The 72,089-nt window shown below is 34.6% G+C and overlaps 3 protein-coding genes and 2 long non-coding RNA genes across 5 annotated transcripts; 3 read left to right on the top strand and 2 right to left on the bottom strand.

Annotated features, from left to right (window-relative positions):
• The first annotated feature begins 1,578 nt into the window (after positions 1–1,578).
• On the top strand, positions 1,579–2,154 carry LOC138135830 (uncharacterized). The gene is made up of 3 exons (XR_011161101.1): positions 1,579–1,851; positions 1,908–2,007; positions 2,058–2,154. It is a non-coding gene; the product is annotated as an uncharacterized lncRNA (long non-coding RNA).
• Positions 2,155–20,757: 18,603 nt separating this feature from the next.
• On the bottom strand, positions 20,758–22,916 carry LOC138135826 (uncharacterized). The gene is made up of 2 exons (XR_011161097.1): positions 22,348–22,916; positions 20,758–22,290 (listed from the first exon to the last, which is right to left on the bottom strand). It is a non-coding gene; the product is annotated as an uncharacterized lncRNA (long non-coding RNA).
• Positions 22,917–33,531: 10,615 nt separating this feature from the next.
• On the bottom strand, positions 33,532–35,351 carry LOC138135066 (putative odorant receptor 92a). The gene is made up of 6 exons (XM_069053702.1): positions 35,287–35,351; positions 35,166–35,222; positions 34,017–34,059; positions 33,862–33,966; positions 33,649–33,808; positions 33,532–33,593 (listed from the first exon to the last, which is right to left on the bottom strand). The coding sequence occupies exons 1-6, from the start codon at positions 35,349–35,351 to the stop codon at positions 33,532–33,534; spliced, it is 492 nt and encodes a 163-aa protein (XP_068909803.1).
• Positions 35,352–48,014: 12,663 nt separating this feature from the next.
• On the top strand, positions 48,015–52,899 carry LOC138135065 (putative odorant receptor 71a). The gene is made up of 5 exons (XM_069053701.1): positions 48,015–48,769; positions 48,823–48,922; positions 48,977–49,081; positions 49,142–49,297; positions 52,735–52,899. Exons 1-5 carry the CDS (start codon positions 48,015–48,017, stop codon positions 52,897–52,899), a joined length of 1,281 nt encoding a protein of 426 aa, XP_068909802.1.
• A 6,077-nt stretch (positions 52,900–58,976) lies between these two features.
• Positions 58,977–60,312, top strand: LOC138135064 (odorant receptor 4-like). The gene is made up of 6 exons (XM_069053700.1): positions 58,977–59,183; positions 59,371–59,654; positions 59,708–59,744; positions 59,876–59,980; positions 60,042–60,197; positions 60,256–60,312. The coding sequence occupies exons 1-6, from the start codon at positions 59,037–59,039 to the stop codon at positions 60,310–60,312; spliced, it is 786 nt and encodes a 261-aa protein (XP_068909801.1). The 5' UTR covers positions 58,977–59,036.
• The last annotated feature ends 11,777 nt before the right edge of the window (positions 60,313–72,089 follow it).

Raw genomic sequence — 72,089 nt, 5'->3', positions numbered from 1 at the left:
TTATAACATCCTCTCGTCTTAAATAAAATATCGTTACAAAAATTTTTGTCTTTATTATTATTTTCTGCCAACACAATACTTATTCTAACTATTTGCATCAAAAAACTAAAAAAATTGCCAATACCGAAAAAAGAACTAACAAATTAAAACGAACTAGACAACTCCTTAAATAATACAAAGCCACAGACGTCTTAAAAATAAGCAGAAATATCAAAGATATTTAGTTAGGTTGAGTATTTCTAACAAAATCTACCCTTTTCATCGACTTTGTTAATTAAATTACCACAAAATATTTGGACAATGCACAATTCTTCTCTTTTTCCATCCATTAACTGTTGTAAATAAAAACTACAGAATTTTGTGGTATGATTTGATCGCCAATAGAAAGTGTAATAATTGCAGAAAAATAGTTGGTAACAAACGTCGTGATTAATGCAAAATTTAGTGGTGACATGGATTTTATAAATTATATTTCACATAATTTTAAATACCACATATATTTAGTGCAACATTATATATAACAGAAAAAATGTATTTCGCAAATTACACTAGAACCTAAAAATTTCTTTGAGTACTTACTACGACGTAGAACATGAAAAATTATTATATAAAATAATTTATGTTATAAATCCATATTCTTTGCTTTTTAAGCTCCTATACAAAAAATATACAATTATCTGCTACCTTATTTCTGTTTTCAGTTACTTTTAATTGTCAAATAGCTTATAAATCAAATATTATTCCGTGTCAGATACATTTATGCTGAAGTAAATTTACTTAATGTAAAATTTATTATGAAGGAGTACTAATAATATACCCCTAACCATAATTTAAACTAAATGGTAATTTAGATAATTTTTATTTTCTTCCTGAAATTCATTTATAATGGACAACTTCCTAAATTAGAAGAGTATTTAATATTACAAAACATTTCTAATAGTACTCTCAGTGGCCAAGAGTGTGGCATTCAGTAATCATTTTAACCTCAGCAGTCGAAGACATTTCTCTCTAAATCCTTATAAATTCGATATGGAAAGTCCAGTGAAGAAGTTTTTTACTTTAAACTTATTCGTAATGAGATTACTAGGCTTCTACCCTTCTCGCCGATTTAAACAGCCATACAAACTATACTCTTTTGCAGTCTACATTTTTTTCACCATTCCGGTTCCAACTCTGGCAGCAATCCATTTGTTGGCCGACAACGATGTTGATCTGACCCAAGTATACGACAGTTCATTGTTTCAAGTCGGTTGTTTCATCTTCAAATTAGTCCCATTCGTGTTCAAAGTCGACAACGTCAGAGAAAGCATCTACATGTTGGAGTGGCCAATTTTCAACAACTACACCACCGAACAAGAAAAGATTATCGAAAAGTGTGTCAAGACGTGCAAGAGAAATACTTGGCTATTTTTGGGATTCTGTGTGGTCGCGTTTCTTACTTGGACTGCAAAACCTTTTTTTCAACATGATCATGGGTTTCAAATTGAAATTTGGTTACCGTCCAATATCAATGTAGATACTCGAAATTTCGTTCTGATCTTTCTTTTTATTTTTTTTGGTATGTACTACGAAGTTTGTGTTGGATTGTTTGAAAATAGTTTGTGCAGGAACAGGAGATGGTGCTATTGCAAATGGAGCCATTGATACTCTAGTGTCTGGACTAGCTTGCTACGCCACTATGCAACTCAAAGTCTTGAAAGATAATTTGCAGCATCTCAGAGAACATGCAGAAGAGGAGTTTTATGCAACGTGTCAAAACAACATCGATTTATCTGAACAGGAGGAAGATATAAACAAAATAATTTACAATAGAATTGTAAAATGTATTGACCATCATGTGGCCATTTTCAAGTAAGAACGTTAGATAAGGAAATTTTTGAGATGATAAATAATATATTCATTTTCAGTTTCATACAATACTACGAGAAAATTTACTCGTCTGTAGTATTTACTCAATTTACGGCGGCAGTTGTTGTAGTTTGCATTTCTTGCTTGCAGCTAACTAGGGTAATAGTTTAATACAAACTAATGTAATTTATTAATTTTTCTGAATTCAGATTGAACCTTTTACTTTTACATTTTTCGCCATGATCTCATTCCTCCTCACCATGCTTTTGGAAATATTTCTTTATTGCTATTTTGGAGCCACTTTATACGAAGAGGTAATGTAAAAATACCGTCGGTATTCCATTTCACGGTATGTGTATTTTAGAGCAACAGTTTAACAACTGCAATTTATATGGGAAGGTGGTACGATTACGATTTAAAGTCGAAAAAAGCTTTAATAGTTTTAATGGAACGTTCAAAAAGACCAATGATTGTTACAGCTGGAAAAATTTTGGATCTGTCGCTTGTAACATTTACAACGGTAATATCTAGTACCTAATTAACATAAATACAGGTGATTTTGAAATACACTTACAAAAAGGTGAATTGGTTACGACACTCATGACACTCTAATAAAAGTCTGTTCGTGACGCTACGATTAAAAAAAATCATTAATTACACTTATTTCTTGCTTTTTTTATGAAAAATGGGTAGATATCCATTGTGATAATTAAAAGAGGTTTTTCTAAGAAACAGCTCCAATTTTTTGTATATATATTTCAATAACATCCTGTATATTCGCTTAATTTAGTTTTATCTTACAGATTCTAAGAAGAGCATATTCACTACTCGCAGTACTCAAAAATTATTAGTTAGTGATCCATAAGTGAAACTATTCCAAGGGAATAATAAATAAAAAATATGTATTACATGCTTATCTGTACCTACATAAGAGGATGGTCTGAAATCTTGTGAGCCTCAACAAGCACCTAACATTACTCGTTAAAACGATTTTAGTACTACAATATTTGGCTTTGACAAACACGCAAAAAAATGTCAGCTATTTTGGACGCTTAATTGTTGTGTGAGATTATTTTGTGTCTGTCCATGTCATTTTTGATAAAATGGAGAAAATCGAATATCGTGCAGTGATTAAACTCTCTCATTTGAAAGGCAATACGCCTACCCAAATTAAAGCCGAGTTGGATACTGTGTATGGGGTCTCTGCTCCATAATTTGCCACAGTGATAAGATGGGCAGCCGAATTTGCACATGGTTGTACCAGTTTGTTTCATGATGAGCGTTCGAGGCGACCACCACCGATAACATCGAAAAATTCCACCAAATAGGCGACCGCCGAATCAAGGTTAGAGAGATAGCAAAAGCTTTGGGCATATCAAAGGAACGTGTTTGTCATATACTAAGTAAAGAGTTAGGCATGCAAAAGCTATCCACACGTTGGGTGCCGAGCTTGCTCACTTGCTGCTCATTGGATCAAAAATGAATTCGAATGAACATTTCCAAGGCTCTTTTGGAGCGGTTTAAGCAAAACGAGCGGATTTTTTGCGACTATACATAACTGAACTTATTTATATTCTTCACTATACTCCGGAAAGGCGGAAACGAAACAGCAATCAAAATTGCAAAGATGCTCGAAAAGTAATGGCGACTGCTTTTTAGGAGAGTCCTGGAATTTTAAGTAAATCAATAACGGGGGTTTATTACGCATCGTTACTTGACAAGTTGAAAGCAGAATTGCGACAAAAAGACCGTATTTGAAGAAATAGAAAGTTTTGTTGCACCAACACAACGCCCCTGTTCACACCTCGGCAGTCTCTACAGCCAGAATTCACGAATTACAGTTTGAATTGATTGGCCATCCACCAAATTTGGCCCCGAGCGACTTTTTTCTATGCCCTAAGCTCAAAGTTTTTCTCGAAGGACAGAAATATTTGGAAGGGTTAAAGCGGCTAGATCATCGTTGGGAAAAGTGCATGGACTTAAAAGGAGATTATGTTGAAAAATAAAATTGATAGAAAAAATACTTGGTTCTATCTTAGGCTCACAACATTTTAGACCGCTCTCATATACATATATATAACAATAGTATTTTGAAAAAATAAATGATATTGTATCTTTCTACTTAGAATGCAACCAAGTAGCCAATCATGTTATATGTGTCCTAATGATTGTAATATTAATGGTGATTTAATAAAAAATAGGAACAAAATATTGTTTTTCTTCAAACGTCCGTAAATTATGACATTATCCTGCTGCATTGATAATGCTAAAGTGTCACTTCATTGTCATCGCATCTAACGAGCTGATGAGCGGCAGATAGTTATTATCTCCGCTGAGGGCGTCCGTGAAGTTATTATCTCCGCTGATGAGTGGCAGTAAAGTAAACTAGCTAAATCATTTGAAATTCCTACCTGGTTTCTTAACATGTCTTAAATAATTTGTTACGAAGGTTTGAAGAAAAAATAATATATCTTATTCGGAGCAAAAATGGTTTTTTCTTCAAACGTCCGTAAATTACGACATTATCCTGCTGCATTGATAATGCTAAAGTGTTACTTCATTGTCATGGCATCTAACGAGCTGACGAGCGGCAGATAAAGTTATTATCTCCGCTGAGAGCGGCAGATAAAGTTATTATCTCCGCTGAGGGCGTCCGTGAAGTTATTATCTCCGCTGATGAGCGGCAATAAAGTAAACTAGCTAAATCATTTGAAATTCTTACCTGGTTTCTTAACATGTCTTAAATAATTTGTTATGAAGGTTTGAAGAAAAAATAGTATATGTTATTCGGAGCAAAAATGGTTTTATGTGCTTTGGCTGGTTTGTCTGCCTCACTGCGTTCGGCAGCCAATCTACCAGCCGCAGCACATAACACTTCATTTTTGCTCCTCATAACATAATATACTATTATGTGCTTTGGCTGGTTTGGCTGCCGAACGCAGTGACGCAGTGACGCAGTATCAGCTGCAGCACATAAAACTTCATTTTTTCACGATCGGGAGTAGAAATCAACTTTTCGGATGTCAACATCGTGACAGAAGTAGAGCATTTTCTCCCTAGGGAGCAAATATTTGCTCCCTAGGGAGTTTTCATTTTTTTGACAGTTGTGACAAAAATCTAATGGGAGTTTTCATTTTTTTTGACTGTTGTGACAAAAATCTAATTGTGTTGTCAAGGCAACTACTAATTCCATTAAATTCATCGAAAGATGACAACTCATTTGTCATCATTTTTTTATTCTTAAAATTTGAGATTTTTGTGCTGTTTCTACTCCCTACCGTGAAAAAAATAGTATATATACTTCTGGAGAGAATGCTCATTTTTCCCTCGGTGCTTTGTAGCCCTCGGGCTTCGCCCTCTGGCTACAAACTGCACCTTAGGAAAAATCATGCATTTCTCTCCCTCAATATATAATATACTATTTTGCTCCTCATAACATAATATACTATTTTTATTTGGATAAATAAATTGAACTAGTTATTGGTACAACTAGTTATGAAAGCCGTACTTTTATTCACGAATTTACAGATTGATTCAAGCAAATAAGTGAAAAAAAAGAGACTTTCATAACGTGTTGTACACACTATTTTTTTGCATATCAATGTAAGTTGAGAAATTTGGTGTAAAAGTATTTACGAAAAATTACAAAAAAAAAAAATAGGTATGCTTTGACAATCATCTCCAAGGAGATGGAATGAAATGATGCAAAAAAGTACTACATACTTTCATTACAATTTTTTGTGTAAAAAAGTGCTACTTTCACTACGATTTTGCGTGTTAAAAAGTGCTACTTTCATTACGATATGCAAAAAAATTATTTTGTTCGATACCTCCCTAGAAAGTGGGTCTGTATCCATGGTTACCAGTGAGTGAAGGTTCCACTTTCGCTCACGCACTTTCGCTCACGTACTTTCGCTCACGCACTTTCGCTCACGCATAATTGAAATTCGATTTTATGAAAAAGAATTTGTATATTGAAAATAATTACATACCAATAATAACTAAACGTTATTCACGTGGAGTTGAACATTTCAAGGTCCAATAATTTAATTATTTGGCTCTGTAATTATGTTTTGTAAATAGTGACATGCAGCTAACCAACATAATGCGAATTTAGCAATGCTCAATCCATCGTGAACGGTATTTACCTGGATGTCACTGTTTGCTAAATGTTCAATTCAACGTGAATAACGTACAGTTCGTTTTTTTAAGACTGGCCAGAGGGTTTTACATGCTAATTTTTCAACCTCCTGTTAACTTTGTATTTGTAATACCTAAATGGTTGTAATAGACAATTTACAAATAAAATGTTATTTGCAAAAAATAGTGTGAACATTAATATTTTACATTTTATAACGATAGATTCATTATTTATGTTATAACAAGTTTCTTTACTTTAATAAAAATTAAATGAAATGTTCAAAATGGCCTCCAGAGGCAGTTAAGCAATCACATAATCAATTACATATCAAAATTACAAATGTCAGGTGAAATTTTAGCCTACTGAAAATTTAAAATTAGAGCTAACGGAATTCAAAAAATGTCTTTTTGCTATAACTTATTTTTTGATTCTGGTTATTAAATTGAAATTGTTTCAATACATTATCATATCCCACAACTTTACTACAAAACTGGGTTGAATATTTTCATGAGGTCAAAAGTTAACAGGGGGTTGAAAAATGTAGCTTGTAAAACCCTATGGCCAGTCTTAAAAAAAGCTCACTGTATAACAATTCATCACTTTACATAATTAATCACGACGGCCACCGAATATGCCCATCATCAGTACAACTTTCTGAAGGATCCACTCTTGGTCCGCCGCTTCCAGTAAAAACTTGCAAACATCGTTTCTTGAAGAAGTTGTAGCTTTTTTCGGCTGATAGTTTCTACATTTTGTTTTCAAAAAGGAGGTGAGACTGTTGAACCTGTACAATTTATTATATTAAAACAACAAATAGCTTATTAAAAAAACCTCTTACCTGGATACCTGGAGATATAAACGTTTTGAAATACAAACAGTGTACTCTTCAACATTGAATAACCGCGCTGATGCTGCTTTCGTCTTTTCCCTTGATCTCGGTCTGCCATTGTGTAAATATTTCCAATTCTTTCTGGTATCGTAATTTTGATTTCGTAGGCACCATTTGGTACTTCGCGGCACTTGCCTCTTCCAGGACGTCATCAGGAACACAGAATTCTTCGTCATCCATTTCCACAACGTGGTGTGCACAATCACTTTATTGACTTTGCAAAACTTTGTTTATTTTGGTATTTTATTTTTTTCCATAGCAACAGATCTCTCCGAAAATGTGATTTATTTATTTTATTTTAATTTTATTTAAAATTTTGAATATAAAGTTACAGACTCATTTTCTAAGGAGTTATGTCAGGTATCGAACAAAATCAAATACAGCACTCGAGAGTAAGGCCGCTTTTGTTCACTTGAATTGCATCGACCACTCCGCTGCGCGTCGTGGCCGAACATGCAATTCGCGTGAACAAAAGGTTACCTTCCTCTCTCGTACTGTAAATAACTATTAAAAATTTACAACAAACATGAAAATTCTAAAAATCTAATCGTCAATTTTAAAATTATTTTCCATTTTTTTAACAAAACCAACAACGTTTTCAAAACAATTAATTCTTCGCTTATCTTATGTTATCAGATCTATTACTCGGTACTCGATGCTTCTAAGTACTATTGCGACCCAAAAGGCGGGCCGGCCACAAAACAGATTTCTGGTGTCCTGATTGGAGTACGGAAGGGAGAAAGAGACGCCAAAGTTCAAAGACAGCACAACATTTATTGGGTTCTGTAGTTACAGGGGCGGCTTGCCCAGTTTATGCACCGCGCAGGATGCGATATTTTGAGTACTGGGCACTCCTCGTTCGGGCTTGGATGGCTTCCGTGGTTCAGTGGGGCCGAAAGAGGCACGAGGGGAACAGTACTACTTTTGCCGGAATGGGGTAGCCGCCGACGCAGCTCCTCCGGAGTCGGGGCTCGCTTCCTCCCTGGTTGGGCCTCGCTTTGTCGTGTCTCCACGAGGTGGTCGTGGGTGTTGAGAACAAATCAGAATCTTGGAAAAGAGAGCCCTTGAAGGAGAGTCCTGCTGGTCGCCTGTAGGAACAGTGGAAATTTTCTAGCTGCGAGAGCCGCCATTCTGGTTTCGAGGTCGTACTTACTTGAGACGCTAGTACCGAAATTTATCCGTCTTCGACGTTTCCGGTTCCGCTCGGACACTAATTTTAACTCGGCGAAACGGTACTAGGTACGTGCTGTTCGGTGGACCTTTGCACGGAAAAGAGAACCAGTTCTTTCGTTGCGGATTTTGCCTCGGCGCTTTTCACTAATTAGTGGAGACGAATTTGCGGGTGGTTTTACCGATCGATAAAATCGTCACACTCGCTCCCTATAAAAATTTTTAAAAATTTTGAAGCTTGCGAGAAAATTTTTAAACGCGTCGCTGTGGTGGCGCAATGCACCGTGAAAATGAAAATTTTTGGACGGTAACACGTTCGCAATTCCGCCCGTCCGAGGAATCGCTCATTAGGAATACTGAAATTGAAATTTTGAGCTGTATAGTCGCTCGGACTGAAACTGACGGTTCCGGACACGTCGGAGTCAAACGTTTCGCACCCGGACCCCACAGACTGGCGGTGCCGAGGGCTCGGCGGCAGGAGCACCCGAAGAACGGTCTCCTCGCGTAAGATGTTAAGTCGCGTCGTGGACGACTGGTCATCGTGGACGATGCTCGAGTCGCCGGGCCGACGGCCTCACGGGCTACCGGACAACCCCTACTAAAATTTCGGACTGTACCAGCTGTCCTGGAGCTCTACCGGTCGCGAGTTGTCGGGGAACGAGCGGAGCGATCCCAACGCGCCTTTCCCGCCAGGTGACTTTTTATTGCAGAATACTTTGAGGAAAACTTCGAGAGCAAGGAAAATAATGCACAGATTCTCAAAAACGTTAACCGTCACATTTATTTATGTAAACAACTAAACAAAACTACATTCTCTCTATGGACTCAGTACTAGAATCTAGACTACTAAATTGTCTCCCTGTAACACGCGCAAAACACTTATTTTAACACTCTCACCGTTTCAGCGTGTTAAGTAGGGTATTCGATTACATTCATACTAGAACATAAACGCTTGAATTTTTCTTTAGTCAAGGCTTTCGTAAAAATGTCAGCCTTTTGTAGTTCTGAAGGAACGTACTCGACTTTGATTTCTTTAGCGTTGACTTTTTCACGAATATAGTGATAACGAACATCAATGTGTTTTGTACGCTTGTGAAATTCAGGATTTTTGACTAGTTTTATGGCACTTTGATTATCAACGAATATCACAGTTGCTTTTTCACATTGAGGTCTGATATCTTTCAGCAACTTTCGTAACCATATTGCTTCCCGAGACGCAACCGACGCTGCAACATATTCTGATTCTGTTGTGCTCAGTGTTACAAGCTTTTGCCTTTGAGAGCACCATGTGACAGGACCATTTGCGAGCTCGAACAAATACCCGGTTGTTGACCTTCGTGTTTCGATATCATTCGCGTAATCCGCGTCGGAATAACCAATTAACTCACATGCTTTTTCGCTACAGAAGTATTCGATACTCGATCGTTCCTGACACATATGAGATAATGCGTTTTGCTGCGCGCCAATGCTCGTCATTGTGATTGTTCAAAAACTTGCTTACTGTATTTACAGCGAAAGCTATGTCTGGACGCGAAACTACGGCCAAAAACATTAAGGATCCGACTGCTTCACGATAAGGCACATTTTCAGCCTTTTTGTCGTTCTCGAGCACAGGATAAAGAACAACATTAGGATCAATCGGAACACTAGCTTTCTTTGCTTCACTCATTTTGAATTTTGAGACAATTCTTTTTGCATATGCACTTTGGTGAATGAACAATTTTTGTTTCGCTCGATCGCGCTTGATCTGCATACCTACAAACATGCTAGTATCACCGATTGTGATTTTGAAAGTCTCACTCAAACGCCCGAGCATGATATCAAGCGTATCAAGAGATTTTGCTGCAATGAAACCATCATCAACAAACAATGCTAAATACACGGACTCATTTCCGACATTTCCTACAAAAATACATTGGTCTGCTTCAGTTTCTTTAAAACAAAATTTGTGCAAGAATGCACTAAACTTTTTATTCCAGCACCTTGGTGCTTGCTTCAATCCATATAGGGACTTGTTCAGCTTACACACGGCACTTTTTCGCGCACTTTTGCTCTGCTTTTCACCACTTAGACCTTCAGGCACTTCCATGTAGATCTCCTCCTTGAGCTGCCCATGAAGGAATGCTGTCTGTATGTCGAATTGCGCCAACTCAAGATCTTCTGCTGCCACGAGTGCAAGAAGCACTCTTATTGAGTCGTACCGTACAACTGGAGCAAACGTTTCATTGTAGTCAACACCTCTCTGCTGTAAGAAACCACGAGCACACAGTCGTGCTTTGTATCTGTTCACATCGCCCTCGGCATTCCTCATCAGTTTGAAAACCCATTTAGAGTCGATAGTTTTGACTCCGGGATTTCGTTCGACCAGGGACCAGGTACCATTTTCCTGGTGAGCTTTGAGCTCACTGTTGATCGCGTCGATCCACTGAGGTGCATCTGCACTTTGTGTAGCTTCTGTATACGTCAGGGGCACGTTATACTCTGCAACGTTAGACTCATACCGCGTTGGAGCTCGCAGATTCGCCCGATCTCGCAGGGTTCGTTGTGATGTTTCTTGTTGAAGCGCCTGTACCTCCATATCTGCAACTTCTTCGGTAGCTTCTTGAAATTCATCTTCTTCTTGTCGTTCATCTGCGTCTTCTGTTCGCTCATCAACTTCTTCGACATTTGGAAATATTATTTCCTCGTCATCTTCATTTCTTACGACACTTTTTGTGCTGCCAACAGTTTCATTGAAGACAACATCACGCGAAACAGATACTTTCTTCGACACAGGGTCAAACACTCGGTAATTTGACGATTCTCCATCGTAACCCACAAATAGCATCTTCTTTGAACGTGGCTCTAGCTTCGTGGTCATCTGCTTCGGGATGTGAACAAAATCTGTGGAGCCAAACACACGCAAGTGTTTTAAGTTTGGCTTTTGTCCGATCCAAAGTTCATACGGTATCTTTTTTTCTGGAGTACTCGATGATCCACTTCTATTCATCAGATACACTGCCGTGTTTACAGCTTCTGCCCATAAGCGGAGTGGTAGACTTTTCGCGTGTATCATCGTTCGTGCTTTCTGGACGATGGTCTTGTTGTCGCGTTCTGCTCTGCCATTTTGCTCCGGCGTATACGGGGCAGTATTTTCTCTCTGAATTCCTCGAGATTTCAGGTAGTGATCCAGAGATTTGTTCTGGTATTCTCTGACATTGTCGGACCTCAGCACTTGAATTCTTCGTCCGCATTTGTTTTCAACCATTTTGTCCAGCATCTTCAGTTTCTCGACTACGTCGCTCTTATGTCGAAGGAAGTAAACAAAGCGAAAACTTGTGGCATCGTCCTTAAACAAAACATAACAATGTGCTCCACCAAGAGATTCTAGAGACATCGGTCCGCACACATCCGTGTGAAAAACTTCGCCAGGTTTCGTCGCAGCCCGTTCGCGCACTTTGTTGAAGACTTTACGCTGCGATTTTCCTATTTGACATGGTTCGCAAAATACGTCGTGCTTTTCTGATAGCTGCACGCCATTGACGAGGTTTTTGTTCACCATTTCGCGCAACGTACGAAAATTTAAATGTCCCAGTCTTTCGTGCCAGACACGTAGGTCACTTGTCGACGCGTTTGCTTGAATATTACTACGCGCATTTTTAACTCTAAAAACCATGCGATAAATTTCGTTTTCTTGTTTTACACCGAACGCTAGCAACTCGTTGTCACCGTGTATGTTCACATAGTCACCTTTGAACAGAACCTCGAGACCGCGCGTGGTACACATACCTACCGAAAAAAGATTCTTTTTCATCTCGGGCCCGTAGAGAACATTTTCTATTCGCGCGTTTCGCCACTCATCGTTGACGCAGTTTTCAATGAGCACTGTGCCTTCGCCCACAATTTTGCACTCCTTGTTGTCACCTAAAGAGATAGTACCACCATTAGTGAGCTCTCTGTACTCGGAAAACCAATCGCGTCTTCGTGTGATGTGTCTTGAAGCTGTCGGTAATCCAGACATCTTCGTTACGGGCATTGCGAACTTCGTTGATGGCACTGTCTAGCAACTTAGTGTTGCTCTTGTCACACATCTTCGACTGTTGTCGGTGTTTCTCTGCTACGAACGCGGAATCTCTTGTATCTTTACCTGCGCTACCATTTTGATTTTCGCTTTTCTTGCTTCTGCACTCGCGAGCAAAATGGCCTCTCTTCTTGCATTTGTAGCACTCGACGTCCTTACGCTAGTCCGACTTCTGTGATTTCCCTGTTGCGTTCTTCGCGTCATTCTTCTTGGCTGCGTTTTTCTTGTACGCAGAAAACGCGCCAGGTCTCTCGTCCTCAACAGTTAGACGAGCTTCTTCACGGATGAGACGCTCTTGAAGATTATTCAGCGTTTACTGCTCTGGTGATACACTGTCCCATGCCGTCTGAAAAGCTGCATATTTCGACGATAAACTTGCGAGTATTTTGGCCATTATCGTCAAGTCCGACACTGGTTCTCCCACGTCCAGTAGTTGAGCAGCCATGTTTTGTACTTTCGAAACGTGCTGTATGATACTGTCTCCCGGAGACATTCTGTACTCGTACAGCCTCGTCGTGAGCAGCAGTTTGTTCGAAGCGGACTTCTGCTCGTGCACGCTCGTCAGTTTTTCCCACATTTCTTTGGCCGTTACACAGACCAAAAGCGGTTCAAGCTGCTCGCTCTCAATCGTCGTTGAAATCAGGAACATAGCTTTTGCATTGTCCTTGATCCACCTCGCGATATCCTGATCGACACCTTCCGGTTTCACTCGCGATCCGTCGACAATGTCTCGAATACCGTGCGGGACAAATAACGCATTCACTTGGAATTTCCAACTCTGAAAATTTGTCCCGTTGAATTTCGAAACGTTTCGCGCCGAGATCTCGTCAGACATTTTCGGATTACTCAGGAGCACTTAACTCTTGTCGGGAACGATTAACTCACTAGCCGTATGGCTACAGCGTGCGCGACTCGTTTTTGAGACGCTCACAAAGTTTTTCCTCTAAGTGTTTTCAGCTCAGTTAACGATATCTGGGCCCATAACCTTTTATTGCAGAATACTTTGAGGAAAACTTCGAGAGCAAGGAAAATAATGCACAGATTCTTAAAAACGTTAACCGTCACATTTATTTATGTAAACAACTAAACAAAACTACATTCTCTCTGTGGCTACTCAGTACTAGAATCTAGACTACTAAATTGTCTCCCTGTAACACGCGCAAAACACTTATTTTCACATGACTAAAACAAAATGTATCAATTCAGGAGGGTATCACAGCGGAGTGTTCCACAAAACCTACACGTGCTCCACCTGAAGACGGAGAGAGGAGAACGGCCCCTCTAGACCGATCACGCAAGCTCCATCGCAATTCGTGGGCCATCACAGAGAAGAAAGAGGAAGAAACGAACAAGAAAGAACAAAGACTACATTGGTTTTAGCACACCTCCGCTCCCGTTACGATCCCAAACCGCCCACGCCATGTGCTGGGATTTCGACCTCAAGGGCCTCACAATCAGGAGTCGAAAAGAAAGATGAACGTCAAAATCGGTTTTTCTTTACGTCGGCCGAAATTGCTCGGGGTCCGCCGCTGCGACGAAACGGTGTCACACTGGACTTCGCACGATTTATTCAAACCGTCAAAAAAAATCTCCACCACGGTGAGAGTGACAAATCATTCAATCAAAACCAGGATCTCTACCGAGGTGAGAACCAAAATGTTCGCGGGGCCATCCCGTAACGCAACTCAGTTGAAGCGCGGCTTCTCAAAATCGAAACACGGTTCGATGTCGGGCTTTTACCGACGGCGACGCCGGACTAGGGCTTAGACGTATTCTATTCCGTGATGAACAGTTGTTATTTCGCACAGCCCCGCCTAAAGGGCGAAAAAAATTGGAAGTCAATCGCTGTCCGCAGAATCGGTCGAGTTCGTGGCGCTCTGACGACGATCTGATTCGCAACCGGAGCTGGACCCTCTGTCGGAGAGGTGGTAAATTTTCAAATCTTTGACGTGCCACTTTCCTCCGGGACGACCAACGGGGTCGTTCAGCGCGCAGACATTCGAACCGATTTTCTGGGCCACGGTGAATGGTCCTTTGAACCGTTTTGCCAGCTTGGCAGTGAAATGCTTGGTCGAATCCGTGGTCGGATATTCGCGTTTCCAGACTAGGTCGCCTTCCTCGAAGCTGAGCGTTTCCGGTCGTAGAACAGTTTGGCTCGTTCGCGAGCTCGTTGGAGCTTTTGTCGAACCTCGTACCGGATGCGAGCCAGTCTAGTTAGATGGTCATTGTTGTCATCGTCCTCGCTGTCGGAGCTGGATGCAAATTAAAATTCGGAATCTGGTTAATGTGTTCTTGGGCAGACTTGATTAAAAACTCAATGTGTTGCTAAAAAGAACCGCTATTTTTATTTATAAAAACAATGCCCAATTAATTCATTGTTTATAATAGTATATTATGTTATGAGGAGCAAAAATGAAGTTTTATGTGCTGCGGCTGGTAGATTAGCTGCCGAACGTAGTGAGGCAGACAAACCAGCCAAAGCACATAAAACAATTTTTGCTCCGAATAACATATACTATTTTTTCTTCAAACCTTCGTAACAAATTATTTAAGACATGTTAAGAAACCAGGTAGGAATTTCAAATGATAATAAAGATAATAACTTCACGGACGCCCTCAGCGGAGATAATAACTTTATCTGCCGCTCTCAGCGAAGATAATAACTTAATCTGCCGCTCGTCAGCTCATTAGATGCCATGACAATGAAGTGACACTTTAGCATTATCAATGCAGCAGAATAATGTCATAATTTACGGACGTTTGAAGAAAAAATTATTTTATCCCTGAATGTATACTCAAAATTCTAAATTCTTTCATCTTTGCAGAATATTAGTGTACGATAAATTCACAAAAATCCGCTGGGAAATAACTAAGTTATTAGGCTCGAAAGTCTTAGCTGAGACACCCTGTATGCTCAATGAAATACATAGATTGCCATGGATTTCAAAACTGTCAGTGTCAGATATCAATGCGATGTTCTGATTGTTTTGAAATAAACAAAAATTGTTCAGATTTAATTGTTTTTGATTCACACTTTCTGGTCGTGGAGAATTATTACATTTTCTATTGAAATCTTAAAATAAAGAAACTCCAGCTACATGTAAACTATGACAATAAACTTGACTTTTTTATAAAGTAATAGAGAAATTTGCTATAAATAAAACTATGTACAAAAAAATAAAAATGAAATTAGATTACCACCAAAATAAATAGTAATACATAATACATAGATATATATGTATTAACAGCAAACTAAACATTCTTCCTGGTGAAATCGTGCTAATATCCATTTTACCCAAGACTGTAAAATCTTGCCTGGCTGAACTGGGGACTTCCGTTAGCGACAAATAATGGTTGTCTTGTTAAAATTACCTGTATTCTGTATTCTAAAAATCTCGATTTTTGAAAATTTAATTTTTACATTATACCGGGTGCCCCAAAATTCACGGAACAGCTTAGCAGTACGTTGTTAATTGGTCATTAAAATATCAGGTAAAAATATTTTTAAAAAATCAATCTATTCGTTACGGTAAATGTGGCAATATTTTTTAATATGTAGTATGCAGTTTACTTAACGAGTTCGTGTGTAAATTGGGCTTTTTTTGACATAAGTGGGTCCACAATTGAAAAGTTGTGACATTTATCAAAATCCGTTCACACAGGAGAAAATAATTCTCAAATTCTGAGTGTCGAACAAAAAAAAAATTCTATGTATTTCAATAGTTTGCAAATATTTCATTTATGTTGTATCCATGGCTATGAGAGAGCAAAATCAAAGCCACGTTGCCATACGTTATTTGAGGTAAAACGAACAAAAAATTATTACTTGAAATTTGCTTGAAATAATAAAGAAAATAATTGTAAACCTGATTACAGTCGTTCAGAATTATTATTCCACTTGCTAGTAAAAGACAAATAGTCGAAATCTTTTTTAATATTTAAAATAAACGATTGGATGTAACATACAGAATAGAACCGAGAGGATTAATTCATTTCTATTTATTTTATTCGAATAACTTAACAACCACATCTTTCAGCTGAAGAACAAGAAAACAAACAATATAAAAAACAAAACAGCAATAAAACAAACAAAAAAGAATCATCACACAATTAAATCCATGTGATTTCAATTGAATAAATGATTTGTTATCTAACTGCATTTATATTTATTTCATTCATACATAACCAAATTTAGCAATAGCGAAGCATTGCCCGGTACGCTAGTAATTTATAAAAAAATACCTAGAGACCAGGCCCGCGCTAAAGGGCAAATCGATGATTTTCGGTAAGGAAAATTTTTCTGCTTGGGAATTCCATTATAAAACAACTTGTCACAGGTAGTTCGGGGAAGGGTTTAGTTACCTACATTTACAAATTGTTTCTTGTAGTAATTTTAGCTCAGTTCAGTGTAGTTTGCTTTGTTGAATAAAATTGTGTTTTAAAATCCGCTTTCGGTTCTTTTATTTTCGCTAAAAAGAACACAAGTGGTGTAAGATACAAATAAGTTTCATTAAAAATTAAATGGCACAATTGTTCACTATTTCTGTTGCGTTTCTTTAATATTGATATTAATCAATTTTCGATCGTTACACATGAATTATCATTACATGGGATAAAAAACTCGTATAGTGCTCCCAGAGCTGCAGCGATTTTATGGCAGGGTACCATTGTATAAACGTTGACGGCACCATCAATAGGTTTAAACCGCAGCGCAGGGGCAACCCCTAATCGTAAATTCGTTCAAATACTACCCTGTAAACTGACAGGTACAGAACGAAAATGATGATTGACAGGGATCTGTTTAGGTCGGCTATCAGCATCTCAATAGACGTAATAATTACTATTGCCTTGCCATAAAATCGCTGCAGTTCTGGGACAACTATAGTTAACAAATAAATAAGACTTAGATAAAATGATAAAAGCAGACATTCACTATTTTGTAATCGGTATACCAAAATTTACAACTATGTCATAAAACCCTCGATGGTATGAAAGCAAGACTCTCCGTTTACGGCACCTAACAGCTAGAACTTGTTCAAACAGTAAAAGAAACATAAGCCCTGATTAATTTACATATTATACCTGACGATTATTTCACGATTATTGAGATTCTTATTTACGGCTGAAAATTTTGTTTAAAATCTGTTTGGCCATATTAACCTCCCCACTCCAATATTGTTTTAATTTTGTTTAATAAAGATACTTTACCTCTGCAAATTTACCCAGAATTTTCTTACCTATTGTAACGATCTATTTTATTACGTTCATTATTACAATCATTTTGATTTTAGTTGCATATTTTTTTTTTTTATCAAGCACACCGATTATTTCGATTGTGTATTATTTTATTGAAGATTCAACTCATCATATTAAAATCAAAAATTTCGTTAACGTCTATCCATCACTGTAACTCTTTCGTGATAATTTTATAATGCTGAACAAAATAATTTGCTGACGATTTTTGAAAGCAAACTCTTTATAGTAACTAATATGTAAATACACTGCCCGCCAAAATTATCGCATAATTTCAAAACTCGTGTTTTTGAGCTAAAATTTATTTCCAGTTACAACATTTCGAACTGTGAAGTATTAAAGAAGTAGATTTATAAAAGTAATACACTACAATAATGAAAACACAACAAAGAAATGAACTTTGAATGAAAGAAAGCGAATTTATTAAATTTAACTTCAAATTTGAAATTTCAAATTTTTGCACCAACGTTAAAGCAAAAATTGCTATTCTTAGAACGGCAGTGCGGCAACTTACAAACACTTTGACAGTGCTGGAGTTTAGTAAATGGATAGTAGAACTAGTAACAGACGTAAACAATTCAGTTGTGAATTATAATAACTGTGTTTTTCATTTTGGTAGATAGATTGTTTTGGTAATATAAATGTTTATTAAAAAAATTATCGCTTATTAATTTTGCTTAGGTATGTAACATGTAAAAATTATCACAAACTTTTTGAGTTGCTAGGAAGTTATTAAAAATTTTAATTCATTTATGGGCTGATTTTTAGTGCCGTGCGATTTTCATTAATACGAGTGCCAAAAAAACCCAATTTACACACGAACGAGTTGAATACAATGGTTTTTTGTTCGAGGAGACTCCAAATCGCTTAAAATGTTTAAAGTTAGCTTACCCGTTTCGTTTTGACAAGCAGGCACCACTAGATCTCGTCCCCAAGTTAAGAAAAACAACATATCGTTATTTAGAAAAATTTAATAACGTAACAGTATGTATTTTGAAAAGTTAAATTTCAGAAATATTTGTTTGATATTTTCAGTTCGTATTGGATAAATAATTGAATTAGAAAATCCAAGAAAATGTATTATCACTAAATATTATGCAACAAGATTTATAAACGGCACTTTAGACACGAGTTTTATGTTAGGCACGAGCTAAGCGTAGCGGAGCGAGTGTTTAATAAACAAGTGTCTAGAGAAGTTTATAAACGAGTTGAATACTATAATTTTTCGAGGAGCTGAAAAGACTAGGATGTCAGTTTAGGAGGAAATAGGATGGGCAGGCATCTTTTCCGCGCCAACTGTTACTTAAAATCCCCCTATAACTGCAGATACAATTTTGGTGTACCTATTGCTTTTCCGCACTAAGAGTTGCAGGAATTGCTAATTTGCACCCATAGTGTTATAGACGTTATAGACACTTACAGTTCCAATAGATGTTTTGCCGCATTTGCGAGTTATTACTAGGGGATTATTTACCTACCCTATAAGACGGTTCAAGACTTGTACTTGTAACTGCGGATATTATAACTAATATCATATCTTTCATTTTTCTAAATGGTTGATGCACATATTTTTCACTTAAACGCAGTAACAATTTGCAATAAAATATTTATTCTGTCCGTAGTTTTCCATGGACTTTTGTTTTCAAATATCTAATTAATTTGACTAGCCAGCCTTCAATTATCGTGCACTTAAGCAATCGTTTTTAAAAGTAAACCCTAATGTAAAATTAATTTCCGTTTGGGACAATTATTAAACCCACTAATGGTATACCCGAGGACCCAGGAGAGAATTTAAAAAAATATTAATCGTTCTTCTGTTTAAGCATTTATTATGCACAATCTCTGAAATTATAGGATTAACATAGTTAGAATCCATTTGAGTTTTCTTCATACACATTTTATTTAGTAAAGAGCAGTTGTGCGAACAAGTCGCTTTCAGTTTTTCTTCTTCACTGATAGAGTGAAAACAATGGACGGACTGGTTAAAAAATCTTTTAGTGTTAACTTATACTTAAAGAGAGTTTTTGGTTTTTATCCATCTCAAAGCCACAAAGGATTATACAAAATTTACTCTTATTTAATGTATTGTGTCTTTACTATACTTATTCCGGTACTGGCCGCTATGGATCTTCTTCTTGGCGAAGATGTAGACTTGGCACAAATATCGGACAACGCATTCCTCGTCTGTCAAACGGGATGCTTCATCATCAAATTCTTACCTTTCGTTAACAATTCAGATCAAATTAAGAAGAGTATTTTCACGATAGAAAATTGTCTCTTCAACATGTAGACGAAAAATCAAGAAGAAATTATTGACGAATGTGTAGCAACTTGTAGACGCAATTGTCGCCTCTTTTTGAGTTTTTGTTTGTTAACATTAATCAACTGGGCCATCACACCTTTCTTTATCCCTGCATATCATTTACCAATTGAAATTTGGTTGCCTTTCGATTATAAAACCAGTACACATTTGTACTCTTGGAGTTTTGTTTTTGTTGTTGCAGGTATGTCATGTATTGTTTAAAACCAAAATAATTATAACATTTCAGGTGTTGGTAATGGAGCTCTTTCAAGTGGTGTGATTGACCCTTTGCTTGCCGGGTTGACTTCGCAGGCTGCAACTCAGCTAAAAATATTGAAAAATAATTTGCAGTATCTATACGAACACGCTGAACAAGAAACTGAAAACATCGATATTCATCCTACAGAAAAGGAACTGTTGAAATCAGAAATAATTTATAAAAAAATTAAATTTTGCATTAAACACCACAATGCTATTTTGGAGTAATTATTACCAAAGAATAGATGGGGAGTTCTAGAGCTAAGTTATATTTTGTTTCAGATTTGTAGAGATGTATGAAAAGACATACTCTTCAGTGGTTTTCATTCAATTTACTGCGAGTGTCGCTGTTATCTGCATTTCTTGTTTACGTTTAAGTATGGTAAGTAAGATGCACATACCTGCTCTAAGGAACATCGTTGAAACAAATATTTTTATAGGTTGAACCTTTTACATTTACTTTTTTTGCAATGATTTTGTTTCTTTGTACCATGCTTTCAGAAATTTTTCTGTACTGCTATTACGGGACTACATTATTTGAAGAGGTATACTGCTTAATTTTTTCTTTCTGTCTAATTTACTTACTTTACTTTCTAGAATAATACATTAACAAATGCTGTGTATATGGGTAGTTGGTACAAATACAATATAAAATGTCGAAGAGCTTTAATCATTTTAATGGAACGTTCGAGACGACCCATTATCATAACAGCCGGAAAGATACTTGACTTGTGTTCTGGGTATTGGAGCCAATTTGGTTCGCTTCCATGATTACTAGAGAGCGGATTTATATGCACAAAAAAATAAAAATTAAGCGCTTAAATAAGCATAACATACTGAATAAAAAAGTTTTATTTTAAACAAAAAAGCATTAAAAAGCATAAAAACAAGATAATAAAACACAATTCCTAAAAATGAAAATATAACATTTTTGTATTGCTTATACAACAAAAAACAACTCCTTATGGTTAGAAAACACTACTTGAACTTCAATCTTCTTCTTTGAAACAATGAATGATAAGGAGTTGTTCTAAATGATTAATTGTAAGATTTCTTCGTCGATCATTCAATATATTTTTAAAGTTGGAGAAACTGCGCTCCACATCTACACTTGTAGTTGGCGCAAATTTGAATTTGGGGATAATTGTAGAATCGATGTTTAAGTTTTCCACATATTCGCCTTGTAAAACTCGCGCTATGTCACACAAAATACCAAAACCTGTGTTTTTGTTTAAAACATTGTCGAGTTTCTCAGATACGACACGCCCAACTGCTCCTCTCACAGAGTTAGTTTCTTCTTTAAATTTTTGAACCATATTCACTGAGTCAACCAATGGAACACCTTGTTTTTCTAGTTTTGTTATAGTCTCACATACAAATTCATAATTACTTTTTAGAAAAGCTAAATTCTGTCGCAACTCTTTATTTTTGAAAATATCTATGCAGTTTCTTATTGACTGCGACGGAGCGTCGACAAATTCGGTAACTACTTCTTCAAATTGATTAATATATTGACTATAATAAAATGCGGCCTCTAACCAAGTTCCCCATCTGGTCAAAATTGGTTCTGGTGGTAAAGGTATGGTTGGAAATGTTTCCTTAAAATATTGCACTCTTAGTGGGGCTTTAACAAAAATTTTTTTACCATTTGAAATTAACTTATTTACCACAGGAAATTCTAATCGTATAGTTTCAGCTATTCTGTTTAGTCCGTGCGCAACACATGTACAGTGAATTAATTTTTCGTAAAATATTTTTAAGTTTGTTCCAGCTTTAATCATGTATGCAGCGGCATCCGAAATCATTAGCAAAATTTTGTCCGTTGGTACGGCATTTGGAAGAAAAAAAGACGTAAGACTTTCATTAACAAATCTGGTAATCGAATTACTGTTTGTTTTGGACAATTCTTTGCAACTGACAACATATCCTTTAGTAGGAATATCTTCCTTTAAAATACCGAGAATTAAACTTGCCACGTACCTTCCACAACTGTCTGTTGTTTCATCGACTGCAAACCACATGTAGTTACTTCCGATGCGTTGTTTAATTTTGTTACACACTTCTCGAAATACTGGCTCTAAATAATTTTTACGAAGAGTGCTCTCAGCCGGAACGTGTCTATTGCAATGGGTTTGTAGAAACTGTTGAAATGGGCCTTTATCTAACTTTTTGAATGGTATATTGGACTGAACCATCATCCTACATAAGTCGAAGTTAAACTGAAATTGTTCGTTTTGCCGTGATGTGCTTGCAACAGATTCTTGTAGAGTTTGTTGTTTAAATTTTGAAATCTCGAATTTTTTTCTTCGTTCAACATGAGTGTTGCTTTTCATATGTTGAATAACATTATATTTTTTTTCGCTTTGAATCTAAAATAATATTTTCTGAATACTAGAGAATTAGGTAACTACACAAAAAATACTTACGGTTTTAACGCAAACTCGACAAAATATTTTATTATTTTCAATTATAAATTCTGGAAAATTTTTTATCCACTCATCAGGCGTAGATTTTGGTTTTGGCATTTTTGAATTAAATTTTAAATGAAATGAAACAATGACCTGCACTCTAAGAAGGAATACGAGGGAATCGGTAAATATGGAGCAAATAATTCGCCTAGTGTTATCGTGTTAAACCGGTTTTTCGCAACAACAAAGTGAGAGATGAGTTCCTATAAACCTGGCTGCCACCACATTTCATCAACGACAAACGAGAAATTAATTTTTTTCATTTCTTGCGGCAACGGAATGTTTTCCGTGTTAAAACAATAAAAATTCTAATAAGTAAAGAATGAAAAAATACCTATAAATAAGGAAAAAGGCAGTAAATAAGCATATACATTTTAATATGCATAAAACTGCAAAAAAAGCAAAAAAAGCATAACAAAATAGGGCTCAAATGACTCAAAATTTTAAGTCTGTTACACATCTCAAAAAGTATTGAGCTACTTATAACCCCCACAAAAAGCATAAAAACTAGAAATCCGCTCTCTAATGATTACTGTAATGCACTTACGAGTGAGGTCACTGTTTTGCCCATAATGCACATTGCTAATCGAAGCGCGCAGATCCTTCTCGATGCGAGATCCGCGACCGCCATTAATCATCTACCGTAGAAATCGGGTGACTCTGACTCGTGGGTGGCACACCTTTGTCCACCATCTTCTAACATCACCTTTAAGTAAGCTCATCTTCCGTTCCAACTATATCAATCTTATCGTTCATACTTCGTTAAACCAACCAGTGTATTTAGTTTCGTTGTTTTTATGTGTTAAAGCGAGTAAACGCCATTTAAGTTAAACTGACCGTTGCATTAATGATCCCACGCCGCGCCACTTACCTACACCCAACATCCAATACAAAACAACTTGTCACTTGAGACATTTACAACGGTAAATTTCAGTTTGAATTAATGTCACTTGCACATAAGTATTAATTATTTCTTTTGAAGATTCTGCGAAGAGCCTATTCTTTACTAGCAGTACTAAAAAATTATTAAATGTTACTAAAAACAAAAACAATTCATCTGCTGTCGACTACTTTTAAAAATAGACAATATAATATAGTAATATAGGGGTTGTAGCGTCTCGTTTGAATCTTGGCGGCTTCGAGCAACTGTAATTACCCTTATCAGATGTCAGCACTGCCTTACAGTTTTTCAAAGTCACCTATGCGCAAAACCATTTTCCAAAATGCGCCTTCGACGCTATAAATAGCACCGCAACCCAGGCCTCGGCCTCTCTGCGATTTTGTTTCTTGTCTATTTACTTAGCACATGTTAGTTTAAGTGTTGTTTGCAATTATTATTAAGTTGTTAAAGTTTAAAATTATTATAGCAGTGTGTTAAGAGCTATAGTTTTCATTCAAATCCAAATACAGTCCACTAAATCAAACCCAAGAAAGTGACCAACGGCGTCACCAAATTGGACCCCGCCAAGTGCCACACAGGCGGTATGTTATGTTTTTATTTATCTATATATACAGTGAGCGGCAAAAGTATGGAATAAATTCTTTAAAAATTAAACAAAATTTTTTTCAAAAAAATCTTTGGACAGGTCAATTTTAGTTTATAAAAATACAGGGTTATTCTAAATGATTGTAGTCGAAGTAGGCCATGCCCATGTTATTACGTTTTTGCCGCTTTCATGTGAACTGTCAGTTGTGTCGCTGTCACTGTCATTTTTTGGGTGAAAAGTGCGGTGATGAGGATTTTATTTATTTTTGTTAAATTAACGATTGAATCCAGAAATATTGAGTTGTTCTACAATCAATTTTAAAAATATTGAGTTGTTTTGCACCCAATTTAACACATCATTTTGATGATTTTTTTATGTGGAGCGGCAACCATAAATTTTACATTCAGTTTTCACGCCTACTTCGACTACAATCATTTAGAATAACCCTGTACATGTTTTAGTACCAAAGAAAATTCCAAGCAGTCATTTGTTTTCGAATGATGATGACATCGATACTTTTTTTTAATCGAAACCCCATATTTTTTTTCTTGATTCTGATATTGTCTAAACGACAGTATAATAGTTATTTTTATAATAAGTGCGCGAAGAGAGTGTTTTTTGTGCATGAAAAGTCTTTTACGCCGAGACGAAGGTCGAGGCAATATAAGCCTTTGAATGCACAAAAACATCTTCGCCCACGAAATATAAACAATATTTTTTCTATAATTGATTCAAAAAATTGAAATTAAAAATTCAAATTTTTGAAGAAACTCTGAAGTTTCAATGCAGTGACCATGTTGCTAGGTAACTAATAAAAAACAGTGCGTGAAATGAAAAACAGAAATAGTCGTATGCGTGAAATTGCATTTCACACACTGTTTCGTATGGTTTCTATGGTTTCGATCTTACTAACAATGCAAAAAAAATACACGTTAGAAAATGACCCACTTCAGGCATAGATAACTATGCGTGAATTTCAATTTTTTGAATCAATTATATAAAAAAAAAATTTTATCTTACATAAGGAAATTTTTGGCCAATTGCTTGGATAATCTTATTAATGGTTGATTTAGAGAGAAACGTTAACAATGATCCTCTTTCTCTGCCTTTACCGCTTTTTTGGGAAATTTTTTACTTCCCTCAATACAATCTTTCAAATGGCCTTTTAAATTACATACTCGTAATATCATATTTGCTGACAATAACAACAAGTTTCAAAAAGTTTTCATGATCTATAGATATGTTTTCCAGGCTATATGCAGCTTCTAGCTTATCTCCTCCATAATTTAGTTCTCGTTTCCCAATAAATTTAACAGTGTCTATTATCCGCTGGAAAATTTCTCTTCTTTTGCGTAGGTACTTGGACCCGGTGTAGAGACATTTGATTGTAAAAAAATAAATTGTCAATATCTGCGTTGTTGTATCTTACAAAGTAAACTTCCGCACAAGCCTTCCTTAATAGCAAAAGAAATCAAAATCGAATCACCAGGCATCCGGCCCATCGGGCATTTGGCCGATCTGCCCTGTAGCCAGCCCGGGCCTATAAGTAAAGGAATATAACGGGTGTTTTTTTAAATTTGGCGTCGAAGTTGGCATTGAAGATCAGAACTGTAATCCGATTGTGAACGCACCACGGTAAATCTTCCAGTAATTGAAACAACACATTATTCAAGAAATTTAAATATTCTACTGCATTTAAGCGTGCTGGAATTATGTGAGGTCCAACGAGTCGTTCATTTATAATAGGGTTTTCGTCTGCCGAGATATGGCTGTTATGAATATTAAAGACACTTATATAAAAACATTTCGTACATGTTTATTTTTGCAAAAAGCCATTCCCAAAATTGTAGCCTGCAAGGTAAATTTTCCGATTGTAAGAACTGCACTTTTCTAACATAATTGGGATGTAACTGTTGCTCTTTTAACATCTCCCAATTGTGCGATACTTCATGTTGGAATACCAGTCTTCGAGTACTGATCCCAGGGCGAGCCTCGACACTATGCAAAACAGCCTTCTCAATGTTTGCAACTCGATCAGGACGTTGTCGTCAAAGATCAAAAGCTGCACCATTAAAAAATCTGTGATCTTGAAGACGCTGTACCACTCTTACAAATGTGCGAACATTTGGAAACTACTGTTGGAACGATGGTTGGATAATCCTTGATGTATCCTTGCCGTACGACCTGTAGTAGGACGGGAGCATCCACCAAAGCTAACGGTACCAACATTCCATTGGGGGTATCGTTCCCTAGGACGTCTGTAGACTCTCATAGGCCTAGACTCCTCGCTGAACAATACCTTATCCCAATCAGTTTGTTGCTAATTTAGGTGTTGCCGAGCGAGAAGTCTTCTGCGGTTAAAAGAAGACCCGTTGCGGGTACAAACGGCAGTAGATAATGCTCTGCCAATCTTGGCCTAATTGTATTTTGGCTAATTTGAGTATTGTACCTCCGGGAAAAGTCTTGGCTCAAGTTAGCGCAAAAATTTGTCTTGAGCTGCGTTTGTAACCCGTTTTCTACCCTGATCCAACTTTCTCGTATTGGCACCTGTTCCTCTAAATCGATTTTGAACCCTTGAAATGGTAGATTGCATCAAGCAATGGACTGTTGAGATTAGTTTTTTTTTCGGAGAACGCTATCACATTCTTCCGCGGAAAGATTTCTTCGAAGTCGTCCATTGCGATCCATTGTACTCGAATTTAACAATAACAGGCTACTTTCAAAGCATGTAACGTTAATAATTGAGAGAATGAAGAGAAAACAACACTGCTATGGGCCGTTAATTTTATTAAACAAAACCTTATCAACATTTCGTTTTGATTTATTTTCAAAAAAACTTGAATTAGAAAGGTAAACATATTTCCTTCTGTTGAGAGAAAGAGTTAACAAAAACAATATCATAGAATTTACAAATTATCCGTTAATTTTGGTGCGAAGATTATTAGGTATACAACGTGTCTCAGAAATAAGTCAAGAACAACAAAATTTTTACGTATCATTTTTTCGAAATGTAATTTTCATTTTGGTATTAATTTCCAAGCTAGTTCTTGTGGGGGTACAGGAAGGACTTGGTATATTCGATCCCAATTGACACAACTGAAGTTTTAAGAAAACGGGTGGAAACTGCTGCCACAACAATTCGCTAGTTAGGGGAATGCTGGAAAGAGGAATCATTTCGTCGGAGCCTTCATTATTGTATTGATAATAACGGCGGTCACTTTGAACACTTCTTGTAATGGTTAATGATTGATTACTGATTACTCTAATTACTCCACGAGAATTTTTACGGATTAATACACTAATTTCAAGAGACATTTTGTCCTTACTTAGCTATGGGCGATTCATTAGGGTCAGTTTAAAATATTTATTATTAACATTGTTTTTATTTAATATCTACGATATGATTCACTTTTTTCTCTTCCCCCCTACCATTATACGTTACAGCAACAGGCGCAGCAATTAGCCGCTGTACTTAAGTGCGCAAGTTCTTCGCTTATCGGCGTCGGCTGAACAAGTAATCCCCATAGGCGGGTAATGAAATTTGTGCCAAATCTTTCAATAATTTTAATTGGACAACTATAAGTTTTAGTAAAAAAAATTTAAATATATTGTTGCTATTAACGGGTTCTATTACCAGTTAAAATGAATGTACTTATTTCTGAGACACGTTGTATACAGGGTGATTCACGAATGAAATGAAATAATAAAATTTGTGATGCAGCCAACATTACATTTGGACCGATAAATAGTAGTTTATTTAACGAGTTTGTGTGTAAATTGGTCATTTTTTGGCATAAGTGGGCCAGTTTAAAACGCGAGTAAAACCAAAAAGGCTTCGTTACGTAGTTACTGTTACGTTATTGTTTTCCCCAAACTACTACAACAACAAGAGAAAACTTAAATCTCCCAACTTCACTGGGGGAAATTTAAATAACGATTTCGAGACTGATTGGTTCCAGGTCCGGCACAAAAACACACTTATGTCTCGAGAGTAAGACTGTCGAAAGTAGAAATGATGCTACACAAACACGGTGTTATACCAGGTGTTGGACAGAAACACAGATGTAATAATAATGGTGTTTAATTTTCGTTTCCTAGCTTTACAGTCGACAAAGTAACTATTTAAATCTTTAACTTAGATGCCGCTGTGGGCGAAACACAGTCGTCTATGTAAAGTGATACTAGGATACAACCCAAGTGTTATTCCAAAAATGAACAAATTAAAGTCTTGTCCTTTGAGACAAAATAAAGCTAACCAAGGTTAACAACGAAAAGGCAGGTTGGAAGTGAACTGAAGGTTCCCAAAATGACACGCTGAAGGCGCTTAAATACTCGTTAAATTCACAAACAGTGCCGGTACTACCAGGCTATATCTCAATTGACAAATAACAAATCAATGAAAATTAAACGAAAACTTCCCTTACACCGGGCCTGGGGCTTGGAATCCAAGAAGAGTCCCTGGAAGAGCGAGCTGGAGGAAGGTCCTCGGAAAGTCCTCGGGGTCCTTCCTCCCCTCGACGCTTCTTAGGAAAAGGCGTAAATTAGTCAATGTTAGCCCCGGTGTAAAAAAATATAAAATGATAATGAACAGTGATAAGAAAAGGAAAAAAAAAACTTCCGAGAACCAGCGAGCGCGTCGTTTCTGGCGGGGTCACTTCAGGCCTGACAACGTAAATCTACGTAAAAGAAAGAAGCCAAAATGGCGGACTGTAAAAAGAAGACGCCGAAGGACCTTGCCAGATATGAGTTGCTCCTGGACTCGGGTTCCTCGGCCAGGGACAGTCCGGTGTGAGGTCCTGTTTTCTGGTGGGATCCTTGGGGATGACGCCGGCCCAACAGGGTGGCGAAAATGATCCGCTGAAGCGTAGGGTCGATGACCCTCGTGAAGGAAGCCTTTATCCGCCTCGACGTACGATTGGAATTCCTCTAAGACGGTTTCCCAGCCGATTCGGTCCTCCTCCACGGGTTCGCCAGCACCTGTTGCACACTGAAAACACCCCCTAATCTCCCCCTTTGAACACAACACTCACACACGGATCGGTTGTAACCTTCTGACCTGAACTAGTCGAGAACCTGTCGAGAGCCTGTCGAGAACCTGTCGAGAGCCTGTCGAGAACCTCCTAAATGGCGTCCGTTCCACCTTTATATATTTTCCCCTCCTCTCGCCGAATTGACGCGGCCGGTACCGGAAGTCGGGGTCCGAGAGCCCGTTCTGGAATGTTCTAGAACGTTCTCGCCTTCACGATTTACCGCGAAATTTAAATCGTAACATTACCTATTGTTATAACAATGTTTTTGTATATTAACCCACAGTTAACTTTAACTGATGTTGATGAAATCGGCCCTTAATGAACTTAAAAATGATTCTTACTATCTACTGGACAATTAAATTTAACAAATGAAACAAAAGATAAATATAATTCTTGGTTTACATTAAAAAAATGTTTTTAGAAACATAATTAAAAACAAGAAAGAAGAAATAACTAAAATGTTAAACTTAATTAAAGAAATTGTTGAAAGTGAGCCTGCCAAGGTATCGCGACAAAAGCGCGCCGCAAAAAGAGCGTGCGACAGAAGAGCGCGGCGACATAAGAGCGCGACGACATAAGAGCGCGGCGACAAAAGAGCGTGACCGCAAAAGAAGGTAAATACAGGTTGCCTTTGCCTTTGCCTTTCTTAAGGCAATAATTAATTTCCATATTGAAGGTTTTGAAGAGGTCAAACCTTGTGCAAATGAAAATTTTCCTTACCCTTTAGGTATACTAAGACTTGGCGCGACCTTGACGCGACCTTGAAACACAACAAGAGAGAAAAAAAAGGCATTTGCACAAGGTTTGAATGGTGGGACACGAATGAAAATTTTCCTTACCCTTTAGTTATACTAAGACTTGGCGCGACCTTGACGCGACCTTGAAACACAACAAGAGAGAAAAAAAGGCATTTGCACAAGGTTTGAATGGTGGGACACGATCTAGGAGGACGCCCTGAGGCTGTCTAACCAGAAAAAACGCGAAAATTCCAGTCTTGTCACAGTGTTTATTTGTCTCACGCTATTTTGCCGCGGCGCTCTTTTGTCGCGGCGCTCTTTTGTCGCGGCGCTCTTTTGTCGCTGCGCTCTTTTGTCGCTGCGCTCTTTTGTCGCTGCGCTCATATTGCGGCTCTCTTTTGTCGCGCGCTCATTTGTCGCGCGCTCAAATGTCGTAGATTCGCCTGCCAAAAGTAGAAAGCCACTCGTCTATTTTTGTTATCGAAAATATGTTTTTTATCTTCTCTGTTAAGAGTAAGACATGTGTTACACAATCAAAAGTGACTTTGATTGAAATATTCTTACACATAATGTATCATGCATTACTTTCATATGGAAAAAGTAATTTGCAATAGATATAAATTGTTTTAAGGAAAGCGTAATTCACAAGTTCGTTTTCACAACGTAAGTGTTTCCAAACACGGCAGGTAAATTTATTCCCTCGAGAGATTGGAAGATTTTAAATTGTATTAAATTAATCCAACACTACAAAATGCAGTAGAATGCATTAATTACAACATAATTTCAGAGCAAAAATTTTATTGCTTGAAGGATGTATTTCAAATTTTACGTACGCTAGCTACTCCTTGTTCTACGTAGAATTTAGTGACTTTTATGTCAACCAATCTCTCGCTGGACAAACTATACTTAATTGTTACCTAAAATCTTTGACATGGAAATGTCCAGTTAAGATAAGTCTGCTTTGTAACAAGTGGACTGCAAGCCCAAGACAGATATAAAAGTTTTAGTCAATATTTTCCATTTTATATCATACTCGTAGTTTAATGAAACATTTTCTAGCAACACGATGGGATCGATTCTTATATTCCAGCCCTAACTTATTTTTTAACAGTATCATTGCCTTGATCTCATTAAATTTATTCCTGCAAACAACTTTGGATCTTCTCGTATTTCTATACAGCTTTTTACTCTTTGAAAGAGTAGAAAAAATCGGGCATGTATTTGTGGTGCAGAGAAAAAATATCCACAAAATGCAAAGACTTCGCTGTATCTGATGAATGAGTGATGCTGATGACTGATGACATACTGATGTAACTTTCAAATGGTTAATAAAACAGACGTCTTCTGTCATAGCATCTACAATATACTCGTAGGTAATTTCTAACAAACGGAAAATAAAGAAGTTAACGGCGAGACAGGTCATCCAGTGTTAACAAAACATTAAAATCGGAATCGAACGATGATTTGCAAGCACCTATTAAGACGATAAAGAAACTTTTCTTGGAAGATGTTTAATAATGCAAATAAAGTGGATTCAACTATGATCCCGAAACCGAAGCAAAAAGCAAAAAATACAGACATTGAGGTTGTTCTTCACCCACACGAGATTTCAAGATGTACTGTTTCATCAACATAATGCTCCAACTTGCATTGCTGCATAGCATGTGCTGCAATAGCTGGCATTGCCCAAGCAGCCTTCGAACTGCTATAATATCTACCCCATTCTTCTGATTTGGCTTCAAAAGTTTACACTGTTTACATTCCAAAACGTAAACAACCAACAAAACACGATAGGAAAAAAGTGCAAATCTTTTTTAAGGATAAGCTGAACTCGACCAAATGATAGGTTAGTTTCATGGATTAATCTCCGGATGGATTTATTTGGGGTCTGCAATTCTTTGTTCAACCTCTTCAATATTTTCAGCTGTTCTTTTTGTCGGTCGTCCACTACCTTTTTTACCCATTTGTAAACTTTTTGGGCAAGTTCTTGGTAAGTGCCTTGAAAGTCCGGAAACTTTTGTTGAAAGTCCTCAAAAACTCGAATAGGATCATTCGCCGTTTTCAAGTCTTTCTCCATTTTTTGCTATCAAGAGAACATATTGAATAACGAATTTTAATAGTCAATAATAAATTAATAATGACAATTATCGACTGTAATTACACGAGAGGTCTTTTTTTGTCCGGATAAAATTGAATTTTTTTACGATAATTTGGTTGCTTGGTAAATTGACGACACAAACCACCCGATAAAAAAACGAGTCCGTAGGACGAGTTTTTTTATCTGGTGGTTTGTGGAGTCAATTTACCAAAAAGAAACCAAATTAGAGTTTAAAAAATGAAATTTTATCCTGGACGAAAAAAACCTCGAGCGTAATTCGATGAGATAATTTAATGAATAATGATACGTAGGTAATTATGAAAAATTGAATTGGCCATTTTGCACGTCAATTTATTACAAGCTGTGTCAATGTTTAAGATTGTTGGTTCGTTATCATAACAACAAACAATAATCAGGTTCGAAAAAGTTTGCCATGGAAGTTTAAGCACATTTTATCCAGATGCAAAGTTAGGGCTAACTTTATCCGATGTCAAAGTGACAAATGCATCGCGGCTTATGGGATTTTTTATACATGAATTAAATTATCGACTGTAATTACACGAGAGGTCTTTTTTTGTCCGGATAAAATTGATTTTTTTTACGATAATTTGGTTGCTTGGTAAATTGACGACACAAACCACCCGATAAAAAAACGAGTCCGAAGGACGAGTTTTTTTATCTGGTGGTTTGTGGAGTCAATTTACCAAAAAGAAACCAAATTAGAGTTTAAAAAATGAAATTTTATCCTGGACGAAAAAAACCTCGAGCGTAATTCGATGAGATAATTTATTGAATTGGCCATTTTGCACTTCATTTATTACAAGCTGTGTCAATGTTTAAGATTGTTGGTTCGTTATCATAACAACAAACAATAATCAGGTTCGAAAAAGTTTGCCATGGAAGTTTAAGCACATTTTATCCAGATGCAAAGTTAGGGCTAACTTTATCCGATGTCAAAGTGACAAATACATCGCGGCTTATGGGATTTTTTATACATGAATTAAATTATCATTGTAATGACATTTGAATTAAATTTTTAGGTACTGCCAACTGAAGTGTATTAATCACGGCCTTCTCGATTTTTTTTTTATTTTCGATTGCACGGTACCTATCTCATGTTGAGCAGAAATGGATTAACTGCAATCGACAATTTAGCAGTATTAAAATAAATACATAGTAGGATTTTATTATACATATGTCGTGGTATTACTTTATGTAATAGCTACATTTTATGTGTTTCATCATCATATACAGGGTGTCTGAAAAATGGCGCCCAATCTCCTAAGGGTCTTGAAGAATAGAAGTCTAGGAAGGTAAATCTCAATACAAAAATTGATCGGACCAACAGATTTTGTATAACTTGCTCTTAAATATGGTAATTTCAAAGAGATGTATCTCCTTTATTACCAAATTTTACAGCTGAATTATAAATTACTTTACAATGATACTTTTTCCAAGACCCCTTTAGGTAGTGGAACAACACCGAAGTAATTCTTTTTAGAGTAATGACCTACCAAAATACGCTAAAATAACAGTGGCAACATTGACCTCAAAGGAGAATTGGTTTAGTTGATTGTGCATACCAACCGATGTTGCCAAATTTGCTTATTTTAAAATGTGTATAACTTAGAAAATAGTCAAAGGAAAAAAAATTCACAACGAAATTGAACTTAACTCTTCAAATAGTTTAACCCCTCAAGAGATTGGGCGCCATTTTTGAAACACCCTGTATGTTGCTATATAATTATCACTATAGTGTTAGATTTGCAGTGCTTAGAATTGCTCTTTATTTATGTCTTTTCCTCTGAATGAACTCTGTTCAGGACTGCAAAATATGACCAACTGGACTTTACTATCTAAAATAAAGATGAAGTCAAATGTGACCATAAGTGTGAAGATCGGTTAACATACAGCCATAAACGTTTCGAGAGATAATGTAAAGTAACCTCCTGCACAAAGTTTTAAAGGAGTTTGAGAACGGGTCATAAAATATAACAAATTTCTTTTGAACAATTGCGAACAGGGAACCCATTCACACATATATGCAGACTGCGTAAGTTTTCCACTCTGAAAACAATTAATATACTTTTCATATAAAAATTAAAAAGCAGACTGATTACTTGAAGGATAACGTCGTTACCATAATAACACCAAAGGAATATTTCTAAAACCATACAACCTTGATAAAGTGTCATTGATAAAAACTGTAAACTTAAAACAGACACCTGAAATTTCTTGTTATTGTTAGCTGTCAAAATAATGTGGTTTTACATACCAGACTCATTTGAAACATTGTTAAGCAAATAATTATTACACTGTATGATCCAAAATGGGCCAGGGACAGCACCGGGCTCTCAGGGGGTTTTCGGGGCAAAGGGCGTGGGTTGGGATATGGGCGCCAGGCAACTTTTTTAGCTGGTTTAGTCTTGTCCAGCTGCCGGGACAAGTGCTCAGTTTTTACCCGTCGGAGGGAGTTGAAAGCAAATTCGTTTTGAGGTTAAAAAAAATTTGATTTATTCCGTCACTCAAACCTTGGACACTTGAGCTGGTTATTATGATTTGGTACTGGCTCGCACGAAGGTGTGAATGATTCTTTTGTAACTGTTAATTGAAAAATTAAAAATGTGGAACCAGTACTCTCAGATGGCCTTAATATTTGCTTGGTCGTAACCAGAAAAGCTTTTCTTCACAATTGACCGAATCTTAAATTAAAACAATGGGTTCTCCGACAAAATAAAAGGTATTTGTTTCTTAATGAAAAACTTTCCGAACTTTAGAATCCTTTTGATCAAATAAATAAATGAATGAAAATTAAATGAAACTCAAGGTTGATGTCACGGTATGACCTTGACGAAAAATTAAAGAATTGATCCTGGTAAGAAAATTTAAATTCAGTAAAGTTCCGAAAATGTTGATCTCAACAAAAATTCCTGAATTTGACAATGAAAATTGAAGTTGAATGAAAAGGTTATACAAAAAATTCTTACTAATGGCAGTCTTAATTAATGGTTATTGTACCTACAAAAAAACAGCAAATTTGAGAAGCGGGAAATTCGAGGCGTTTCTAAATTTCACAATGCTGCAGTAAAAAATGGCGACTTATCTTTATGCCGGGTCTGTTGTCTCCTCGAATAGCGTCCTTTTGACTTGCGGTACGGTACGGTTCCTGTACGACGGCGTCACGGCGTGACCTTGAAGCTTTTCGGAATTTCTGGGCCGGAAACGATACGAAGCTGACGGTACTGATTGCCCTAACGAAAATGATCCTAACGAACGATGACCCTAATGAACGACAAATGGCCTGCGTTATCTGCTAGCTCCAGGTATTCGAGCAGCGATCTAATAGTCCCGCGAGCAAAAGTAGGACCTCTTGGCCTCCTACCCCGGCCAAACGCTATTGTGGCGTTTTGTAACGCTACAACTGACAACAAACTGTCCCATAATGCAAGTGGTAAAGAGATCAGTCATATCATCAGCAAATCTAAAATCATTGATTTGCAATACATATTTCAACACATGTTGAATGTTGTTGGTGTGAGACTTACTGTATTATATTCTTATGATGGATAATGTTTTCAATAAGATTTTCATTAATCTCATTTTGTACCATTTGCAGTTCATTCGAAGGATACATAAAGACACACTCAAATTTTGGAGATTTTTTGGTTTCAAAAGGAAACCATCCACTTAGAGGCAATTTAACATTCTCTCCCAGTCATCTTTATCTAGGAAAGGAAAAATCCCCCACAGTACACATGTCGCAAATCCCATAAATAAAAATATCTTTGTTATTCGTCGAGAAATTCTAACATCATCTAGTAAAATTTTGCATTGTTTCTGAATTTTTGGTCTAAATTCTTTCCTGTTAATGCTGTTGATTAGTCGTCTCACTTTTGATTTGTGAACCACAAAAACATACAACTTTAAAGCTTGCACCACATGGGTTAGAAATAAAAATGACGCTTCTGTCATTTTTTCTATATCCCCAAAATCATTAATCATATTAGCAGTCTCGCTTACCATAGGTATATGAGATAAAAATGAATCCAACAAACAATACAGCATAGGTGTAATAAAGAACCTTGTGAAAAGATTTTTTTAAATCTGGACAAAAATATCCAAACATTTCAATGCATTTTACGTTGAGATTAATCACATCTCTTAGGTCTAATTTGTGCATAAATTGTTCACCCATTTTTTCGTTTCTGGGATCTATTTTCGCATTGTCGTGAAATGACGGGTAATTAGCACATAATTACTAATTCACTGCAGCTTTGTGAGACTGGTACAATTAATAAATTATTGACAGTTCTGGGAGTGTGGAATAGTTTCACATACGAGAAACTGAAGTCGATGTATCAGCAACGTAAATGTACAGAATTTCCGAATATCAGAATATGACAAATTAAAATATCTTAGTGTGAAAGAGCGGAAACTGTAAGTTGTTCTTTATTTCCTTTATGTTCTCACTCATGTGGAAAATTTTTCATGATTTCATTCGTAGAAAACAAACTTGACGAGTATTGGATCTCTAACTAAATTGAAAGAAAGGAAACACCCACATACAATAATAAGGTAATAAAAATTTTTTAAATATTCAGTTCCATGAATGTTTAGTCAATTGCGAAAACCTACCACAACACCTGTAATTGTCGTATAAAATTTATAACAATAATTCCACCTAATTTTCATCGAAATCGTCCAATTATTCGTACGTAATTATTGTCACGCCTATTCACCTTTATTTTATTTAGCACCTATTGTGTTTTGATGTGACTCTGATGGGTGCAGTTATAAAACTAATATTTACGAAATCAACGAAGCGGAATTTTTATTTTTGCAGGCTACTGTAAAGCAACCAAATTTGAATTTTTCTAGCGCCGCTCGTTGCAAATAACGGATTGAATAACCGAAATTTGGAAACCGGAGGTTTTATGTTTCGACGGCCTCCTCGTGACCTGTCCATTCAGTGAAAATATATTTTAGATAAAAATGAATCTTGTGTTAAGATATTTTTCAGATAAATTTATTTAATACGTGAAAGACGGTTGTCTTTCTCTTTGCTGATAATTTGAATTTTATCGTTTTATAGCTCGACCATTCACAGTCAAATGAAACTCCTATACCCTTACAACTTAACACAATAGATTGACTACTTTTATTCAATAATCAACAGGAACAGTAATTTCAATAAAATTACAGTTTACTAAAAATGTTTCTTATAATTTAATAGAATATTCATATGATCATATGTAGGTATATTTTTGGGTATTAATGAATTTTTTGGACAAATCAAATGTTATTTTTATTATTATGTATATCAAAGTTGTCTCACTTTTTACTATCTTAATTAAAAATATTTTTGGCTCACCTAAATATCGGGTGTTCATTTAAATTTCTCCTCAAAGCTAGCGTTGAAGAGTCGATTGTGAACGCACCAGTCGTCAGTCTGCAGAGTAAAAACACGAAGAACGCAAAAAGTAAGGTTGCTGATCGGTGATCTGCAATCCGTGGTGCGTTCACAATCGACTCTTCAACGCCAAATTTGAGGAGAAATTTAAATGAACACAGATATTTTAAATATAGATGGGTACAAAAGATCTCTGTCGGTGACTTCCATAACATTCCATTTAGTTCGATCCCTGCAATACAGAGAGCACAACAATTTAAAATCGTTCTTTACATTTCCGTTAATTATTCAGGGATCCTAAACTTCGACGCCCAATAACACATTTTAGACGAAAATAATTTTGAAACAAAATCTTACCAACTGAATTCAACTGAAATTACAATTACGTCTACTAGATAACATGCATGCAACTGTATAATTATGACATAATTATTAATTCTCTCTTATATGCTAATTTATGTCTTTAAACACTGGTAATTATTTCGTCGACTGCATTTCCAGTCAGATAATCAATATAAAAATCAATAATTTTTCTGACATGTTCGAATTTAACGTCACGCATACATCACAGTTTATTTTAGGTTTTTGATCACCTCAGAGAATATCTTATTAATTGTCCTTGGTTATTCATATCTGCTCGGCCGCTTCGTACGTAAAACAACGTAAATTGTGCTTGATCCAAAATTTATTTCATCTGGAGTAATTAAAAACAATAATAGCATACCTGTCATAACAAGACGATTTTTACAAAACAATTGGTTTCGTTACTCGTCCTTTAGAACATCAATATTCACAACCTCCTCAATTATGTTCTGAATTATTTATTAACTCAGCTCATGTTTCATTGGCACCTTCATTTCCTAACGAACTCGAACGGCTGCCACTTCGTTCAAATATCTTTCAACGTACGAGTATGTGAGTGTGAAATAGCTAGCTATTTGCAAGTAATTAAATTTTTAGGTGAATATTATCAAACAATGAGTAATATATTTCAGACTTTTCAGTTTATTAAATAACAAACAGATTTATGTGTAAAATGTGGATCAAGAAGCGGAATTATATAGTATATTTGTTAAATAATTTGTACATAACCGCCAGTTAATTTTAAATGGTTGAAAAGTGATACCACCAAATAATAAATGCAATTACTTCCGATGGATGGCAATATTAAAACATGAAGGAATTGAAAACTATTTTCTCAATACATTTCAGAAAGACGCAGCATTGAGGTAAAGAAAAACTCAATATGAAGAAATATGAGGTGAAAATTTGTTTACAAAAATAATGTTACTTCTGTATACTACTAAATAAAAAAGTGAACAAGAATTTTGTATGTAATAAGTATTAATTTTATTTTAGTTGAGGAATTTATTGTTACATTTTCAGCTTTTAGTTATCAATTATCATTAACCATAGGTACATAAAAATATTTATGTTTGATTGTATGATAATTCATGATTTATGAATGATGATGTCGTTTATCGTCCATAAACTAGCTCTTAATGGACGGCGTCCATAATGATAAAGTAAAACGGACGCTTGTCAATTTTGGGTATTACTATCAAAATGAACGTCAAAATAACTAAATTTCATAATTTTATTTAAATCAGGAAAGAATAGAATTCATAGAAAATTTTACAGTAAAGATTCTTTGGCTTTTGCTGAAATTTCACTTACTTCGCTCATTATTACAACCAGAAATATAGACGATTTCAGCTCACAAACGCTGTTAGTTTCCAAATGAATAGGTAGTAATAATCAACTTCGTAACCACAGCAACAAAAACAGAACACTTCGGAATTATCGTAATTTTTAGAACCTATTAGTTTTGAATCTAAAAGAAATTTAACTTCACAACATTAAGCTTTGTATGTAATTGTTTATGGACTTGCCCTATTTATTAGCCTCGTTCGAAAACTCGCATAATACGAGTGGACCTTTAAAACTCTCGTTTCACTCGAGTTTTAAACTGGCCCACTCATGCCAAAACAAGCCCAAATTACACACGAACGAGTTGAATACAACGTTTTTTTGTTCGACAAGCCCCTTAAAGGCTCCAAATCGCTGAAAATGTTTAAAATTAGTTTGACGTTTCGTTTTGACAAGTTGTCAAATTTATCAAAATCCGTTCACACAGGAGAAAATTCTCAAATTCTGACAGTGTCGAACAAAAAATAGCTATTATTTAAAAGAATACTAAATATGTTTTTTAATATAACAGTTAATTAAGTTATACCTTAAAAAATAATAGCCTGTATCTATTACGGTACATTTAAGCACAAGTTGATTCTTAAATAATAATACAACAACAAAAAATTACTGAAAACAAGGTCAGGTGTTATAACTTGAAAATTGTACACGATTCACAATTAATAATATGTATATGTTTGACTGTTGGTGATGCACTAAAGGATTTAAGTAATTAATTACAACTGTATAGTGGTCGTTTGGCGCCTAGCGATATCGCTAATGCTTTTATAAATTGAAAGTCGTCTTAGAGTCTAAATAAAAACCAAAATCTGGAAATTTCTACTGAAATTTGAATCTCATCTCACTTAAAGAATTTATCCAGTGAAACATACAGGGTTGCGATTATGTATGGAACCGGCTACGTCCTGCTAAAATGGTCTACCCTAGAATTAAAAGCTACTTAAGTATAAAATTAAAAACAAAACAAAATATCCATGTTTTCAAAATACGAAGCCAACTTGATTTTTTTTAAATAGGAACATGGGTTAAATGGGGCATCATTAAAAAGCTTATTATTTTTTTATCAAATGATATAACAGGTTTAGTGATTTGTTCTACAGAATCTTAGAAAAAAAAATAAAACTTAATTAAAATAAAATGAAAACAAGTAAATGAAGCAGCATTTAAAATCCGTCAAAAATTAGAGAAAACCAAACCTATGGCAGTATAGAAACATCTGATTGAGAATATTAAAATTTTGTAAATAAGAGGAGTACGTAGTTGGGTACATAAGTTTGATATTATTAGGTAGGTATACAGTAATATTGTTTTTCTTCAAACGTCCGTAAATTATGACATTATCCTGCTGCATTGATAATGCTAAAGTGTCACTTCATTGTCATGGCATCTAACGAGCTGACGAGCGGCAGATAAAGTTATTATCTCCGCTGAGAGCGGCAGATAAAGTTATTATCTCCGCTGAGGGCGTCCGTGAAGTTATTATCTCCGCTGATGAGCGGCAGTAAAGTAAACTAGCTAAATCATTTGAAATTCCTACCTGGTGTCTTAACATGTCTTAAATAATTTGTTATGAAGGTTTGAAGAAAAAATAGTATATGTTATTCGGAGCAAAAATGGTTTTATGTGCTTTGGCTGGTTTGTCTGCCTCACTGCGTTCGGCAGCCAATCTACCAGCCGCAGCACATAACACTTCATTTTTGCTCCTCATAACATAATATACTATTTCTAAGTTTTGGGCTCTTTAAATTTGATATCGTTTCACACACCTTGCAATAAATGCTTTCAATGAAACTAAAATAACAAATCTAAACGAAGCAACGAAAATTTAATAAAATGTTTCTATTAATATTTGAATAGGTAAGTATGTTTCAAATTTATTTAAACTTTTTTTTTTCTAAGATTCTATAGCAAAAATCATCAAATCTATTACATCATTTAATTCTAAAAAAATATTTTTTTAAGGATTCCCCATTTAACCCATGGTCCCCTTTAAAAAAAAATCAAGTTGGCTTTATATTTTGAAAACTTATAAATAAAAAAATATTTTGAAACATTTGAAAAGCTTTCCTATGTCTATTTAAAATTTCAGGGTTCTAGCTTAAAACATTTTAACAGGACGGAGCCGGTTCCATACATAATCGCAACTCTGTGTTGTTGTGCAGAAAAATCGCGTAAGTACATCTATTTTTCGATGTGTTAAAAGTCGGTCTAGGAAAATTCAGTGCTCTTGATATTTATGAGAAACTCGATTTTTTTGAAATCGACTGTACTCGTGGAGTTTACATTCTGCACTTGTGCGTAATAGGTTACTTTCGGCACTCTTATAAAAATGACTATTTTGAGGAATGATTTCAACCCCTAAACATACTTCTTAGCAGTCAATTCTTTGTGAAAACTGATATTTTGGTACAAAAAAAATCGATTAAGAGTAGATAAGCTTAAGTAGTTTTAATTAAAAGTTTGGGAACATTTTTATTTTTGATATCTTATTAATTTTTGGAGTACCTACATGCTTCACAATATTTTCATGAAAATTCCGTTTTTGTATATCAAAATTTTCTAGTGGTTTTCCCCGCAGAAGATACTATACTTGGGCCAACCAACAGATATAGTAAAAAAAAAAAGAGGATGTGGCCTAGTTGCGTAGAACGATATACGCCGAAGCCTGTTTCACAATGAAGCGTACCACGAACCACTTTCTAACAAATAGAGAAACAAAAGTCTTGAAAAAAAAACTATTTTGTAATACAAATCGAAATATGCCAAGGAAAACAAACAAACATAAACACGTGGTCAAACTCCTGAAGCGAGGTTAAAACGAAAGAGATGCCGGATGCCGTCAAGTAATTTTTGTGGATGTACATCAGGCTTTCGAAAATCTGCGCACGTTTTGAATAAGCCAATTGGAAGCTGCTATTTAAAATACGCGGGCACTAGGGGGCGGTTTTATTACTATATCTGTTGGTTGGCCCAAGTATAATGGATCATGAATCAATGGATTTTTTTAAATTTCTTTCTTTCATTCAACGATGTGCATCTCACTTAATTTACTATATTTATTACTTAATCAGTTTTCGGTTAAGATTTTTTCATTCTCTACCAGTTTTGCCCTGATAAATATTTTTATCTACAACTATCGCATAATCTATGGATTACTAAGAGGATTTTGGCAAGTAATGACAGTTATTACTATTGTCAATTGAATAATACTGACAATTCGATGGAAAAATATTACTCAATCGTTATGTCAAAATTAAATTTAAACAATCAAACATCACAGCTGTAAAAAAAATAGGGGGATGGAAATCACCCGTAGTTGCCGAAGGTTATATCGAACGACAAACTGAATAACAAATTATAAGGAGCAAGACAAATTGTGGTAAAAATTTACGAAAGCAAAGAAAATCTATCTGTAAATTTAATGACTGTACTAAATTTATTTCAGAGTGAATCGAACCCGCGACCCTCGCGTCCCTGAGCCGAAACGGACTCCCTTAGGCTATATTCTTCCTATTAATCTATTAATTATAATTACCATGGTAACAAAAATTAATCCTAGAATTTAATACTTTTATGTTTAATAAAACTTAATATAGTTTTTTCTTTTTTCTCTGATAGTTGTAGATAAAGTATAGTATTCGACTCGCGTATAATAGCTATTACCCTCGCTGGCGCTCGTTCTGCAAGTTTCATCTTCGTGGGTAATAGCTATCATTATACACTCATTGAATAATATACTATTAAAATGTCTTCCAATATGACAATATTAAAAGACCCCGTGCATACATACGAGTATATTCCTTTGCCAAAACCAAATAACGACCAACACTGCATTCTACCCAGAAAATCAACTGGCAACGTTGTGTAATTAGATTTGATTGATATAGCATCGTAGTAATATCGAGCGATCAAATTAATTTATAATCGAATCATCCATGGATTTGAATCCGTATATCTTTTGCGAGGATATATCGAGATCTAACCTGTGTTTCAAGCTGTATTTATTGGAGCGTGGAGTTCAAGTAACGACATACTCTCTTTTTTCACATGTATGATTGAAGATACACCAGTCAAAACTGTTTTTTTTAAATCTTATTACAAATTGTCAATTAACAATTTGCCATTAACAATCTAGTCTTTAACGTATGAAATTTTGTTATACATACTTCATTAAAAACTGGTGAAATAAGGAAATCTTGTTGTTTATTCCTTTACTCGAAAATAGTAAACTACAGCGTAATCAACAATGACTGAGTCCGTTGGCAATGAAACAATTGAAAAATATTGGTGTTTTTGTCTGGTAATTGACACTGACCAGATGTTTTAACTTGACACGACATTAAAAACATTTTTGGTTATATCGGTTATGTTTATGTTGTTACAAAAATGAACTTTTGATGGTAAATTTCAAATTTGCCAAATCTCATTGTTATCAATAGATTCCGTTATTCTTGATCACGCCGAATAATCGTTGTGCTGCATAAATAACGGGTGACAATAAAAATTTTCACTTGGAATTGGCTTTGAACGAGTTTTTATTTTTTCTGTAACTTTAGACACACGCAAGAACGACCGACAAATGTCAGTCAGTACAATTGAAACATAACCAAATTAAGAGAAAAAACATTTATTGAAATATCATACTTGTCAGTGTCTAAGGTGCAACGGAAAACAAAGAATGAGCCATAGCCAACCCTAAGTGAAAATTTTAATAGTCACCCGTTATACAGGGTGATTCTGAAATAAGTTTGGAAAAAAAACCGGTAATTGGTGATGATGAGAAGACGTCATAAACAATTTTTTTTTATACAGGTGTCCCCAAAAAAAAAGACGAGTTCATAAGTCTCTTATCTATTGGAGGATTTTAATTATTTATACACCATATTAAATGGTTATGAATAGGCTACAAAAAAGCTTAATAAATTCCCTTATAGCCCTAAAGGCTTTAAAGCTAAACTATCAAAAAAACTTTTTTTAAATGGGAACACATAATTTTTTTAGTAATTCTAATAGAGATTTTTATTCTGAAAACAACAATGTATCACAAGTATACACTTACATACCAAAAATACAAAAAAAAAAATTGTAAAAAAAACGCTATTATCGTCTATACTCCATTTTGCGCTAATCATTGGCCGCATATCTGCGCAATCCCATATGTTATTATTTGTCATTTGTTTTTCCAGCTAACTTAATTTGGTTATTACATTGTAGAATCGTATTAAACTGTAAAGGACCTGGGGCGGAGCTTAGCTTGCGCGGCCTTTAACACGTCAGTGGCGTAGGGAAAGTGAGAATCACTGGGAACCACGACAGTGGCGCATCATGTAATGGGAAATTTTCACCGTAGAATAAAACGTTTGAGCAGTTTGTGATATAATTAATAATAATGAATAGGGGATTTTTGTCAGATTTGAGGGCGAAGTCTAGCCTCATTATTTTATACTAAATATAATTGTGGATAAAAGTATTATACGTAAAATCAACTTTTTAATAAATTTTATAACTCCTGATTTTTTCTAACACAGAACACACTCTAATTCGTGTTTTATAAATGCGATAATGTTAGCGATAATTTCGCGAACTCGACTGTGTAAAATTTTCCCATGCTGGCAAAAAGTTTGATGCGAAGCCATTCCAATCAACTGCTAAAAAAACCTACAAAATTCCAGTAGTGTTAGTTAAGTTTTCATTTCATTTTATTTACAAGTCAATTGTTATTGAAAGTGAGGTTATAAAATTAATTTTCCTATTATTTTTTTGTACTTACGAAAACACTGTAAAGTTATCTTCAGTTGTCTCGAGAAGACAAATTTGAAGTCTTGGGTGAATTTGGTATGCGTATAAGGCAAAATCATAAATAAAGTTGCACTGCATGAACATGTAAACAACTCTCTGACAAATCTCCCCTATTTTCCGTCGAATGGACTCGACCACACAAATTGGTTTTGCGCGCAGATCACGTGACCGTCCCTTTACACTTTATTCCTAGTCTAATGCAATGAATTTTGATAGCTTCTCGCTTGGTGTTCGTCATTTGTTTCAAAAGTTAGTGTTATTTTTTTTTATTTCAAGTTATACTTATGATACATTGTTGTTTTCAGAATATAAATCTCTATCAGAATTACTACAAAAAAATATGTATTCCCATTTGAAAAAATATATTTTGACAATTTAGCCTTGAAGCCCTTGGAGCTATACGTGAATTTAGTAGGCCGTTTTGTAGCCTATTCACAATCATTTAATTTGGTGTATAGATAATTAAAATCCTCCGATAAATAAGGGTGCTATGGACTCGTCTTTTTTTTGGGGGACACTGTAAAAGTCTTTTCGTTTTCGAGATACAAATGAAAATTTGGTGAAAATTGCTAGTACGCTGCTGAGTTAAATAAAGGTGATTAATTGATTATTCTGGTAGTTTAGCAACAATAATAATCAGTGGCGGCTCGTGAGGGGGGGCTCTGGGGCGGCGCCCTCCCAGAAATTTATAAAGGAAATAAGGAAAATACATATATTCTTTTAAATGTGTTAAATTTTTTATTAAAGATTGATTGATTTATTTATTTTATGTCAATAATATCAATGTATCGTAGGCAAAGGTGGTAAATAGTAACCTAACTCTGTCCGCGGACGGTCCGCGGTAAGTTTCATATTATTCATTCTCCTCTTTGGGGAGGGCGGCCAGCTCTGGAGCTCTCGATCGCGTATCCTGTATCAATGGAATGCAGCGTCCAGTTGCGTTGCCATGACAACGTCACGTTTCACGAGGCCGTTTGTGGCAAGCAAAGTCGGCGCCCAACGTTCATAGGCTCGTTGCAAACGAGATTTTGACGCGTGTTGGCAGTATTTACACTCTTTTAACGTTGACAAAATGAAAGTAAGTGATTTAAAAAAAACTGAAGTTTGGTTGAATTTATCTAAAAAATAGCGGTCAACCAATGCCGAATTTAAATATTGTTTATGAACAGAAGCAATACAAAAACAAAGCTGCATTTACCCGCCGGTTTAATAAGAATGTTTATAAAAAACGCCGTGGATATGTGGTTTTGAAGAAACAAATACCTTTTTCTGTTTTGTGTGCCTACTGTTTGGTTTTGTTGTTTTTGGTGGAGACAATAAGTGGACTGAAGAAGGTGTGTGTGTGATTTAAAACATCCACGGCGCGCTTGATTTCATTAATAAACATTGTAACGTAATTGAAATGTTGTTTATTTTCTTGAATTTTTATTGGACAAAAATCAACGTGTTGGACATCATTGAAGTCAGAAAAAAATTCTCTACCAGAATAAAAATAAATAAATATATGTTTCTATTTAAAAAAAAACAAAGTGACACTTAACTGACATAACAATTAATGTTGAAAAAAATAAAAAATTAAGACGTTTTGTAGTGTTTTTATAATCATTGTATTGTTTTTTTTTAATTATTAAAATCGGACAATAAATAACGGAAGCTACGCTTTTTGGCGTTTTTTAGGAAACAGCCTGAAAATGTACAGTCACGGCCACGGAATTTCGTCAGTCGTTGTTATTCCACTGACATTAGCTGTAAGACAGGTTTTATATACACACTCCACATTTGAATTTTTGACATCCATGTCATGTCATGGATGTCATGTGGCATTTTGATTTTTATTGTGCGTGACAGAAAAGTGTCACAAAAACTTTGAATGTCAGTCATAGTGACAATAAATTTTAGGCTACACAAGTTTTTTCGAATTGACAGTAAAGTAACGAAATTCCGTGGCCGTAACTGTACATGTGACAGAGCCCTCCCTCGTCAACGAGTCACGAGCCGCCACTGATAATAATCAAAGGTATAAGGTGCTCGTCAGTCACAAACGTGACATTATTTCTTTCGATCATTTCCATAGAAACATTTACAAAGCAGTCTACTTACACCTACGACTTTATTGTGGCGTTGATGTAACAATGGTTGCCAATGAAGTGAACAAATTCGGACAAATTTTCCGTATTTATAGGCGTCGAAAATACAAGGATATGGGGTAATTTTCATCCTTTTGATTTCACTTACGCATTTACGCAGAATTATTTTGTGTCAAGGACACTCCACTTTTTTTTCCAAACTTATTTCAGAATCACCTGTATACTCGAGCTTTCAGATACGACAATACATTTTGTATTTTGTTCTTATTATCTACAATAGTATATTATGCAACAAGATTTATAAACGGCACTTTAGACACGCGTTTTATGTTAGGCACGAGCGAAGCGTAGCGGAGCGAGTGTTTAATAAACAAGTGTCTAGAGAAGTTTATAAACGAGTTGAATACTATACTTTTTCTACGACCAAATTAACAAATGGAACACACAAACGAAACAAGCAACTTTTTTATTAAACGTTAATTTAAACATACAAACTAAATGAACATACCAAATAGGAATATGTATATATATTTCTCAGGATACAAACTGTTGGTGGCTTCAGGTCCATATTTGAAAAATACAACGAATTATTCCACTGCAATGACGTTTTCTTTCACGCCGGATGCGAAACTGATAAACGTCAAAATACGAACTTGATCTAGAGCTAAATATGTCCAAAAAATTCAAGCCGTGTTTAAAGAAACTTCGAGCGTGTTTAATATGCCGAAAACGTCCGAATGGACACCAAGTTGTGACTAATGAACAATCGATTTTAAAGTGACGTTTTGTACACTATTTGTCAGTGCAAAATGTGACACTTTAGAGAAGGAAGTAGAAAAAATAGTTTTATAATTCTATCACATACCGTTATTTCGATATATGTATTATTATCATTCTTCTGAAATTTTAATTTAGCAAAATTCAAACGAAATCTTAAACCCCACAAGAAGTCTAAAAGAAACATTTACTGTGTAAATTGTTCGTATCATACATTATAGATATAAATTACCAATACAAATTACTATCTTGTCGAAACATTTATCATTGCTGCCTACTATGGCTTTAATTGATGTAAAGCGAGATAAATTTTACATTAAGGAAATTTAGCTTGTCTTTCAATATTAATTGACACGAAATAATAATACCCACTGTGAATTAATAAGATATTTGACGAGTCTAACCGAACCACTAATTTTTTGTATTTCAATAATTCGTATTTAACAGACACAAAACCACTTTGTTATTTTAGTTGTGACTTGTTTTCAGCATGACGAGTAAATCATTTGAAAAATTAGATTTGAGAGATATTGTGAAAGTCAACGTAATCGGCATTCAACTTTTTGGCTATTTTTATCCCGAACATGGAACCAAAACTAAAAGAATCTGTTACCGTATCTACACTACATTTATAGTGGGGTTCATGTATGTCATGTGCATTCTAACCCAAATCGCCGACATGATTACAGCTTTTGGAGACATTGAGAAAATGACAAATGCATCATTTTTAACTCTGTCATACGTAGTTCAAGCATTTAAACTATACCCCTTCATTATGCATGAAGCGAGAGTAAGAGCTTTAATTAACAGTATTAACAGAAGCGAATTTAAACCTAAAAATTGGGAACACTACTATATACTGACTGCGGATATTAAAATGTCGCAACTGATTTCGAAAACTTGGTTGTTTACATGCTGCGTAGCCTGTTCTACGTTTGGAATTTTCCCAATGTTGGACAAGGATGCCGATGATCAAATTCGCTTACCGTTAAGCGGATGGTTTCCATTTAAAACTGATAAATCACCTATGTTTGAAATTGCTTACGCTTATCAAATTGTCACGATTTTTGTTAATGCACTAGGAATTGTCTGTATGGATACGTTCATGATGGGTTGCATTATGGTCATTTCTGGTCAACTCAGTGTGTTGAACAACGCCTTTGCAAATATCAAACAAAGTGATGAGAAAACTGCAGCACGACGAAACTTGATTCAAAATATGGTTCATTACAGAAATATAATACAGTAAACTATTTTCAATAATAAATAGACAAAAATCTCTTTCTGTTTGATTTTAGATTTGCGGATGAAATAACTTGCCTCTTTACTACATGCATCATGAGCCAATTTGTGGTCAGTGTCATAATAAGTTGTGCGAATCTGTTACAATTAACTTCGGTATTACAAGATGATAACGTAATTAACTGTTAAGTTCACAGTTTGAGTTTTCAGGTACCTGTAATGAGTTTGCAGTTTGTCTCCATGTTTTTATATGAGTTTTGCGTTCTATTGGAAATATTCCTTTGGTGCTACTACGGCAATGAAGTAATACTCAAGGTATAAACTGGTCGGGGAAGTTGTGTTGTGAAATATTTCATTTTATTACGTAATTTACAGAGTGAACAACTTACAACTTCGGCTTTCAAAAGCGACTGGCCAGATTGCAATAAAGAATATAAGAAAGACTTGTTGCTGTTTATGATACGTTCACAGAGACCATTAGAACTGTATGCAGGAGGTTACTTTCCATTATCACTTCAGACGTTCATGGCTGTAAAACTTAGCCATTATTTTTAAAAAGCAAATATAAATATACCTATTTTTAGATTGCCAAATCATCCTGGTCATATTTCGCGGTTTTGAATAGCGTCCGTTCTGACTAAAATGCGAAATTACCAAATTTTATCTGAGTGCTAATGTCAGAGATATTGTGCTTAGTTATGCTTAATTGTCATATATGGAGTGTAGTGATGCAACAAATAGTTTTTACTAATATGTAGTGCAATAATAATCTATTAATAGTCTAATAGCACGTACCTACAAATAAATTAACAATTAATACATTTTCGAAAATATGTATTTGAAATTTTTGTTATTAATATATACAATGTGAGTGCTTACAACATGAGGGCAAAGATCTTGACGTTCCATCCAAATGAGATATTTGAAACACACTTTTAACAAAATTTTAGACATAACTTTCTCAATATACCCCGACTGTGCTTGTCCGTAAAAATGTCGTGATTTCGGTCGCTTCGGCACGCTTCAAACGTTTGCAGCTTGATGGTCCGTACTCGACCTATTTTTAATAATTTCGCAAAAATTTCAGAGCGCAAATGCGTTGAAACCTCCAGTAAGAAATGTTTTACAGCCCTTTCACAATGGCGTTAACGTTACGTCGATGTTAAAACGTTAATGTTAACGTTAGATCTAATTACATGTATTTCAGTACTTTTTTTATAAATTATTTCCGTTGGCTAATGTTAGAATGTAACGTTAAGAATCCAGAACATTTCTAAAACTAACGTTAACGCTAACAATATCATGCAAAATTAATTTTCATCATAACGTCATTGTGAACGGTCCACAATGAAATACATGTAATTTTGAATTTCTAGATCTAACGTTAACATTAACGTTTTAACATCGACGTAACGTTAACGCCATTGTGTATGGTCCTTAAATAAGGCCCATTTCTGAACCTTCAATAATTTGAGTAATTTATGACGGCCGGCAGTAATGGGCTGTCCCAACCGTTCCAACCCTCACAAAAGTATTAGTACGTTAATAAAAAAAACCTGAATAAGTCGTTCCCAAATATCGTTTCCTACTACTATACAAAAAGAAGTGTCTTGCAGATCTGGTATTCAGTTGACGAACGAACAATTCAACACTAATCGAGTATTTGAAACGATCTGGCAAGATAAAATCTTCCAATGCTTCGGGCTCAACTGGCGCGTCTTCTTTCTTTCTTTGCCGTTTGATTTGTTTTCTCTATGCATTACTAGTTGGCAGAATTGCAGCAATATCATGAGATACCTGTGATTTGGTATTTTGCATAATTATAGCAGGCTTGTCATTTGTGATGCAGTTGCTTGATGAGTGTGTTCTCCAGATGTGTCAGCGAGAAAGTGCTGTCCATCAATCAATGCTGTTTGTGCTGTGACTTAGCATCTGAATTTTCTTTTCTGATCACAATGCCAATAGTAACAGTGTCTCGTGTTTTGTCCAAATAGAAAAGAAAACCGGTGACAACGAGTTTGTCACCTACTCGAGTCGACTTGACGATTTCACATGGTGGATCTTGATTTCCATTTCTTGATACTAATAAATGACTTAAAAAGTAGCGTTAATTTAAATTTTCTATTGCTTGAAAAAAATTTCTCATTTTTAAGAAGTTAAAACGTGTGTGCCTATCTATTACGTTAATTTCTTCTGTGATTGGTAAATTTGGATTTTCTTATTTTTAAAAGTCAATTCAAACCGCTACTTATCCTGCTCCTGTATGTATTGTTCTTTATACAGGTGTCCCAGAGTTGCGAAAAATCTCCATAACTTGTTTGTTATTAAAGATATCAACTTTTTTCTTTTTTTAGATGATAGCTGCATTTCCACTGCACATTCGGAAAATATTACGGTATATATATAGAGTCTCTCAATATTATAAAAATACTAAAGTTACGTTTTTTAAAATGGAACCTATCAAATTTGATTTAATTTTTGGATTCTATGCTAAATTAAGAATCAAATCTATAGAGGTCGTTTTTGCTTATCTGCCATCGTTTATGACCTGTGGCACTTTTTTTACCAGAATTTCGAATTGCAGAGATCCGTTCGAAAATTCGTACTTTCCAAATCGTTGCACATAAATTAAAATGATTGACGCTTTTTGATTCCTGAATGCCTGCCGCATTTGTTTATTGTTTACTCAGCAACCTGCTCAGTCGTATATGGCTACTGCGATTTTTTAAACATAACATGCTAAAAATGCCAAAAACTCATTTTTTTCAAATGGCACCCCGTATTTATTATTGCACTGGTCGAAAGCTTTTTTGACAAGCTTTCCAACGGTATAGTGTTTGCACAGTCGAATGTGAAAATCTAGGGCGCTATCCTAAAATCAGTAAATTGGGAGCAACTTTTCCGCTAAGAAGAGCTACCGCATGTTAACGCCACCGTTTCGTTGCTGTCCGTTTTTCTTCCCGTTCGCTTAACGTTGTTCTTGATCTTTCTTTCTACATTGCCTTACCTTACAGGTTTTTTGTTGCTTCGGCGAATTTTCCCTTTTATTCTTCATGTTTGGCCCCAGCTGACGAGACAGCTGGAAAGGTGCCTTTTTCTTCACAATTTCAGCGAGACGGTAGCTACATACCGTCGGGTTTGTCAGGCCGTGAACCTTGGTCCCATGCGAGAAAAATTTCGATCTTCCCTATCTTCTTCTCTCTTCACGGCCAAGAGTTTATCGGAGTTGGATAAGTCGTCTGAACGTACCGTTAACTTACCTTTCCCTTTTCTCTTAGGACTTCAACTCGACAAAATCCCTTCTCCTTCTCGGCCCTCGTCATTTTTTTCCTTCCCTCGCGGATCGCTACCTACTTCATCCCTTGACAGTTCTCTCTCTTCGTCTCCGGGAATCTGGAGATGGTTTCGATCGATTGATCGACAAAGTAGGTACTTTGGTCCTTTTGTTTTGATTTTCCTAACCTATCAGGATTCCGTTTTCGCGCGTGCAAAATTCTAGAACGCACGCAGCTGTCGGTTCTTGATTCTCTTTCCGTTGATTGCCGTTAAGGCCTATTTTCCTTCACCAAGACTGGGTAGACTTTTTTGGGGTAGGTAATAAATTCTCGTTTTCGATGCAGCTCTTCCTTTTTCATGAAAGAACCATGATTGGATGAACTTGGTAGTAGCATTCTCTTGAGTATAGCATCGATTTTCGGGATTTATATCAAGTCTCCTGTGCCCGTGTGGAGAGTTGCATGGTTCTCCGTTTTATGCTGGATAGCGTACCTTTGGAACCCCAACTCAATCGGAAATTCCGGAGTCTAGGAGTCACGAGACTTTTTCGAGTTGTCGTCGCCCTTAAAAAGACCTCACGTCGACTGAGTAAGTCACAATTTTTCCGCCGTATGTAATTCTAATTGCGTTTTCCCTTTTCCATGAAAGGATATTTTTTTATACGGATCTTTTTCTAAGGATCTTTCTTTGAGGGTCTTCTCTTTCCTCTTCATTCTCCATTTCTCATCCCGTCGAAGTGGACCAGCGCCTGGAGAGGGCACGTGTGGATCTTTCACATCTCCCGGAGCCAGCAGTGGCTTCAACTGCAGCAGGACCACGGAGATCAACCCCCTCAGGACACCGAAGAACGACCCTGAGATTCAAATCTTCCGGAACAGAGCCTTCATTTTGTTCGCGTCGAGGTGCGGGTTATCTCCTTTTTTCAAGGCCTCGTTTCTTTCGCGGCGAGATATGTAGCTTTTGGGGAGATAGCTTTTGTATTCTTTTACTTGTGTCTCAGATATTTTTGATTGTACTAGTAGTCAACCTATCTTTTTTTTTTTTTTTGTCAAGTCAATTAGTTGCTTGTCTTCAACTTGTCGTGGATCAATTAGTTAGTTAGAAAATTCCTTTCATTTGTAAATCAGACCCCGGTAACTTCCGAGAAGTGCGTTAAGCTGCCTTATTGGTCAGATTTTTTTTATTCATCAGATTTTTTCAAATCTTTCGGAGAAAATGTAAAGCTGTCGGTCCCGGCTACTTACTTAGTAGTGGTCGTTAGGTCATGTTAGAGGCGCTTGTACGACCTCAAAACTTCTAGCACTTGCCCTTAGCCAGAAGGTTATTTATTTATTTATTTATTTATTTATTTATTTATTTATTTATTTATTTATTTATTTATTTATTTATTTATTTATTTATTTATTTATTTATTTATTTATTTATTTATTTATTTATTTATTTATTTATTTATTTATTTATTTATTTATTTATTTATTTATTTATTTATTTATTTATTTATTTATTTATTTATTTATTTATTTATTTATTTATTTATTTATTTATTTATTTATTTATTTATTTATTTATTTATTTATTTATTTATTTATTTATTTATTTATTTATTTATTTATTTATTTATTTATTTATTTATTTATTTATTTATTTATTTATTTATTTATTTATTTATTTATTTATTTATTTATTTATTTATTTATTTATTTATTTATTTATTTATTTATTTATTTATTTATTTATTTATTTATTTATTTATTTATTTATTTATTTATTTATTTATTTATTTATTTATTTATTTATTTATTTATTTATTTATTTATTTATTTATTTATTTATTTATTTATTTATTTATTTATTTATTTATTTATTTATTTATTTATTTATTTATTTATTTATTTATTTATTTATTTATTTATTTATTTATTTATTTATTTATTTATTTATTTATTTATTTATTTATTTATTTATTTATTTATTTATTTATTTATTTATTTATTTATTTATTTATTTATTTATTTATTTATTTATTTATTTATTTATTTATTTATTTATTTATTTATTTATTTATTTATTTATTTATTTATTTATTTATTTATTTATTTATTTATTTATTTATTTATTTATTTATTTATTTATTTATTTATTTATTTATTTATTTATTTATTTATTTATTTATTTATTTATTTATTTATTTATTTATTTATTTATTTATTTATTTATTTATTTATTTATTTATTTATTTATTTATTTATTTATTTATTTATTTATTTATTTATTTATTTATTTATTTATTTATTTATTTATTTATTTATTTATTTATTTATTTATTTATTTATTTATTTATTTATTTATTTATTTATTTATTTATTTATTTATTTATTTATTTATTTATTTATTTATTTATTTATTTATTTATTTATTTATTTATTTATTTATTTATTTATTTATTTATTTATTTATTTATTTATTTATTTATTTATTTATTTATTTATTTATTTATTTATTTATTTATTTATTTATTTATTTATTTATTTATTTATTTATTTATTTATTTATTTATTTATTTATTTATTTATTTATTTATTTATTTATTTATTTATTTATTTATTTATTTATTTATTTATTTATTTATTTATTTATTTATTTATTTATTTATTTATTTATTTATTTATTTATTTATTTATTTATTTATTTATTTATTTATTTATTTATTTATTTATTTATTTATTTATTTATTTATTTATTTATTTATTTATTTATTTATTTATTTATTTATTTATTTATTTATTTATTTATTTATTTATTTATTTATTTATTTATTTATTTATTTATTTATTTATTTATTTATTTATTTATTTATTTATTTATTTATTTATTTATTTATTTATTTATTTATTTATTTATTTATTTATTTATTTATTTATTTATTTATTTATTTATTTATTTATTTATTTATTTATTTATTTATTTATTTATTTATTTATTTATTTATTTATTTATTGATCAGATACCATATGTTCTGCGGCCGCACCAAAAGCTTGTACTAGTACTAGTATCGTCGGCGGGTGACCTAATTATTTATTCGTTTAGTTACCGGTCACATTTTTTTATATTCTTTATCCTTACATTCATATTTACCGTTACCTTCATTTTTTTTACTTAGTAGCACATTACCACATTACCACCCCCTTGTATTTTTTTTTTATAAGGGGATATTAAACAATATTATTATTTTATTATACACTGCGCCAAAAAAGTTAAGGATATTCTCGATATGTGAATGATAACGCTCGTCTGCACAGGATACGATTGGTTTTGGAAACCTTAGATTTACAGGAAATTCAACATTTTCAGCTACCTGCACGATCTCCGGACTTCAACCCTATTGAACTCGCCTGAGACCTTGGAAACACTCTCGCAGACTATTTGTCTTATCCAGAGAATATTCGGGAATTGAGTGATTTGTTTCCTATTTTGTGGCAACAGATCCCCCAGGAAGGTATTGACAACTTAATTCGTCGTATTAGAGAAATTATACGGGTACGAGGACTAAATACCGATTATTTGAAATTAAAACAAAAATTATTTCGTTTAATTTATTTTTAATTTTATTTAATTTCAAAGGTTTTAATTTTGTTTTAGTTCCATTCAGTATTGATTTGGCTGAAAATGAATGGAATTACACATGTGTATCGATTATGATCCCTGTTCTTCCATTTTTGTTCACAAACAGCAATATCCTTAACTTTTTTGGGGCAGTGTATTTTACAATCTATTTTTCATTTTCTAGTTATCATTATCAGTATATTAGGGAATTCACTTGAATTAAATTGGTCTACTCGGACACGTGTGTTTTATTTCGGTTATCGGCTCCGGAGTATCATTGGATCCGGATTCTCCCGTAACAACAGTGCCGGAGGATCCTGGCGCCCTTTTCATCTCGTCTTTTTGGGTCAGCTTGATTCGTTCCCTTACCCCGCCTCAAGACTGAGCTACAGGCGACAATTGCCAACAGCCGACCCAAACTAAACAAAGTAGTGAATTTACCGTGGCATGCTTATTTTTGATCATAGGATTAGCCCTGAAAGTTTGTCGGTGGAATTCTGATACACCTTGTATATATTTATATTTAAAAAAAATGCTTATGATGTCACAGCTCTAAAGAAGGTGACGTCACAAATAGGTGCAATAATTTAAAACCAGCGCACTTTAAAATTACTACGTTTCCATGAGGAATTGAATTCGAATTGAAAACGGTAGTGGGAGTGAGTCCTTGTGTGTTTCCAGGAAGTAGTTTGGAATCGAATTCAAATCGATTTGAATCAAATTAAAAATGACATGCGCCAAATGTCCGTTGACGGTAATTAATATGTCAAACTATCCTAACCTAAAAATCGCTATTTTTGTAACCAAAAACGAAGTGCGAATTAGTGGTTTGTTTATTTATTTATGTGATATCAAAATGAACCCAGCTCCAAAATCCAGTTTGTACATCGTGGTACATATATCAGTTTCTCCTGTCTATGATCCTACTTATCGCCGAAGAACTTGAATATCAAAGAAAAGAAGATTAACTGAAGTAGGTTTTTTCTGCTCCAACATCAAATGATGTTGACCGTTTACCGCCAGAACAGAAGAAGTATGAAGCATAACGCGTAAAACCTTGGGCAAATAATCCCAAACGCAGTTACAAAGCAAAACGAAACCGAAATGACGTCACACAACGATAGCAATGCCAACATGAGTAAAGTTTGGTTACGAAACACCTGTCCACTGTCAAGTTTTTGACCACAAGCGGGCCAAAGCAACTGCGTATGATTCGATTTAGTACGGGACTCTTTCCATGCATAAAATTGTGCTTTCAATCCCGTTACGATAAAATCGATTTCAATACCGATTTTAAAGTGTTTACATGGCAGTATTGATCCCAATACTGTTTTCAATTCGAATTCAGTTCCTCATGGAAACGTAGTAAATAAAAGTTGTTCTGTTTTAACGTTTTACAAACATATCATTCGTTTTGAAATTACAGAATTTATTCCATAAGAAGTTTCCACACTGTATAAAGCTTTTGACATAGTCCTGGTGTAATTAAGAATCTATGGTCTCTAACGTATGAAATCTTGTTACACTTCATTAGAATCTGGTGAAATAGTAAATAAGGAAATCTTGTTTCTTTATTCTTTTACTCGAGACAATAACAAAATAACATAACCTGAAATTTGATAGTATTTTATTAAGTTCGTTATGTTGCAAAAATATAAAGCACGATTTATAGTTCAGTATACATATAGCATAACATAATCAAAAATCATAAACATAACATAATTTTTAAAATTCAATTTATAGTTCATGAAAAAACGTGATATGATTGTTGACTTTTTAAGTGTCAAACTAATTGTCAAATATGTTTTGTGAAGACGAGGTTTTACAAGCTGCTGCCTGGGCTGTGGTCTTACACGAGACAGGTCGTAATAAAGAAAAAAGGACGAAACCACGAAAAAAAAACGCATTACAAAAACACGGATAAAGCAGCTACTCCAAATCATTTCCTTCTTCACACCGTCCTCAAAGTCTTTGGAAGAGTTATCGTACAGTGCCTTGAACCTTTCAATACACTGTACGATTAGAATTTCCTTCATATTTTCCACCTTTTCAATAATGTTTTTAAACTGAGTTTATTGACAGCAAACCTATACGTAACCGTTTCTATGGAAAAATATTTAAATTTCGTAACTTTCATGGTATACTGCTGTGCAGAAAAATCACGTAAACTTCAAAAATCAAGCAATCAAGTTTTCCAATATTTTGTGCTTTGTAAATGTGGATTTTGACATTATATTTGTAAATAGGTTATAAACTGTATAAAATGTAACAGTTATTTGACACTGACAAATAAAACGTCCAAACCAATCTAGACCGACTTAACACAGCGAAAAATAGGTGTACGCGATTTTTCTGCACAGCAGTGTACACAATTTAATAATTGTACGTAAACGAATATGAACTTACGAGTGTTATGTTAACAGATCTATAAATGAATACATTTGATTCAATAGGATTCAATTTTGATATGTTATGCCATACGTACAGTTGCGGCCAAATAAAACTGGGCAGCAAGTTTTTCTAAATCGGAATTAAATATTAAATTACCTCAAAAATCATCTCCTAGGACATCATCCGCCATCCGTCACTGTTATGTTGTGCCACAGGTATGGGTATCTGGTTACCAGAGAAACTTTCATTTTAAAAATCTGAATTACCAAAATTTATAAAAATGACATCAAATGTCAATTTAGTGGTGGCTTTTATTTGGCCGTAACTGTACATGTTACGGAACTATAAATCGGCCTTTTTAGTGCTTTCAGATATGTCATAACATACATTTTGCATTTTGTTTTTATTGTCTACAAAATATTTCATTATTCTATCACATAGGTACAGTTATTTCGGTATATGTATTATCATCCTTCTGAAATTTTAACTTACAAAAATACAAACGTAATCGTAAACTCCCCAAGTATACACTAAATGAAACATTTACTAAGTAAATTGTTCGTGTCATACATTATAGACATAAATTACCAATACAAATTACCATGTTGTCGAAACATTTATAATTGCTGCCTACTATACCTTTAATTGCTGTAAAACGAGATAAATTTTACATTAACGAATTTTAGCTTGTCTTTCAATATTAATTGACACGAAATAATACCCACAGTGAATTAATAAGATATTTGACGAGTTAAACAGAACCACTAATTATTTGTATTCCAATAATTCATATTTAGCAGACACAAAACCAGTTTGTTTGTAATTTTAGTTGTGACTTGTTTTCAGCATGACCAATAATTCATTTGAAAAATTAGATTTGAGAGATATTGTGAAAGTTAACATAATCGGTCTCCAACTTTTTGGCTATCTCTGCCCCGAATATGAAACCAAAACTAAAAGAATCTGTTACCGCATCTACACTACATTTCTAGTAGCATTCATGTATGTCATGTGCATTCTATCCCAACTCGCCGAGATGATTACAGTTTTTGGAGACATTGAGAAAATGACGAATGCATCATTTTTAACCCTGACAAACGTGGTTCAAGCATTTAAATTGTACCCCTTCATTATGCATGAAGCGAGAGTACGAGTTTTAATTAACAGTATTAACAGAAGCGAATTTAAACCTAAAAATTGGGAACAACAGCGTATACTGACTGGGGATATTAAAATATCGCAACTGATTTCGAAAACTTGGTTGTTTACATGCTGTTTAATCTCTTCTATGTTTGGAATTTTCCCATTGTTGAATTTTCCCATTGTTGGACAAGGATACCGACGATCAAATTCGCTTACCATTAAGCGGATGGTTTCCATTTAAAACTGATGAATCGCCTATGTTTGAAATTGTTTATGCTTATCAAATCGTTACGACTGTCGTTAATGGACTAACAGTTATCTGTATGGATACGTTCATGATGGGTTGCATCATGGTCATTTCTGGTCAGCTCAGTGTGTTGAACAACGCCTTCGCAAATATCAAACACAGTGATGAGACAACTGCAGCTCGACGAAACTTGATTCAAAATATAGTTCATTACAGAAATATAATACAGTAAATTATTTGTAATAATAAATAAACAGAAATCTCTTTCTGTTTGATTTTAGATTTGCGGATGAAATGACTTGCCTCTTGTATGATGATGTATGACCACATGTATGATGAGTCAATTTGTGGTCAGCGTCATAATAAGTTGTGTGAATCTGTTACAACTAACTTTGGTATTACAACGTGATAACGTAATTAACTGTTAAGTTCACAGTTTCAATTTTCAGGTATCTGTAATGAGTTTGCAGTTTGTTCCCATGTTTTTATATGAGGGTTGCATTCTATTGGAAATATTCCTTTGGTGCTACTACGGTAATGAAGTAAAAGTCAAGGTACGAGTATAAACTAGTCGGGGCAGTTGCGTTATGAAATATTTTATGATGTAATTTACAGAGTGAACAACTTACAACTTCAGCTTTCAAAAGCGACTGGTCAGATTGTAATAAAGAATATAAGAAAAACTTGTTGCTCTTTATGATACGTTCACAGAGACCATTAGAACTGTATGCAGGAGGTTACTTTCCTTTATCACTTCAGACGTTCATGGCTGTAATACTTAGCTATTATTATTTTTTAAATAGCATATATAAATATACCTATTTTTTAGATTGTCAAGTCATCCTGGTCATATTTCGCGGTTTTGAACAGTGTCCGTTCTGACTAAAGTGAAATTTTATCTGAGTATGAAATTTGTACACTTAATTAAACTAATGTCAGAATTATTGTGCTTAGTTATGACTACTTATTATTAGTTATACTTGTACAAGGAGTGTAGTGATCCTACAAATATTTTTATGCACGATTATATTATAATTTGACAATTATGCACAAATTTTCTTGACATAAACGTCTATTTACAGCCCACAGACCACTTTATGCCCATGGGCCATAAAGATATGTCAAATAAAAGTCAAAAATGTCATTGAAATTCAAACTGTTTATTGAAAACTATTTTGAATACATACTGTATACAGGGTGATTTACGAGGAATAATGAGCCCGATGGAATAGAAAATGCAACCCGCAATTCATCAGGAGAAAAACCCGGACATTTACCGCTTCGATGTCCGGCTTTTTCTTTCAATGTATTGTGGGTTACATTTTCTATTCCGCCGGGCTCATTATTCCTCGTAAATCACCCTGTATTTACAATGCAATTACAACAATTATTTAACTTTATTTCGTACACTTGCTTGGATTTTCTAGGCAACAAGCCGCAATTTCTTGCATTTTCTGCCGCTTTCTCAAACTCGTTCATCATTTCATTAATGAAATTTAATGTGTGCTCTCATTGTATGAACGTTTTTTTAGGATTCTGTGATAACCCTGTTAGGAGGTATTAATTAAAACAAGGCGACAAAAAAAAAAAGTACAAATGTGCACCTTTTAATACATATTCAGTTGAAGAAGGATTTTCTTTTAAAAATGTTAGTGCATTTGTTTTGGTGAAAATTAAACAGATTTACTCAAAACAATCCCTTATTCTCAAGAATTATTCTAGCAATTTTGTCGTTTTTATTCAAAACAGTCAAGTAGTGTTCTTGTTGTCTTTTGTTTTGAAATAATTCTTGAGAATTAGGGATTGTAAATGCACTTACGTTATTAAAAGAAAATCTTTTTTTAACTGAATATAAAAACGTATAACTTTGCACAAAAATAGTATATTATGATACAAGTTTTTAAGGAAGCCTTCAAAGCACGCGTGACGAGTTTAACAGCACGATACGTAGCGGAGTGCTTTTAACGTCGCAAGTGCTTTACAGGCCCTTATGAACGTGTATCAGACACTATTTTTTATTATATCGGGTGTTCATTTAATATTCTGGTAGCATTACCTATGGAAATATTTTGTTTCGTGAAGGCATGCTGCTGTTCACGTTAGAGCAGAAAACGTTTTGACTGAAAGTTATTTTCGCAATCGCAATGGTTTGAAAGTACAAAGTACAAAACTGCTTAGAAGAGTTTATCGCCGAATTTCCCAATGTTATTGTTGACCGAAAACCTTAGAAAATAACCTGAGCCGGTGTGTAAAGTTGTTTCGTGAAACTGGAGGCGTTTACCGAAGAAAAACCACAGGTCAGCCGCTAAAAAGCACTGCTGCAGTTAGTGCAGTTATTGAAACTGCAAGACAAATAATGCAAAATGCTCCCCACACTTCAGCGCGTCAATTATCGCAACGCAACAGACTGAACCTTATGTAGGAAAGCAGGAACGTGCCACAAATTGTTACGAAAAGAAGAAGGTAGACATTTCCAGCACCTTATTTAATAAATTGATTAATTTGTGCGTGAATTGTAATTGTGTTACTTTTTTTATCATAATTCGTGTCATGCTGTTATTTCTTAGTGAGGTTATGTCGTATTTTAACGCTGCGACATCCGTTTTTCAAAACAATAAATTTCCATAGGTGATGCTACCGCAATATTAAATGAACACCTTTTACCTGCACTATATTCTGAAAATTATAACAAAAAAAGTAAATTGAAATACCTTTTCCGAAGTAATCTGTATCATTAATCGTTGATATAGAAATGGTCAATTGATGTTGTCTCGTTGCTATCATAAATTGTGTATAAATGTCTGTTTATCATTGTTCAAAATGTAGGTGAATTTGTTGTTACCTAAGCAACCCATAAAGGTTTAGTGTTTTAAAGGCCCTTTTTCGCACGCATTTTAGTGTCAAAAACAGGGATTATGATTTAGGTATAATAAATAGTTATTTACATTAGAGTAAGGGAAAGAAAAATATGTTTAACGAGCCATGACAGAATTGACATTAACACTTTGCAGAATCCTCATAACACGTGCCAATCGAAATCAATGACAACTCAAAATCCCTACTTTTTGCCGCACTAGGCCGGCAAGACATGTGTTTTTAGACGATTTCGAGATTTTTAAACTACCAAATTCCGGCCGGAGCCACGAAAAAATGATATTACTGCAATAGAATTTTTGTTTAAAAGATGATAGTCGTAAATAAGATAGTATACATTTTTTTCGGCGCGTATTCGTTTCTGCCTCGTCCTTTAGTTGACCCCGCCACTTCGCATCTTGGTGATCTAACCAGCCCTTGAGAGTAATAATTAATAAATCATTTTCCGCTTCGGTGTGTAAACTACAGGGTCGGGCATCGTATACGCGCACGCATGAAATCATGACTTCGAATTAATTAAAATTAAGGTATAAGCCGTGCCAAACCCAAATAACCACCACCTGTTGAATTATGTTGGTGAAAACAAAATTACACTAAGTGTATAATGGCAATTTTGATATTACTAGGATGCTAGACCAATCAAATTTAAGTGTACAACGTTGCCGGTTGATTCTTTGGGTAGAATGCAGTGTTGGTGGTTATTTGGCTTTGGCAAAGACTATATGTATATTTGAGATTAAAAAAAAAAAATTGCTAATAAATAAGGCCGTAACGGTTCTGTTAGTTTTCTGTTATTAACTGTTAATTTACCTATAAAGTTTTTACACTAAATGAATCTGTACCTGTTAGCGCATCAAAACTTGGTGGCACAATTACAAATTTTGACTTGGCTGGCTAAATAATTCGCTTTTTTATTTAAATGCAAACCAGACGCGTGATTTATGGCAAAATGGTATAATTTGCCGATTTGAAGATAAGATGATGCTGGCAAAAATAGAAAACTGAGAACAGAAGAAGAACATTATGCTAAATAAGAGTAAGTTGAAGGAAAAAACAGATGAGAGGATGTATATAGATGACGATTTGACAAAAGAAAAAAGGGAAACACAAAAGAAGTTAAGAGAGTTAGCCAGAGAAGAGAGAGATAGAGGAGAAAGGGTAAAAATAGGATACAGGAAAATACAGATAAACGGGGAGTGGTTTAGATGGGATGAGAGAGAGGAGAAACTTAAGAAAATTTTCTAGAAGAAGGAGAGAAGAAGAAGACGACCCGGCGAGAAAATGTACAAGGAGAAGGGGAATAAAAAGGTAGAGGGACAAAGACACGGATACGTAAGAGAGAAGAGAGAGAATAAGACAATCGAAGTACAATAGGGAGAGGAGAGAGTGTGTGTGAGAGAGAAAAATGATGGCAAGATTCAGAGGTGGGAACGAGGAGAGGAATGGGACGGAAGGAGAAGAGAGAAGGTGCAGGAGGTGACGCGAGGACAGTGAAACGATTGAACACATCAGACATCAGATCATTTGGACCCGTCTACGTTACAAAGAGATCAAAAAGAGTAAAACAGTAAATTTCTACTGCATCGTAGACTATGCCCACCGGGGACACTACGTAAAAAAAAATTCACCCTATTGCTCTACCTCTGTGGTGGTGTGGAAAAGAATAAAAAGTACAAAAATAATAGAAATTCTCGATTTCTACACGCTGTAACTACGAAACTATTGATCTGACAAAAAAACATAAAGAACAAAAAATGTAGAGAATTGTACGCTCTACATTTTTTATAATAACTTAGATAGACGTATCTCACACGGATAATGAAATAATCGCAGAAATGTGATTTTCCACCCCTATTCTCCAATATGGCGGGGCGAGCGACAACCCCCCAAGGTCGCAAACTCGGCAATATTAATAATATGCCTAATAGAAGATACCTGCCAAGTATAAACTTTTCTGTACCTTTTGCAAAGTGGAGCCATTTTTATGTCTCTATTGACTGGAATAGTTTTTTTGAATTTAAACATCCTCAAGACTCAAGATTTCGTTTACGAACTACCCACTGGAAAATTAGTGACAAAGATTTAACCGACGCATGTCCTTCGAACGTTAATATAAATCTTGACCAAAAATTCGGAAAGGTCAAGAAATGTCACAATACAATTTCTGAAGATAAATTAGTTTTTCAATGTGAAGAGTGCAACAGGAACTTTAAAAATGAAAATTCATAGAACAAGAATCCATGGACTAATGGGCCAATCTTTTTTGTGTGAATCATTTTCCTCAAAAATTGATAGAACAAGAAGGAAAATTGAAACAATCAATCAAACTCCACCTACTTCCATGGATTATGAGAAACAATCCGGATCAGAAGATAGTCAACCTGATGGATCTCAACGATCTCTATGTCCTGGAAAATCATTTAAGGATAACAACAGATTGAAAATTCACGTAGATAAGTATCATGTCGATAATAATCTATCAACTTCTTCTACTTCTTCTTCAACCGAATCAATAACAAAATTGCTAATTAATTTGAAACTTCAGTTACCAACTATTAGAAGATTGCCGAAAGCTTGTAGACATTTAGCTGCAGATAAATTAAGTTCCATTATTAATAATTGTCTTTGGACCAAATCATTATCATCCTTTGAGAATCTTTTGCTTTTTTCGTATAGAGCTTCAATGTAGCAGAGAAATCTGATAAGTCGTTGAATAAGCATATAAAAGAAAATCTTTCTAATTTTGAAGTACCTCAAATACGAACTGGTTGTAAGAATCGTACAAATTTATCATTAGCTAAGAAAGTAGAAGCAAAAGTAGCCGATTTTGATAAAAAACATCCTTCACCATCTCGCGAACTATTTTTCCCAGACCCTTCCAAACCAGGAGACATTAGTTTAATAGTCAATGAGCAAAACGTTCGAGAAGCTATCAATTCATTTTCTTCACCAGGTTTAGATGGCATGAGACCACAATACTTGAAAGATATTATATCTTTGTCAGCGGGTGAAGCAGGTCAGAAGGCACTAAGAGCTTTAACCAAACTGTGTAATTTTTTATTATCTGGGCAACTTCCTTCAGAAATCTGCCATTTATTGTATGGTGCGTCTTTATGTGCCCTTAACAAGAAAGATGGAGGACTTAGACTGATCGCTATCGGAAACTGTTTGCGAAGATTGACCTCAAAGCTAGCCTGTTTTCAAAGTCGTAATATTGTAAATTCGTATTTATCTCCACACCAACTTGGATGCGAAGCAGCAATTCATACCACACGAACCTTTCTTAATAACAATCAAAACCGTGGCAAAGTTCTTCTTAAATTAGATTTCAAAAACGCCTTTAACTCAGTCGAACGGGATTGTATTCTGAAAGAAGTCCAATGTCATACCCCACTTCTGTACCCTTATCTTTATCAATGCTATAGAAATCCTTCAACTTTATTTTTCGGTAATCATTTAATTTCTTCTTCTGTTGGAGCCCAGCAAGGAGATCCCTGCGGTTCCATGATTTTTAGTCTTGCCATTCAACCAATTATTTTATCTTTGGATTCTCAAATGAATATATGGTATTTAGATGATGGAACCTTAGCTGATTACCCGGAAGTAGTTTTATCATACTTTAAGAAAGTTATCGATTTATTTCAGGAAATTGGCCTTGAATTAAACTTTAACAAATGCGAGATCTTTTGCTGTTCTGGAGACACAGATTTAAAAGTCATAAAGGAATTTCAAAATTTAGCACCAGGCATTAAAATCTGTGACTGAGAAAGTTTATCTCTTTTAGGCTCTCCAATCTTTGACCAAGGTTTCAAAAACACCGTCGAAAAAACTATAATTACAGTTGAAAATCTTTTAAACAAAACTGAACTCCTTAACAGACACGTGGCTTATACTTTAATCAAAAACTGTCTTTTTATACCAAAATTTAATTTTTTATTAAGAACAACTCCATTTTGGAAATTTTCTAACTATGTTAATTCAATTGATTCTTCTTTAAAGTCTTGTTTAGAGAGAATACTTAATTTACGTTTAACTGATTTACAATGGCGTCAGTCCACTTTACCGATTAGATTTGGTGGTCTGGGAATTCGTCGCATTTCCGATATTTGCCTCCCTGCTTTCTTATCTTCAATTAATGGGGTTAAAAAGCTTGTTTCTTTATTACTAAACTCAAAGGATAATGAGCTTAATATTCACCATTATGATGAAGCTTTAGTAGTCTGGGGTGTAGCAAATGAGAACGAAATACCAACAATCCCACAATTTCAGAAGAATAATTGCCAATGACTTAATCTTTAATTCACCTAGAGACTTGGCTCGTTTTAAGGCTTTGCAATGCAGAGAATCAGGATCTTGGTTACATGCAATACCTTCTCCTAATATTGGTACTCTTTTAGATAACACTTCTTTCCAAGTATGTATTGGTTTAAGATTGGGTTGTAATCTTTGTACACCTCATATTTGCAAATGCAATGCGAAAGTTGACGAAATTGGCACCCACGGTCTAAGTTGTTTCAAAAGCAGTGGTAGATTTTCAAGACACACTGAAATTAATTCCATTATCAACCGGTCTTTAACTTCAATTCATGTGAATTCAACTTTAGAACCAAACGGACTATCTCGGGATGACGGAAAACGCCCAGATGGGATGAATTTAGTACCGTGGATTAAAGGTCGACCTTTGGTTTGGGACGTTACTGTTGTAGATACACTTGCAGACAGTTACGTATTGAAATAATCTGAAGTCTCAGGTTTTGCCGCTGAAATGGCTTGCAAACGCAAACATAGCAAATATAGTTCAATCATTTCGTCAAACTACGTGTTTAAAGGTTTAGCATTTGAAACCTTAGGCCCTTGGTGCAAAGAAGCCATCGATTTCATTAATGTCATTGGAAACCGACTTATCGCGGAATCAGGCGTTTCAAAATCAAAGAAATTCCTTTTCGAGAGGATTTCCCTTGCCATTCAACGTGGAAACGCTGCAAGCATTCGGGGCACTTTTCCAGATTCCGCAATTTTATCGGAAATTTTTGTATTATAAAACAAAAATGTTTATGTAATTATGTTATTAATATATTTAGTAATATTATTTTCAAAGTTAAAATGTAAAATTGCATTTAATTTAAAACCTAATTGGTATTTTTTTCCGCTGATTTCGTAAATAATTATAGGAAGTGAATCTGGGTAGATTAGAGTAAAAATCAGAATTTGACTCTTTGGTTCAAATTTATTTTTTGTTTTTTTTTTGGCTTTGTTTGTAAATAAAAGCAATACCCTTCTCAAGATAACAATTTTTAATTATCGGACGATTACAACAATTTTTAATCGACGCATGAGGTGCACAATAAACAATTATTAATTAGCACATTTCTCTCTCTCTAACGTCTCAAGCGTCTGAATTCGCACTGCTTCCCCTGTTCCCGTTTTCGATATTGCAAACCCATGCATTGGCGTTGACCTCCGTCTTGGGTTTCGAATATCCGCGGTACTGTACAGGTGACCTGTACTAATATGCAGAATTTGTTTATAATATAATGAAAACATAGCCGTACTATATCAATATACATCAGTGGCGGTTCCTCCGAGGTGGCAACGGAGGCGGTGCCTCCCCAAATAAAATTAAATAAAAAGAAAATAATAATAATAATAATAATACCTTTAGAAATTAGTCAGATTCTTTATGGGGTCTCACTTTGTGCTCTTAGTAAAAAAGATGGAGGAATCCGTCCAATAGCTGTGGGTTGTACATTACGAAGATTAGCTGCTAAAATTGTTTGCACACGGATTTCTGAATAGATGGGAAATTTTCTAAATCCCTTACAATTAGGTTTTGGCACAAAATATGGAGCAGAAGCAGGAGCTCATTCAGCAAGAAACTATTTATCATACAGTCATTCTTCAGTTAAAGCGTTTTTAAAAATTGATTTTTTCAATGCTTTTAATACGATTTCTCGTACAGCTGTTCTATACAGAGCAAGTGAGCTAATTCCTGCTTTTCTGCCTTATCTTACTCAATGTTATTTTGGTCCAACAATTTTGTCATATGGAAACAAAATAATTCTTTCTGAAACAGGTGTTCAACAGGGAGATCCTTTGGGTCCCGTTCTCTTTTGTCTTGCACTTCCTCCTGTGATTAAATCTTTAAAATCAGAATTTAATGTTTGGTATTTGGATGATGGAGTTTTAGCAGATGATCCTAGTATTGTTTTTAATGATTTTCAAAAAATTATTGAGTTATCTTCAAAAATAGGTTTATCACTTAATTATAAGAAATGTGAACTACTAATAATTTCTGATAATACGACAATAAAGTCGAATTTATTAAATGATTTCAGTAATATAGCCCCTGGAATTTCACTTCAAGAGTTTGACAACATTTCTCTTTTGGGTTGTCCTTTAACGAATGGTGGTATCAGTAAATCAATTAAAGAAAAAATTAACACCTTCAAACGTTTTTCTAATGGTTTAAAATTTTTACCTTCTCATTCAGCTTATTTTCTCTTAAAAAATTCTTTATCAATACCTCGAATGACTTACTTATTACGTTGTTCCCCTTGCTGGAGATCTAATGACGATCTTATTGAATATGACACTTTTTTAAAAGAAACTTTGAAAGATATCTGTAATTGTAGTTTCAATGAAAATTCTTGGTCTCAATCTACTCTTCCAGTATTTTTGGGAGGTTTAGGATTCCGCAAGTTGACATCTTTATGTTACTCCTCTTTTCTAGGCTCCATACATGGAGTTGCAAAATTACTGCTTACAATTTTACCGGCCTATATCTCTCAATCATCAGATACAGTCCTTGTTGAAGCTTTATGTCATTGGTCAAAATTAAGTAGGAAGGAACCAATTAATAGCGTTTCACAACGTGACTGGGATATGCAAATTTGTCTTTGCAATTTGGACACTTTATCGTCTAATACAGAAAATCTTCGAGATAAAGCACGTTTACTTGCTACTCAACAAAAAGAATCTGGTGCCTGGTTGAATTGCTTACCTTCATCATCTCTTGGAACTCTTCTGGACGACTCATCTTTTCGTATAGCCGTTGCATTACGAACGGGTCAACCTGTGTGCAAACCTCATACCTGTATTTGCGGCGAACCTGCAGACGTTCTCGCCATGGAAACATCAATGACCTTATAAAAAGAGCTTTAGTATCAGCTGAAATTCCATCGATCCTTGAACCTACAGGATGTTGCAGAAGTGACGGTAAACGGGCTGATGGTATGTCCCTCGTACCTTGGAAAGGTGGCAAGGCTCTCTTATGGGATGTTACGTGCAGAGATACTCTAGCAGCTACTTATATTCCTTTGACAAGCAAGAAGGCTGGTGATGCTGCTCGTTTGGGTGAAGATGCCAAGAGAAATAAATATAACGAACTTTTCTCCCGCTTTTGTTTTCTGCCATTTTCTGTGGAAACTTTAGGCCCTTGGGGAGCAGATGCAAAAGAATGTATTACATTGTTAGGGAAGAAAATAAGCAGCATGTCAAATGACAATAAATTGACATTACATCTTACCCAAAGAATAAGTTTGGCAATTCAACGGGGTAATGCTGCATCAGTTCTCGGGACAATTCCCCAATCCCAAAAATATATTATGTATGTGTTCTAAAATAAATCGATTTAAATACTAAATAAAAAATATAATACTTAATTAAATATTATATTAAATCATATTATTTATGAAGATATTTGCTTATAAATGATAATTATTCTCGTAAAAATGTGTTACAAGAAGATTTTAGCGGTTAGCATTTGTTGTTTTTGTCGGCCGGAGGCAGAGTTTAATTTAGCGCAGCACTGTTCGCCGCTAAGCGGACGAAAATGCATGGAAATGCCCCTAACTAGCATCGTTTCGCTCGGAATAAATCGTTTTCTCCCCGAGAAATAACCTCGGCCGGCGGCATGCCGCGATTTCAAAAATCACGATTCGTATATACAGGGTGGTCCAACACTTACCACTTTTACGATTATGCGGTTTCTAATTATCGAAAAAAATTTACGCTTGCTAGGAAGAGACACACATTATGGAGCTATAAGCCTGTCCCATTATTTTATTTATTATCAGTTGGGTTTCGCGTCAAGAGGCGATAAAGTGAAATTAATCAAAATTCAAAATTTTTTTTAATCTAAATAGGTTCAAACTAATACAGAAAACAGAAATCTGAAAATAAAAAAAATTAAAACGCATTACATTGCCGATTTATTTGCAATTAAAGAAGGTGCCGCACAACTGACAGGAATTTATGACGCAGTTGCACTAAGTGCCTAATCACAAACCAAACCAGAAGAAAGATTTACAATACCCCATCGCCAAACTGCAGGTACTTACCCTGTCAGGGCCGAACTCGACTATTTTACGCCTAGCAATTTCGGCAAACATTCTGAAGAAATTTTCAAATAAATTACGTAATGAAGTTGAAATTATTCAATATTCAGTTTTCTAAAATATCTATTTTTCATTTAAAGAAAAATCCTTTACTAGCTGCGATTCGTATCTATCATAAACTGGAATTTCACCAGTACTGACCTGAAAAATGGTTTCGGGGGAGCCGACAGCCCTGCGTCAAAAAGATTTATTGGGGGGCCATCACATTACGAGCTGTCCTATTCAGCTCTACCATAAACGGTCTTGGATTCCAGCTTTCTTTAACTTGATATTTGATCGCAATTTTCACTATTACCTAATTATAATTCAAAGTCGGAAGTGTATCAATCAAAAAGGTGAGGAGTTCTGTAACTAGTAGAGAAAAAAAAGCTTTCAATATTTGGACCAATTTGATATTAAATCGCTATAAAGTTAGCTCCATCACAAAAATTTAATTGAAAAAAATTGATCATGCTCAATCATAGAATATTAAGTGTAGATTGTGCCTACCGAGTTTCCGAATTTTTGGGCAATTATTAAACGTGTAATCGCAAAAATGGTAAGTGTTGGACCATCCTGTATGACCATCGCGGGAACGAACGCTGTTGGGTCTCTCGAACTGTAGCCCAGTTCAAACGAGTCTTGACTCTTGACCACGCACCGGTGGTCGTTTGTTTTTGTTTTGGATTTGGAGTGGTGTTATTGATCCCTGGTCAAAAGTCAGTGTTTTAATTATTTTTATATTGTTTAATAAACAGCCATTCCATTATGACGGACGGGACAAATCGGAAACATTTATTCAAAAATTCTTTTTTTTTTAATCAATTAATAGCTACTTATATTGAAACAAGATTTGACAATACTGTTCAATGTGATCCAATGATTCATTTTATTGCTAAGTTTTATCGCCTTTATTGTTTACTTGTTTTTTTTTTTTTAATTGCAAAGGTGAATGACGGACGGGACATAAACATAATGTTAAAATAAATTCTAAGTGTATTATCATATATTATACAACTAGAGGATTGAAAATTCTCGATTATACGAGACGCGTTGCCCGGAAACACCACGAGATCGTAGATCGAGTGGTGTTTCCGGCAACACGTCGATGTTGTAATTTTTAAATCAATGAAATGTAACAGTCACATTTAAGAAATGGTGAATGAATAAGTGATTATTGATTTTTTTAAATCATGATGGACGGGACATGACGGACGGGACAATAATTACTTTCAATTTTAATATACTTTATTTTACCAACCATTACAATAAACAAGTACTTTTAACTACAAAACGAATAAAAATAACAATAATTCGTACTTCATTTTATAAACAAAGTTCAAAATTCAAAAATCGTAATAAGAAAACTTTCTGTTTATGAGTACTTGTCGGTAAAGGGTTTTTAACTTTTTTG

This window comes from Tenebrio molitor, chromosome 7 (genome assembly GCF_963966145.1).
Source record: "Tenebrio molitor chromosome 7, icTenMoli1.1, whole genome shotgun sequence".
NCBI lineage: Eukaryota > Metazoa > Arthropoda > Insecta > Coleoptera > Tenebrionidae > Tenebrio > Tenebrio molitor.
This window is presented reverse-complemented; position numbering and strand designations above follow the sequence as displayed.

Excerpts from the sequence above, each read along its gene's own strand:
- LOC138135064 (XM_069053700.1), top strand. The coding sequence starts at position 59,037 with ATGTATGTCATGTGCATTCTATCCCAACTCGCCGAGATGATTACAGTT. Across the intron at positions 59,981-60,041 it reads GTAATGAAGTAAAAGTCAAG|AGTGAACAACTTACAACTTC; the intron begins GTACGAGTATAA and ends TGTAATTTACAG. Across the intron at positions 60,198-60,255 it reads CACTTCAGACGTTCATGGCT|ATTGTCAAGTCATCCTGGTC; the intron begins GTAATACTTAGC and ends CCTATTTTTTAG.
- LOC138135065 (XM_069053701.1), top strand. The coding sequence starts at position 48,015 with ATGACGAGTAAATCATTTGAAAAATTAGATTTGAGAGATATTGTGAAA. Across the intron at positions 48,770-48,822 it reads CATTACAGAAATATAATACA|ATTTGCGGATGAAATAACTT; the intron begins GTAAACTATTTT and ends GTTTGATTTTAG. Across the intron at positions 48,923-48,976 it reads ATCTGTTACAATTAACTTCG|GTACCTGTAATGAGTTTGCA; the intron begins GTATTACAAGAT and ends TTGAGTTTTCAG.
- LOC138135066 (XM_069053702.1), bottom strand. The coding sequence starts at position 35,351 with ATGGTACAAAATGAGATTAATGAAAATCTTATTGAAAACATTATCCAT. Across the intron at positions 34,060-35,165 it reads ATTATGGGACAGTTTGTTGT|CAGTGTAATAATTATTTGCT; the intron begins CAGTTGTAGCGT and ends TTTTGGATCATA. Across the intron at positions 33,967-34,016 it reads CAATGTTTCAAATGAGTCTG|GTGTCTGTTTTAAGTTTACA; the intron begins GTATGTAAAACC and ends AAGAAATTTCAG.